Genomic DNA, 72,089 nt, shown 5'->3' with positions numbered 1-72,089 from the left:
TAGTCTCTGTTCACGATGTCCACTGATCTGATACAACCAGCCTTGTTGCTTACTCCTCTCAATGTCCTTCTAGTGTTCGTCCAAGTTTACCTCTTTTTGCCTTGAATACCTAAATCATTCTCCCTCCTTTCTCCTTCTTCATCTGGTCTTGATGGAGCAAGGTGGCAAAAGCAACATTTTGTGTACCCCTCGTGAAATCTATGTTCCATAATGTTAACGTTTACTAATGATGTGTTGTGGTGAAATAACCAACAATAGTATAAGATGCACACACATGCACACGTGGGAATACTAATTTTGCCTGCATGGTGCAATATAATTAACTAATTTGTATTGTTATTGTCATGTGAATTAATGCACAGCTTAAAAATAAATAAACGCAATATGAATGTGTTTATTGTATACGTTTTTGTGCCAGAAAGTCGACGGATATGTAAGTATAAAACGCATTTATGTAGCTAACCTGCTAGGTAATAACAGGCTACGCCCTGGAAGTTAGAATGGTTGCCAAAACGTGGACAATCGAGTGTTCTGAACATGGGAAAATAATGCAAAGTTACAAATTAAGGAAGTGACTAGGCCAAAGACTGTCCTAAACAATACCCCTTTATGAAACTGCTGATTCACCGTGAATATGATGTTGTAATGGTGAGGAGATGCTCACCCATCCCAAATTTGTCCAATCAGAATTCGTATTTGCAATGTTAGATACTTTTTAGATAGATTAAGTTAGGAAATTCGTGTATAAAAACCCCTGATTTTGCTTAGAAGCATCGCTCCTTTCGATTTCATCTCGAAGTGCTGTTGGATTGCAGATCGAATCCTGGATGTAAGAACTCTTTGAATTTTTATTGTTTTCTTTGCAGGACTGAAGGATAAGATGACGGCGTTCGTTAGGGATGTTAGGAGAGAATTAATTTGGAACTATCTGTTCTTTGCTAAACTTTACTTAATTCTGAAATAAATGTCTATTTTCCGAGCTTTTAAAATAAATGATAATTTTTTAAATAAAGTTTTAGATTTTTACTGAATAAAGGATTAATAAATGCCCAAATGTCAGACATACTAAAAGTTTGCTTTACATAAAAATGTGATAAATGGAGAATTAAAGCTGGCCTTTCTAGCATATCCATTGTAATGTAATGTAATGTAATGTAATGTAATGATGTCTTGTAAAGCGCATAAATCACCCCACATGGGGTATCTCCGTGCTGTAGACCGCTGGGAAACGCATCCTGGCTTTCCCTGTGAGATGGACCCTAGAGGGTATCTCCAGGGTGAAACCAGGCATCCCCGGCGTATGTCGGGGGCCGTTGTGGAGATGAGGCAAGCTAATGCCCAGAGTTGCCGAGCGTGATCCCTGGTTAGAGTAGGCACCGAGGCGAGAATTATTGAGTCCGCTGACCCTTGCCACTATGGTGGTGTGTCTGAATAAAATTGGTGTTTGATGAAAACCATGTTAAATTGTTATTAAATTATAGGTGTAAATAATAAACAGTCAAATAGGTTTAGACACTCCGCCAATGTTACAGCATTATTCCTCGCTCTTTCACCAAACCCTGAAGTTGAAGTAAATGAATAGAGTAAGTGCGTAGTGTTATGGGCCCCATTGTGTGAATGGATGCGTGTTAGGATATTTCAGGGTAATGGTGAGGTTGATTTAGAAATTATTTTTGGAGTCCCGCTGTAGCAGTTATATCTTGGTAGCAGAGTAGTGGTTGCTAAGGAAATTAGCTAGGATTATGTATAAAGCACTATATAGAGTCTAAAATGTATAGAATTATGAACTAACATCTGTTGAGTTTGTATTACGTTATATGTAGTTCAGAAAAAGCTTCCAAGTGTTGCGTGAAGCTAGTGCCTCTGTCTGCAGGCAGAGGAAGTGTGGCAAGTAAAGTCGCACAGTGCATTGGTCTGTTTCAAAGAAGTAGTATCGTCGTATACTGCAGTGGTATAGTCGTATATCACTGTTTAGGGACATTAGTTGTGAAAGGATAAATGTATAGTGAGGACAGTCTATGAAATTTTAGCCTTCAATTATAGGGATCATTGCGTATCCTGACTAAAACTTATTGCTGGGAGAGTAGTAGGACTTAATCCGAGCTTGGTAGAAGGGTAAAGGAGTTGCGCCTACTTTACTGACGAAAGAGGAATTCTGTGGTGGGCTAGTGATAAGTGCTGTCTACTGGAAATACAGAGTTCATGCGTATATGAGTAGGGATTTCTGTATGAACGCGTGTAAATGAAATTGCAATATGCGTTCTGGTGAAACTGTGGGATTGTCTCTAAGGAGGTGAAAAAGATCTCTGTATGTGCTTTCCTGGAGAAACGAGTTCGTTATTGCCTGATAGAAGGGTAAGGTATGGGGTAGTGCTACTTTATCGACGAGTCTAAAATTCTGTGGAGGTAAGCGTTGTCTACTCCATATACAGAATACTTGTGTGATTGAGAACATTATATAACTTTATTAGCGAAACAGGCAAATGGTATTGTTTCTTGTAAGGTGCTAACTGATTTTGTACAATATATCTTGTAAATACGGCTTTTCGAAAAACCCTGTAAAGGAGGGGTCAGTTGGTGTTGCAGAAGCCGGAGCGCTGGTGACGTCAAAAGTGTTGCGCTGGGATTGGTCCTCGTGACCAAGATAGAGTAGGAGCTGATAGGTTCATCACGAAGAAGCAGCAAAGTGATTGGTCGAGCACTTAGAAAAACGCATTGTGTTCTAATTGGTGCGTTAGTGTGAACCACGCTGCAATAGGTTGGTGTTACGGAACAGCAAAACAGGGAAGTGCGAGATCTTTTGAAAGACAGAGGATTACTGGAAAAATGTCTCATTATAACGAAGAGAAAAAGAAGAAACCTTCATGTTTTAAGAAATTAAAGAATGTATTTGCAAAAGATAAGGACATTGTGACAAGAGAGGGAAAAATACTTCCTCCACCAAAAACGCCAGCTTCCTACATGTTGTCAAAATATGGTTACCATACATGCGTTTGGTTAGTTTCTGCCTGTGCACGCTTGCACAAACCTCGAGTCCCGCCGCCGGAAGTAGGGAGCCCTGTTGAATCTTTTTGGACAGGGAGTTATTTTAACTATCAACTAATCATCTCAATTGGAAGAGGAACCACCCTATTAGAGGGTCTTGCTCTACCTAAAATCTCCACATCAGGGGGATCCCGCTATCTATCAAGTAATCAAGTATATCCTTCACTTGAATGAATAAGAGGTTCCGGCCGGCGGGACTAGTTTTTAATCATTGTCCCTTACAGCGTGATAATTTCCTGTTTGGAATCCGTCCATCTAGGAAATAAGATACTAATGTCCTATCTTGACTAGACGTCGCCATTGAGCCTTACAAGTTATATCTACACATCATAATCTCGTTACCAGTCAGCTAGGACCGTTCTTTAAAGAAATTAAGAAAGAAAAGTATTTTCGATTCATCATTTGACAACAACTTTTAAAATCCTTGTGGCTACTCCAGAAGAAGGCGCTGGCCGCCGAAACGCGCGTAGAGTACCAATCTGCCACTCCCAGTGTTTTTTAACTTTATATATGTTTTCATTTGCATTGTGATTTATGTCATGTGATTATACATTGCTGTTTTAAGTTTAGTTTGTTCAACTACACTTTTTTAAACGTATATATTAAATTTGTAAATGTGATATTGTTCTTTTTTATCTTCAATAAATTGTTTACTGTATAAACATTTTGTAGCTTAATCCCCTTCCATTTATGAATATTTCTTTGATTGTCTCTTATGGTTGCCTAGATTGTTAAATATCAAACAAAATATGGTTACCATACATGCGTTTGGTTAGAGAAATGGGCAAGGTATACCAAGGACGATGGTGTGTTAGCTTTTCCTGAAGGTGGATCTTTTGATTTGGCAATTTTAAGAAATTTGAGAGACAAAATGATGAAGCTTGAGCCAAGACCTAGACCGACTCAATTTGAAGCGTTGATTGAGTGGGAAGATGAGATGCACGAGTTGGAGAGCGAGAGGTTAAGCAGGCATATCAGACCAAGAGGTAGAGGTCGAGATTCATGGGGAGAAACACATGAGAGTAGAATGCGTAGATGGAGCAATAGTAATATGTGGGATGGCATGTATCCAGTCAGATTAATGGATGAATATGAGGGTCGAAAATGTACAGAAAAGAAAAAGAATGTAGAAACAGCAAACCAAAGTTATGGTGAAGTGAGTCAGAGGATGCTGTATTAGAAGAAATATTAAATAGGAGACCACCCCCATATCAGCCAGGTTTTTTATGGACTACTCCGAATGCTCCAATAGCAGATGAAAGAAATTACGAAACCCCGAGACAATATTCAAGTTTAAAAGATGTGCCAGATAGAGTAGAAACCAGATATATTCCAAGTACTCCAGTTGTGGAAGCTAGAATTACAGGTACTCCTGTACAAATAAATGATTCACACAAAACTGTGTGAAGTAATGAAACCCGAAGTGATGTGCAACCAGATATTTCTGAATATGAACCTTCTGCACATGAACTGATTCAGAACCTTACTAAAAACATGGAAGCAGTAATTGTCCCTGTAACAATAGGGCCTGTAATACCAGTGTTTGAAAATCAGGGAATAAAAGAGCCAAGCTTGACAATTACGTTACAACAAAGTTTACAGAAAGTAAAGGAAAATATTTATCCAGATTTATCTGAGATAATACGAAATATTAATGTAAATCCGCCTGAATTGACTTTTAATCAGAGTCCATCATTTAGATATCCGATTGGTGCAGAATCTGACTCTGCAACGCCAGAGAAAAGTGTAGATAAAATAGATTTAACGCAACTGCCTGTAGGAGCATCAGAAAAAGAAATGAGTGACTGGATTGAAACTTTAAAATTAAAAGACCAGGAATCAAAAGTGCTGGATGTGGTGAAACTAAAAGTAGATATGGAAGAATTAATTATTGGAACGATTGGAACAATTAGACTAAAAACGTATCAGGATGATGAACTTATGTTTATGTGTAAAAAGCATAAAATGGAAGGCCAAAACAGGGTATGATCAGTTGGAAGAATTAGCAAGTGAATTAGGAGTGGAGTTTTCAAAATTTAAATCATTGCAGAAATCATATAGAGTGGATTTTGCAGAAAAAGACATTGAGAACATGAATACTGCTGGGAGGTTAGCACAAATAAAAGAATTGATTGTACTGTTGCGAAAATGGGGAGATGTGAGCAAATGGAGGATTAAGTGGGCAAAGAAGATAGAAGAAAATAACGATAAATCCACATTAGCTTTTCCGATCAGGGAAAAAGAGGCAGTGATAACTGAGTTCCCCATGAGTGAGATACCTGGAGGAGGATATGTACATGTTCCTTGGAGTAGACAAGACATATTGTCATTTACAAATGATTTCCCTAGGTTGAGAGAGAAACCAGTAGAATGGTATTGACAGGTAGACAGATTTGTAAAAGTGTCAAAAGTCTTATGGATTGATTTAGATGGATTGTTTGACATAGTAGTTTATGGACAGAATGTAAAATAGCTGTGGACTGGCCAAGGGAAGAGTTTCCTAGAGACAAAGTAACAGGAGCTCCATCACCAGATGTAATGCTAAAGTACGAACAAGTGATAGTATGGCTGAAAAATAAGGTACCTCCAAAAGAAACCGATTGGGTAAAAATAGACAGGACCACACAAGAACCGAAAGAATCTGTACATTCATTCTATGAAAGATTGCTGTTAGTTTTTAAACAGTATAGTGGTTATGAGGAACTAAATGAGAAAGATATGAGCCACTTCATATACAGATTTGTTTATGGTTTGAGACGAGAAATTTCAGGCATGATTAGACATAGCTTGATAGGATGGCAGTCAAGTTCAGTGGATAAAGTATTAAGACAGGCGAAATATTGTAGTGAAGAAATTGATGCAAAGCAGAAAAAGCTGAAAGAGAAAGCTATGTGGGCACAAGTAAAGGTAGCGGAACAACAAGTGGCGAAAATTGAGAGTAAGAATGTAGGAAATCAAGGACATTTTAAAGCTAAACCAAAATTAGTAGGAAATATTGATGAACTGAAGAAGAAATTCCCTTGTTTTAATTGCGGCAAGTTAGGGCATTCGAAGAAAGAGTGTAAATGCCCACCAAGAGTTAATGCGGAAAATACTTCACTGAATTCACGGGTGCAGTTTGAGGTAAATCAACAACAGCAACAACAGCAGATAGCAAATCAGCAAAGTCAGGTGCCACCACCGCCACTGCCAAACAGTGTAAACCAGCAGAGATACAGTGCAGAGACAGGATTCAGCGGAGGTGAGCAGGTAAAAATACCGCAAAAAGTGAATGTGTGTCCTCAGTATTGGTTACAAGAAGAAGGTGGCAGTGAGTCGGATGAAAGTTTATGACGGTGCCTGAGAGAGGGAGAAGAGTGTGTGCTTGGAGCCACTCTTGAGGTAGATCAGTCTGGTCCATTTGTGAATGGAAAGGTGAATGATGTGGAAATAACTTTCCTAGTGGACACTGGTGCTACCCGTTCTACTGTTAGATCAGTGGAAATTCAAAATCTTCCTCTCTCGGGAGAGAGCATCCAAGTTGTAGGTGTAGCTAATTGACAGATACAAACTCCTCTGACAGAACCAGTTGAAATAGAAATTGGAACTTTCAAAGATATGCATCGATTTGTGGTCTGCGATAGTAGTCCTGTTAATCTGTTAGGAAGGGATATTTTGTGCAAGATGAATTGTGCCATATATTGTTCACCGGATAGCATAGAGTTGCAGACCCCAGACTAGGATAGCTTGTATAAAATGACAATGCTCATGATAGAAGCAGAATAGAGCAAGCTATTTCCTGTTTTTGACCGAGAAAAGATTCCTGTTGAACTGAAAGAGATAGTAAAAGAAGAAGTATGGGATTTCACTGGAAAGGATATAGGATTGATGAAAGGTGTTGATCCTGTAAGAGTCACAATAAAGGAAGGTCTAAGTTACCCAAATATTCCTCAGTATAAGATGACTACAGAAGTAATTGAAGGAATAATTCCAGTGATTGACAAAATGATTGAACAGGGAATATTGAGAGAAATAGAAAGTAGTCCTTGTAACTCATCAATCATGGGATTGAAAAAGCCTAACAGAACATTTAGAATTGTACAGGTCTTTCATAAAGGTTAATAAAATTGTTGTCGCATGTTGTCCGATTGTTACGAATACAGCAGTAATTCTGTACCGAATTCCCCATGATGCAGAATGGTATACTATGATGGACCTGTGCAATGCGTTCTTTACTGTTCCATTGCACCCGGAAAGTCAACCAATTTTTGCATTCAGATTCCAGAACCGTATCCTAGCATGGTGTAGAATTCCACAAGGGTACACTGAGAGTCCATAAACTTTTAATCAGCTGCTAAAGAAATCATTATAAAGTTTGAGCATGCCTAAAGAGTCTGTGTTGGTACAATACATTGATGATCTTTTGATTGCATCCAAAAACAAAGGATGCATGTGTAACTGACACTGTAGCATTGCTGAATCATTTTGCAGAAGAGGGACATAAAGTGTCTCCATCAAAATTGCTGTTTTGTCAGAAAGAAGTACAATATTTAGGACATAAGATTGCTAAAGGAATCAGACAAGTCACCATAGAAAGAATCAAAATGATACAAGGAATGCAGCGACCTAAAACTGAAAGACACGTAAGAATGTTCTTGTGAATGGTGGGTTATTGTAGACAGTGGATTAGTAGATTTATTATTGATTGCAAAACCATTACAGAGACTGACAAAGGCAGACATCAGAGACCCCATAGTTTTGACCAAAACAGAAATGGAAGCTTTTGAACAGCTGAAAACGGAACTGTGTGAAGCACCAGCTTTAGGAATGCCTGAATATGAAAAAGAGTTTGAATTGTATTGCAGTGAGCGAGAAGGATGTGCATTATCAGTGTTGATTCAGAGACATGGAAAAATGAGAAAACCAATTGCGTATTTCTCAGCTGTTTTGGACCCTGTTGCAAAAGCTTTGCCAGGATGTCTGAAAGCAGTAGCAGCTACTAGTATAAGCTTGGGGCATAGTGAAGGAATAGTGATGGGATTTCCTGTGAGGGTGTATGTACCTCATTCTGTGGAGATTCTCCTCACTAGAGCCAAAACACAGTATATGACCAATAGCAGAATGACCCGATATGAGAAAACACTTTTGGGAGCTGAAAATGTAACAATTACCAGGTGTGTAAATGTTAATCCTTCTACATTGCTACCTGACACCATTGAGGCAGAAGTAAAAGGTGAACTTGATCACAAATGTTTGGATGTTCTTGATTACTGCACAAAACCCAGACCAGACATTAAAGATGAACCTTTACCTGAATCAGATTTTGTGATGTTTGTGGATGGATCATGCCTGAGAATGGAGAGTGATAATTTAAGTGCTGCTTATGCCGTGTGTACAGTGGCAGAGGTGCTGGAAGCATCTTGTTTGAAAGGAATTCATTCTGCTCAAGTAGCGGAGTTGATTGCTTTGATACGAGCATGCGAATTGGGAAAAGAGGTGAAAGTAACCATAGTGACTGATAGTCAATATGGCTACGGAGTTGTTCATGATTATGGACAGCTTTGGTCCCAAAGAGGTTATCTGACTTCTGCAGGAACACCTATTCGGAATGCTGAATTTGTAAAAACACTGATAGATGTGATTCAGCTACCTGAGAAAATAGCTGTAGTGAAATGTTCAGCGCACAAAAAGAGCTAGGATTACATTACCAGAGGAAATAATTATGTGGATGCAATTGCAAAACATTTTGCGAAAAATCTAATTTCAATCAATCGAGAAAAGCTAAAAGAATATGTTCTGAGTCCTTTAATGCTAACTACTGTAGTTGAGACATGGCAGGAAGTGAAACAAATGCAGGAAGAAGCAGAAGAAAAATATATTTGGCTAAAATCAGGATGCAGACAGAGAGAGGAAGATGAAATTTGGGTTTACAAAGATGAAAGACCAGTAATGCCCGATAGCATGATCTCAGACATGGCCCGAATGTACCATGGTCAGGCCCATATCGGAAGAGATGCCATGATTCGTCTTTTTAGACAAACTTGGTATAATCCCATGTTTAGGATGATTGCTGAAAGTTCCTGCCAAAGGTGTTTGGTATGTCAGCAATTTAATCCAAACAGGAGAACTGTTGTAAGTTTGGGAACCATAGGACGGGAGGGTGGTCCATTTACAAGGGTTCAGATGGATTTTGTGGAGTTGCCCCCATGCAATAGGCTTAGGTATATTCTTGTGATAATCTGTTTGTTCTCCGGATGGGTGGAAGCTTTCCCCATGAGGAGGAATGATGGGATAACTGTTGCCAAACTGCTTTTACGAGAGATAATACCGCGTTTTGGTTTCCCAGTATCGATTGAATCAGATCGCGGAACACATTTTCAAAACGAGCTAATGCAAATGATCTGTGAAGCTCTAGACATTCGCCAGAAGCTGCATTGTGCTTACAGACCTGAGGCTTCAGGGGTAGTCGAGCAGGTGAATGGAACCATTAAGAACAGAATTGCAAAAATGTGTTTGGCAAAATGGCTTAAGTGGCCAGACGCCTTTCCGCTTGTCCTGATGACACTGAGAAGCATTCCTGACAGGAAAACTGGACAAAGTCCACATGAAATTTGATGGTCAGGGTGATGAGGCAGGCCTATGTACCTATTGATAAGTTATTGACAATTAATGATGACATCATACTGGATTACTGCAAAAACCTGTCTGATGTAGTAACTTCTGTGCTCCACCAGGTGGGAACTGAATCAAATCCCAAAGAGAAAAATCCAGCTCATGATCTAGTCCCTGGAGACTGGGTTCGAGTGAAGGTACATCGCAGGAGAAATTGTCTGGTACCTCGGTGACAGAAACCACGCCAGATGATCTTGGTCAGCACTACTGCAGTCAAATGTGCTGGACTGAAAATGTGGGTGCATGCAAGCCACACCATCTGTGTGCCTGCACTTGAATACCCGTACAACGGTGAAAGTACAACTGACTCTGAATCCGAAGCTGAACAAGAAAGAACTCCAGAGACTGAAGATCGATAGGAACGTCGACATCTGGAAGTATCAGAAGCCAGTTCTGCGTCTGAAGGTGAAAGTGAAAAGGAGATTGTGGAGATACCAGATTCTGAAGATCAATCTGAAGATCGAGAATTGGGAAAGACAGACACTAGCAGAGACGCAAAAGAAAGTGAAGACAAAATTGTAGAAGAGAAGAATGCTAAAAAGAAATCTGAAAACTCTGAAAGCAGGCACGGAAATCCTTAGACTGGGGAAGAGGAAGTAACTCACAATAAGGATGAGATTCCAAGTACCAGTTATGAAGGTGTTCCTAACAGAGTGACAGAAGACAAAACTGAACTTGATGAAGACAAAGACTTTGTGAAAATCATAATCAATGATACAGTTGAGGACACTGAAAGTGACACTGATGACAGTGCAGATGAAACTGCATTAAGAAAAAGCCCAAGGAAAAGAGCTTGGAGAGTGGAGCATAACACAGTAGAGCCAAATACTAAGAAAGTCTGTAAAGGAGATAATTGGCCTAAAGAAACTGATGGGTTGAGATTTAAACTAGTGAACAAAGCCAAAGAGCCAGAAGAGCAAGTGAATGAGATCACTAGCCAGAAAGAAACACTAGGAAAGAAAATAGAAATTGTTCAAAGGCCAAAAAGAGTAAGACGACCAAATCAGAATGACAAATCACCAGAGTGGGCATACATCGTTGTGCCACCCATTGTTGAAGTCAATAGCAGTTCAGAAAACCTGTACAACCCAAATATGATTGGGAAAAGTGAGTAAAGAAGTCAACTTAGAGAAAAGAAAATAGGTGCTCAAAATATATGTTATTAAGTTAAAGCCTGAAGTCCTGTGAGATGGATATTGTAAATATAGGAGAGGTCGAAGTTGACATAAGGTCGAAGAAAACCTGTTAGAAAAACTAACCATAGTGTAATTTAGAATAGAATTGACACAAGGTCGAAGAAACTCTGTTAGTGAATTCTGTGTTGTGTAACTCATAGGTGACACTAGGTCGAAGAAATTGTGTTAGAGAAAATGGCTACCAGTAATCATAAAACAACATGTTCTATTTTTTGAAAATGGTGTAGATGTTGCTCCATATGTATGGGATTATTGATAATATTATGGATAATTTTAGCTATTGTTATTCCTTTTCAAGATAATTTAACGAAACTAAAGCTAAATGTGAGTTCAAATAAGCCAAGTGAGAAAGTAGAAGTTCATGAGACTCATGTGTATAGACCAGAGATGCATCAGGATAGGTCCATCAGTGACTTCACAAAGAATACGTTTTCAAGGTTATTACTTGAGTATATTAAAACTATGAATGTTGATGATTGCTATGTTTGTGTAAAATTGCCAGCGTCAGTGTCAGAAGGGGTGACCTATCACCACCTTCCTCTTACATATGGTGTGACCTGTAGTGTAATTGAAAGTTTGTTTTATAAGACTGGGAAATTGGAGTATCATTATTCTAATGTGGATGACATTTTTGCTAAACTAAAAGTTGATAGTGCATTGAACAAAATTAAACCTGGAAAGGTAATGGGAGAGTATTTCTTAGAATTAGACGAGTTGACACATGAATACGCTTTTAATAATAATTTGACATGTAAATTGAGAGTTGAAGAGAAGACGTTCCTAAATATGGTTGAGGAAAGAAGGATTGCTTATAAACGAAGTGAGAAAATAAAACATTTGAAATCTAAATACTGGACATTTAATGATGAAAATCTTGATGATAAAAATGTGAATGTGGCTATTAATATAGATGCTCCAATGTTAGGGAAATTTTGTATTAGAAGAGACAATACTATGTATGACAATTATTTTGTGGGTGCAAGTCAATGCAAAGACACCTATGGAATTTTAGGGGGTTGGGGATTTAAAGGAGGAAATGATCCTGTTTTTCCGGGTGTTTATTTTATTTGTGGGAATAAAGCTTACTGTAGGTTACCAGACCATTGGTATGGGACCTGTTATGTGGGCTTGGTCTTTCCTAAAATGTTTCATGTAGATAGAGGTACTAATGGAAAACATGAAATAGGCAAAGTTTTAAGTCGAAAAAGAAGAGAGAGTGTGTTGGAAATAATAGGTGATGTATTTGGAGCACTGATACCAGCAGTGGGAATTTCATTTAACGCAAACAGAATCCGAAAATTGTCCACAATAGTTGATCGTTTGTCAACAGACACTGCAGGAGGTTTCCTGATGGTTGATACTGAAATGGTTGCTATGAGAGCTATGGTAATGCAAAATCGACTTACCCCTGATATAGTTTTAGCAAAAGAGGGAGGAGTCCCTGGAATATTGAAAGTGCTACATTGTTGTACTTATATTCCAGATAAAAGTCAAAATATTGAGAAGTATATTACAAATATTACAGATTTACATAAAGAAATTGAACCACTGGAGGTTGAAGGTGTTCTTGAAAAATTAGGTAGAAGTTTTACAGCAGTAAAGCATTGGTTCCAGGAGATAGGTAGTTCAATAATAGGTCAAATACTAATTCCATTAACAATCTTAGTGATAGTGATTTTTCTGATAAGATTATGCTGTATATGTAAAGGTAGAAGAGATTTTAGAAAAGCAATAAACAAGACAATTCAAGAACGAAAAGCAAGGGAAAGAGAAAAGAATGAAATAGAAATGGAAGAAATTAGAGAAAAGGTTTTTAAAGAATCAAAGGAGAAAGTTACTAGAGTATAGATTATACTAATATGAAGAATTCGAAATATGTTCTGCTAAATTTTCCAAAATTTTGAGAGATGTTTGGTGATAGGATCACAAGATGAGGGAATTGATGGAGCGAGGTGGCAAAAGCAAAATTGTGTGTACCCCTCGTGAAATCAATGTTCCATAATGTTAACGTTCACTAATGATGTGTTGTGCTGAAATAACCAACAATAGTATAAGATGCACACACATTCACACGTGGGAATACTAATTTTGCCTGCATGAAGCAATATAATTAACTAATTTGTTTTGTTATTGTCATGTGAATTAATGCACAGCTTAAAAATAAATAAACGCAATATGAATGTGCTTATTGTATACGTTTTTGTGGCAGAAAGTTGACGGATATGTAAGTATAAAACGCATTTATGTGGCTTACCTGCTAGGTAATAACTAATGGGGAAACATTAGTATGGTGGGAGGTAAACAGAAGGGCTTTAGTTCCATAATTAACATGAATTTGTGTTTGTTTCTATGATAGTTCCAAAAGTGGCCTCTGAGGCCTACTGAAAATATGGATGCTCTGGTAAACTGCGAGCAAATGCTGGACTGCGCAGGCGCGCCCAAAGCCTGCAAACTAGAGTGAACTGCCTGTGTTTGGATGGGAAGTTCAAGGCTACAATACCCTGGAAGTTAGAATGGTTGCCAAAGCGTGGACAGCCGAGTGTTCTGAACATGGGAAAATAATGCGAAGTTACAAATTAAGGAAGTGACTAGGCCAAAGACTGTCCTAAACAATACCCCTTTATGAAACTGCTGATTCACCGTGAACATGATGTTGTAATGGTGAGGAGATGCTCACCCATCTCAACTTTGTCCAATCAGAATTCGAATTTGCAATGTTAGATACTTTTTAGATAGATTAAGTTAGGAAATTAGTGTATAAAAACCCCTGATTTTGCTTAGAAGAATCACTCCTTTCGATTTCATCTCGAAGTGCTGTTGGATAGCAGATCGAATCCTGGATGTAAGAACTCTTTGAATTTTTATTGTTTTCTTTGCAGGACTGAAGGATAAGATGAGGGCGTTAGTTAGGGATGTTAGGAGAGAATGAATTTGGAACTATCTGTTCTTTGCTAAACTTTACTTAATTCTGAAATCAATGTCTATTTTCTGAGCTTTTGAAATAAATGATCATTTTTTAAATAAAGTTTTAGATTTTTACTGAATAAAGGATTAATAAATACCTAAATGTCAGACATACTAAAATTTTGCTTTACATAAAAATTAGATAAATGGAGAATTAAAGCTGGTCTTGTATTTTCCTACGCCTATTTTTCTTTCTAGCAGATCCATTGCCACTATGGTGGTGTGTCTGAATAAAATTGGTGTTTGATGAAAACCATGGTAAATTGTTATTAAATTATAGGTGTAAATAATAAACAGTCAAATAGGTTTAGACACTCTGCCAATGTTACAGCATTACTCCTTGCTCTTTCACCAAACCCTGAAGTTGAAGTAAATGAATAGAGTAAGTGCGCAGTGTTATGGGCCCCACTGTGTGAATGGATGCGTGTTAGGATATTTCAGGGTAATGGTGAGGTTGATTTAGAAATTATTTTTGGAGTCCCGCTGTAGCAGTCTCACCTTCCAATCAAAAAACACCTATGCCCGTTCTGTCTAGTCTAATGTCTCTTTCAAAGCCTAACTTCCTGACTTACATACTTTCAGGATTTAGAGTCACCAATAATTATGTACCTTGAAAAATAAACTGACATATGGCGTCAGAAATACCCTTTTACTACCCTTTACTGCGGTCTCCGTGGATTTGTTAAGTGACACCTTCACTACTTCAAGTAGGACCTTCACGATTCATGTATGGTACTCTTTAGCTTGGCACCATTACCCATTTTAGGAGGAGAAAGCACATGCTATGATGTTATCTTAAGTGGTATTATTTTAAAAGCTCTCTGCTACATATGGGAGGGTATCCTGGTACTAAGAAACTGTATTTACACATTCCATAAAAGAGAAACTGAATTATGCATGTTGAGAAAACCGAGTCTTTAATTTTTTTTTGAAGAGTGGGAAGCTGATTTCTTGTCTGAAAGAAATGGGTAGCACATTCCACTTTTGTGTGCCAAGTAGGAGAAAGTGAGGCTACTAGCAAGACAGTGAAAAATCTGAGGGATAATTCACAAGGTAGCGATGCACTCCAATGCCTTCAGTTGGTGCAAAACCAGGCAGCTCGCCTGGTATACGGTCTACCAAAATTCCATCACTCCTCCCCTCTTCTATTGGCCCTTCATTGGCTCCCAATCAAGCAAAGAGCCCTTTTCAAACTTGGTTGCCTTACCTTTCAAGCTCGGGCAGGCACCGCCCCCGCGTTTATAAACTCCGCCATTATTAATTACAGTCCCGCCAGAGATCTGCGCTCCTCTTCCAAATCTTTGTTAGTTGTCCCCCGGTTCAAGAAGAAACGATCTGGTGGTCAGAAATTTTCGGTGCTGGCCCCCACCTTCTGGAACTCTCTTCCCCCCTCCCTAAGATCTTCATCCTCTTACATGGAGTTTCGAAAAGACCTCAAGACTTTTCTGTTTCAGCAAGCTTTCAGCCCATAGCTCTCTCCTTCCCCCACAGTTTGAAATCCTATAGCGCCAAGAAACTGCCAAGTGAATGTGCGCTCTACAAATAGCTCAAATTCAAATTCACTGAACGTAAGATATGCTTTGGACAACAAGGGGGGTTTGCCCTGGCGGGATACCAACCACGTGACTAACCTTTGTTTAAGTATGTAGAATAAATGCTACATGAAGCACACCCTGTTCCAATCACGTATCTCTATAAACATTTTAGACATATACCAGCAGCATCAAATTCACTGTGTCATGAAGGGACCACACAACAAAAAAGACAAGTGATGGAAAGAATGCTTGAATTAATCTTAGTGACTCACAATTGCTCGGAGCGCATTCCAGTCCATCGTTTTACGACCCTCATGTCACTCTAAACAGAGACGATTGATATGCAAATCAGCATAATCCTGTTGTAATGTGAGCATTCCACCCACACTGTCAAGCCTTGTCCACTTCAGAGCATAAACACGATCAACACTAAACCAATTTTGGCTAATTTAGGCCTCATTAATGAGGTACAACATGAAACCTCTGCATCCATGCCAACAAAACCGATTCAGGTAGGGGACTCTCGATGGGGCTTTATTTTAGCTGGCTAACACCTACAAAGTCCTCCACTTCAATGTTAACCAATGTGGAAAATAAATTCCTCTGATTCTTTTTTTCAAAATCTCTCTCATTTCAGTTTCAAAATGTTGACATGTATGTCTCTGGTGCAGTGAAAATCCACGTCTGGGCATACCTGGTGCACTTAAGACATATACTGAAATAAATAACAATGTGATGGAAAGAATGCTTGAATTAATCTCAGTCGCCAACAATCATTGGGATTTTTCTTACCTCAACCAACTCTGCCCACATTTAGTGATGCTACCTCAAATACGGGGTGATTTTCATTCTAGTATTGGTAATCTTGCATTTATGATAGAAACCCGTGCTGGTACAAAGCATGAACAGCATGTGCAGCTGCACAGGGCCCTGCACTCAGGCCACTAACCCGGGGCCCCGCACCAAGACACCACAGCCAGGCCATGCCAGCACACCGGTCCTCTTGTGCCCCCTGCCGTTGCAATTGAAAGAGATATGTCTTGTTGCAATCGGGCCCAGAGGAGGGGGCCGCCTCCACTGGGCCTTGCTGCTATGGTCTACCAAGGCGAGTTCCAGGGAAGGGGGCCCCCTACTATGGTCTCACTTACAAGGAGACACAATCTACAGGTTTATCCTTAAATTAGGCCTCCTGCCTGACTGCCCACACAGAGGCACCACAAGATACCAATCATCCTTCACTTTACCCTCCCGACCCCCCAGTATTAACACATAAGCAACTCACACACCTTCAGCCCTTAATGAGCTGTAAAAGAGGTGCTTGTAGATGGCTGAGAGAGAACTGCTGCAGCCTAGGAGGGGTTTGCACAAAGCTGCTTCACGAGCGTCCATTGAGATGCAGACAGCCGAATGCCTGACATAATATCGACAGACAGAATATCGAAATGCAAAAATATCGGAGCAAAAATATCGACAGCAAAAATATCGGAATCCTATCTTCATTAAGGTAAGTACAAAAATATCGAAAAAATAATATCGTAGTACAAAAATATCAGAATCAAAAATATCAAAGGAATCAAATAATTCCTACTAATTAAAAATTAATTTAACATAATTAAATTACTTCCCACCCTATTCCCCTATAAACCCACAACCCGCTACAGTAGTAAAAGTCAATATTTAATTAAATTACATTAAAAATAAATAATAAAACATAATAAATACAATATAATATACACTAAATTTATTTAAAAATTGATATTAGTAACATCGAAGTTATTAATTTCGATATTATTGACATCGATATTTACAACTTCGATATTACTGATATCATACCAATATCGATATTAAGACTGTCGATATTACTTACCTTCGATATTTTGTCCCATCGATATTTAAAAATCGATATTTTGTCTGTGTACCCAGACAGCCCTGAATGTGTCACGTTGTATGCAAATTAGAGAAGCAATGCCCATTTCTTTTCTGCCCGGGGCTCGAAAAATCGTAGAACCGTCGCTGATAGAAAAATAAAACAAAAAGTACCAAATCGCAATATTAAGGCAGGGCTTAAGGAGCAAGCATGCCACCAATCACTTGGTAGAGAGACTTACATCTGATTATGTGATGCAATGGATGGGGAAACAAAGGCTCACCGCTTGTTATTACTTCACAAGTACTTAAGAGAGGCATGCTTTTGACTTTGTTCAGTCCCTGTATATAAGACATATGCATGCACTGTAAGAATGTCAAATAACAATTTAAATACCACTATTTTGTTTTATTTCTTTTATAGCACTACTCATCCCAAACCAGGGTATCGTAGCGCTTTACATCATACGTACACATTATACATTGACAGTAAATCATAATTATGTAAACCAGAGTACAGGATGTATTACCTAAGACAGAAATTTAAACTTTATTGTTTAGTTAATTAAAACCATAACAATTTGATGAATGTCACACAACATATATAAAATGTATAAATGTATCACTAAAATGATTGATAAAAAGACTTAATGATAAGAAATTCAAATCAGTAATTGTTCATGTTGTTTGTATAGGTTTCTCAAATGCCTGCAAGAACTTCACCAGCTTACAGTGTATTCTTGGAGCGGTAGTGTCCAGACTTCCAATAATGGCTGATCTACATGTTCGTAGTTTCATGGACCGATAACTTTCCTTTAGGTATGACCGTTCCTTGGATAGCATCTTACAGTGACAAATTATGTGTATTAGATCCTCTTTAGGGCTACCACACAGTCGACAAGAAACATCATCAAGCAGTTTCCAGGCAGGTTCATTGGCTCGTGTCGGAAAGACGCCAAGTCTCAAAGCCATCAGCTTTTTCTTAATAAAAATAGAATAAGTTGTTTCCAGGTATAGTGCAGCTGTCAATGTCTTATAGCCATTTATCACAGCCCATGAGTGCGAACGATGGGAGAAAATGTCTTTGTCCAAAATTAACGAGTGGAGTTTGGCCACTTAATTTAGGGTCTGTTTTAGTACAGCAAATGACAGATTATTATCCCATAAGGTTTTTGAGCAGGTTGTCTCCAAAGCTTGCATGAGAAATTGATTTGCTTTGGACTTTTGGGGGGATTTAAGCTCTTTCCATTGGTAGTTATTCAGATTGTTATTACTTACTTTTTGCTTGATCTGATTCCACACCTAAATATATGAATATAGTCTCCCTGGTATTTCGTTTTTTAGTCCGAATTCAAGTCGCAATTGAGCTGGTGATGTCGTGCGTGGGAGTCGTAATACTTTTTTGTATATTTTAGTTGTCAAGGTGTTTAGTAGGTCGGCGTCCTTTCCATGCATTGCAACACTAGCATAGGTCAGGGTTGGGAGGACTTTATTTGCCATCACGGTTAGAAGGGGTTTAAGTGATGGCCCTTCCAGTTTTTTTGCCATGGTACTTAGTCCAAATATCAGAGCGCCCGCTCTTTGGGTCAGATAATTCTTCTGTTCTTTTAGGTTAAGTTTGACATCTATAAAAAAAACAAATATTTGTAAGCCGAGACTTTCTCTAGTGGTTTTCCTTTTAACCATATATCATGATGCAGTCCACAGCGGTTAGTAATCAACATGGTTTTAGTTTTTGAGACGTTTAATGCCAACTTGTTTGCCAACAAGAAAGCTGACAGTTCCGTTACTAATCTGGCTAGCCCCACCTTTGATAGGCTCAGGAGGACAATGTCATCTGCATAGGCCAAATGAGTGAGCTGTAAATCACCAAGTTTTGGTGGGTGGGCATTGCAGTGGTTCAATTTCGCAGAGAGATCTGAGATGAAAAGGTTAAAGACAGTGAGGGTTACAAGATGTAAGAGTCACATACCCTTCATAGCTTACTGTGCTATATTAGAATGAGTATAATGTATTAACTGCAAGTAACAAAAGAATCTCTGTGTTAAAAGCAGTAACCCATTTACCAATCTACATAAACTAAAAATCCGTCACTGCGTACACCCGATATGCTTTGCAGGAGACATATTAACCCTCTGTGCTACTATGATTCAAAACTGAGATTAGACAAAACAAAGATCTCTCCAGCAAGTGCATTAACCTGTAGGGTTATTTTACCAATATTATTATTCTCTGAGATTTAGTGGGCATACAAAGATCTATGCAGCAGGTGCCTTAACCCCATAAGATATTTCCAGAATTTGCAACAAATTAAGCAGAACAGATTTACTGCCACGTTTTTCCTTGTTGCCAATTACTTTGTGGCAGGGTTTTAAAAAATAAATGTATACGTTAAGGCCCAGATTTTGCATATCTTTTTTGGCACAACTCCAACAGCAAAATCTAATTTGCTAAATATTGTAATGGCCTCAAATGTACTCATGATAGACCTGCTACACATGCGTGTTAGGTTTTAAACTCTGATGTTACTTCTTGTGATGTCCCTTCCTGTGATGTCATGGGTTGTGATGCCACTTTCTGAGATGCTAATTGCGATGTCACGGGCCACGATGTCACTTGCATACCGCCTAACTTGGTTATTCCCCCACCAGTTTTATGAGGACTTGAGCCCTGCCTGGTGTGATTCAGTTCAAATCAGGCACTATACAAGAATAAAATGCTTCCTGAAAAAATACTGTAACACAACATTCTCGAAATAGGTAACACTCTTAGGGAATGCCTTATTAAAGCATGTGAAATATAAACAGAAACGACATGTATCACCTTAACTTCATTTACACTAATAGTATTCAGAAATCGATCAGTGGTGCTGAGGACATGAATACAGGGCTCGAAAGCCACCGGATTCTAAATACTACCGGGTCTGAGATTTGCAATGACATGTTTACTGTTGTCTGATTCTAAGCTCCTCCTAGGAACTTCTGTTCCCGGAACTAGATGTGCTCGGCTCGCGTGGAGGGAGGAGCAGCGGACAGAGCGTTCCCGCACTTCCTGTCCCCCATGCCGAGGTCTGTGCAGAGGTGAACGGGCAGGAGAAGACCGCAGATCGAAGGGGTCGGCCTGGCCACCGTGCAGGATGAATGCGGCCAAGGCAGCGGTAAGGATGAGGGCCCAGGCGAGGGGAGTGTGGGGCGAGAGACAATGGGGGAGAGATGCGGTAGGTGGGCGCTGTAATCTCACCCCTCTTCGAAAGCAAGCCGCACAGACATCTGCCAAAATATTGTGTGTTATGTAGGAAGCCAGTCCGAACCTCTGAGTTAAGCTTGCGTTGCATTCTGGGAGTTGCAGTTTCAATTGTTAACACTGTAATGGCTCAGAATCCAAGCATGGACAAGGTGTTGGGTAAAAAGAAAGGGAACTGGCTGAGGAGTCCACTCAAATCATATGTGAAAAGGCGTGGCACGCCTGTGGAACTGGGTAAATAATGTACAAACCGAGACAGCATTCATTCGAAAGAAATGTGAATATACACAAAAGATGCTGATTTTTTTTTAAAGTGAGGCAGCTCAGTGCTCAAGTGTCAACAACTCTTGACTCATTTACCAACCACCACCGTCCAGACTGTGTCTCTGTTATGCCTAGACTTGGAGGTATTTCACACCCTTGGACTTAAAATTGCACCGGCACCTGTGTGCTCTCTGAGTTTGCTTCATGCACTGTTGAAATCTACTGCCATCTTAATGTTTGGTCCCGATGATGACCCCCAGCTAGCCATTCCTTTGGGGACAGTCACTGACTATATTTTGGACATGTGTACGCAGAACTTTATCGTAATCTTACAGAGCCTTTGTTAATGTGTTGTATCTGTCAGCCATCGTCCTACAGGAGTGTTTTTACTCGAGCACTGCCCCGCATCACTTTTAGAGAGATTGAACCGTTTGTGAATATCGATTGGCTGGCATATTTCCAAATCCAAGTGTTGGTCCTACCTTTCTCTTTACATCTGATAACCTATTACATTTCAGTCTCCTTGGTCAGTACAAGTGTCCTACCAAAATGAATTCTATAGATGCAGCAGTAGATTCAAAGAGTAATCTCTGTATTCCATCTCAATTTAATTTCCGTATCATTTGGAATCTACTTCATTGAAATGCTCCACGAAGGAACTCCTGTCTTGGTTTATATGGCTCTACTGCACATATACTGCTGTATGGTACAGCCTCGACAACCCCCCTAACCCCACTCCATACATATACCCACTCTATGCCTATAATCACCAGTGGGTACTGTATCTGAGCAGTTCCAACTCTCAAATGGAATTTATTGAGAACAGTGTGGGACCTGCTCAGATTACTTTTCGAAATACATTGGCTATATTGAAGGACATGCTCATCACTTCATTATGCAGCTGCTTGCCTCTCTATTATGCTTTCGACGGCATACAATGCATGGACCGCCCATAATTTACTTATGAAAGGAAAAAACATGAGTAGGCTGTCCCTTAAAATGGATTGATTCCTCCTCACAGATAAAAGTCTTCAGATGCATATCAAGTTTCTCTCCCAGTGCCTCATAAGGTCACTTGCTATGGATCTCAGGGCTCCTCGTTGTCGTTTGTGATCAACACCAGCTTGCTCGAACTGTTACAAGTGCTAGGGAAACAGAATTCAATTTCAAATGTACACGCATGACAATCGTGTTCTCTGCCGCCTGGACGTAGTCACTCAAACACTGTTAGATTCCTCAACCACATTTACCTTTGAATAGAGGAGAACCTTGTATATACTAAAGCTGAGATGTTTGCGCTGGATGAGATGACACCTAAATCCTGCTGATTAATTGATTGTGAATTCTGAGATCACATCCTGGCCATGTCTCAGAGCATAAAAAAAATATGGGATTAACTGTCCACGGTGAACCTCTTTTGTTTCGTGGCTCAGGGTCATAGGTTTCTAGCTTTTCATGCTTTAGAAAGCCTTTCTCCGAATCCATCTAAAAGTAGATCTAAGCAGAACCTTTGTAGGGGCTTGATTGGTATAGCATTGTATGCAGTCTCCTGTACAAGATTCATATTTGAAGATTACAGAATCTGGAATTTAGATTGTGTGTTAACTCGAGGAAACACAATTTTGCGAAACCTGTTTTTTAAATCATCCCATTGGTTGTTGAAGGAATCCAGTAATGTATGCATGTGTGATACATGTATAGAGCAAATACGGCTGAAAGCTGCAGTCCTGTACATAATGAAAGGCAAAAATGCGGTCTGAATGTGGCTGAAGGGTAGCTGTTTTCTGAGAGTGGAAGTGACCTTTTACTTCATTGTGATAATCAAATTGTATATTCTGTGTACCAAACAGGTATACTGATGTCCAGGATGCGTACAAAACACTGACACCAAACTACACCCCTGCCAGAGTCCCTTGAGCAGCCATGTCTAATATGATTAATCAGTGAGTTTTCATACAGATAAACCATGGTGGCAGGTCCCTGGGCTCACAGAGGGGCAGACTTTTAAATGTTTTGAACTCTACTCTGAGCGCAATATTTAGACATCCGAGATTCAGAAGGTTATTTAACTCTGTGCCTACATAATAGTTTCAGCACTGTGTGGCTTCTGGGCTTCAGTCTACCTTCAACCCAGATACTTGCCCTGCAGTGCATATCACCTGTTGGTGCGCTGCATAGGCACCTTAGCCCCTATGTCTGCCAGCATTTCCATCACACTGTAATGTTTGGCATGTGGCTTTCAATACACATCCCCTTGACCATTTGCTGCTCTTTCCTTCAGGGTTGGGAGCCAAGTTAAAGGCCTACAAATATGTCCACTGCTTTGGTTTTAAGAAAAATCTGTGTTTGTGCCCTTTCTGCTTTTAGTTTGACAACATAGCATAGACATTTGAAGGATGCATCAAATATGTGATTTGGTTCCCTCTCATCCATCACCTCTGTTACTCCTGGTCTTCTATTCATAGTTCTAAAATCAGTTCGATGATTTCAGCTGCACTATTGGCATCCATGGCAATTGGTCTGTGTTATTTGCCTTTTAAATAATGTAAATACCTATTTTTTTAGGCTACAGAAAATCTACTAGGTCCATCTCTTTATGTGCATGAAGTAGTACATTTGTTGCCCAGATGTGTTCCAATGTTAGTGTTAAATGTTTGTCAATCCATGTTTTCAGGGTTAATTTAAGTCGAAATGATTCATAGTGATTCTCTGTGAACAAAGCAGACTCTCACACAGTAGCAGCCTTGTTTCACCTGATAAGTTTTTCCTTCTGCCTCAGCTAACTGAATGCCTAAAATAGCATTTTCTGTACCTTGAGAGGGTCCTGACTACCTTGGTTGTTGGGGCTGTTTTTCAGGAATTATGAATCTGTGCATCTTCCCTTTAGATAGATCAATTTTCCATAGATGCAAGTGACTTACCTCGATTTCTATACCATATTTCAACTTTTCAGGGAGACAATTTTAAAGGTGTCACAATAGGAGAAAAATTGTTGCTTGTTTTTCTTACTTGAGACAAAGTGTCTTATGTTCACCGGGATAGTGCTTTAACACCGAATATGCAAGATAAATTTACATAGACACAATAAGAAGTAATAAATTACACGGTTACAGTGCACTCTTCATGCTATTGAATCATCTAGTTACATTTTGTCACAGTATGATGGGTGACCAAGTCAATTATCCGGGGGCAATATCGTTCAATTCTGCAAAGCTATTTTAATAGACATATGTTCTAAAAAAGTTTCTTTTGTTTTAGGCACTGCGCTTAACAAGTGAAATCATTTTTGGACCAGCAGCAGCACTTTCTAGGTAAGTTAACATACACGATGGAGCTTCATGCAAACAGCCAACATTTTGAAAAATTAGTGTTAAATTTTGTACCCTTTGTACACAACGTTGATCATGGCCTGTTGCCAGGGGAGTAGCTTCAGGGGGTGTTTGGGATGTTACACCTCCCCAAATAAAGGCATTTTTGGCTTGAGAGTTGGGTCTGTGGGCCCTGAGTTGGCTCATCTATGCCTTTGTTGGATATTCTTGTCATCCTCGTTTTGAGTAAAACATTTTAACTTGTATTTTTTTCTGAAGCAACTTAGACAGAGGCCTACCTAATGCAAATAAGTATTGAACCTGTTCCTCGTAGAAACAGTGTATCCCAAACCTTAGTCATCCCGCCACCCCTCGGCATACTGTGTTTTTAGTTGGTAAATTTGCGATTCACCCCCTCTGAATCAGACTGACTAAGCTATGCCCCTGCCTTCTAGGATACTCTTTGCCTAAATCTGTCTCCTTGTATCTGTTCTTGCCTTCTATTCTAAACTGCCGACAGGTTAGAGAGGGCCCTTTCTAAAGTATCTGGGTTAAATTCTGAAATTCAAAAGTACAACCAGTGCTAGAAAGTAGGAGAATTGTGACGGATCCCGGTTCAGCAGATACTTATGAGCCCCCAGGTAAATCTCCTAAGTTTGTCCTGGTGTCATTTTCTGACATGGGACACATTCAGCAGTGTCCGCACACGTTGTCTGCATTTTGTTTGGTTCAGTTAGTGAAGGTCTTTCTTATTTTCACTTCCAGCAGGGCTCCCAAAAAAGGAATGGTTTAAAGGGCCATCAGCCCTTCTTTTGTTCAAGTATTATCCTGGCTGGGAGCCACCTGGAGCCAAACACCTTGGTGCCAATGTAGTAGAAGGAAGCAAAGGCTCATTCATACCTTATCACTGCACAAGTACTTTAGAGAAAATATGACTTGGGGTCACGTTTTTGACTTTGTTCAACCACCATATTTAAACATCTGCACGATGCAAGAATGCAAGAGGCATCAGTGTATGAGTAATTACACTAATCTTAAATGGCACCAACTAATTTTTTTTTTTAAATTAGTTCTATTATAGTGCTACTCCTCCCCGTGTAGGGTGTGGGCACACTTTACATCACACTCAGAGACACAATAAATCATACACGTGTGTAAATCAATGTACAGGAAATGTTACTGAAAACAGGAGTTACAATGTGTAGGCATCACATATTGTCCATACTTGTAGATATTCCATGCTAAGAGTGTCTGGCTGAGAGAAACACAATGTTAGGATTTAAAATGTATTGCAGTGATTGGGGTTGTCCGTACTAACAAGACCATTCATTCCCTTCTTTGAAGTTTTAGAATAACAACATATTGAGAGAAAAACCCAAAAAAGATCTAAACCCTTGATTTACAGTTTGCATTCAACTCTTTGATGCTGATAAATAGTTCACTGTTCTATATTAGGATTGCATTTTATGAACTGGAAGTCACAAAAAGGTCTTAATATCCAACTCTGTGATCTGGGTATTACATGATCTGCTTTGCAGCAGGCACATTAACCCTCTACGCTACTTTGTGGCTGAAAACTGTGATTGGACAAAACACAGAACTCTCCCAGAACTGCATTAACCACCAGAGTTTTTTTACCACCATTACAATCTCCTCAAAACTGCTGGACACGCAGAGATCTCTGTATCAGGTGTCTTAATCCTGTAAGATATTTTAAAAAAACTGCCTGTTTGTGACCAATTCATTAAGAACAGATTTGCTGTCACATTTGTACTTCTTCCCAATTATTTTGCAGCAGATTAAAAAAAAGTATGTATAAGTTGACTGTCAGACTCTGCTTTTCAAGCTCCGCCCCTCGTTTCTCGACTCCTTTTCCTCTGCCACACCTTAACCCCCAATTTATGGGTTCCCGGAGTAAATGTTTTCCATTTCCAGTACTATATGAGTCTTCCTAGAGTTTGCTTGGGACAAAAATGTGCCTTTCATCTCCCCCTTCCAGAGTGAAACAGGTGCATTTTCTAGGGCCCCAAAGGGATGAGACTAGTGACTGATGTCTCACTGCTCACATCTTAGCGCCTGTGTATAACTCTTGCTCCATTCCTGGTGCTGATACGGCATTTCATAAGCACCCATACCACATTGTGCTGTACTTATCGGGTGCACCATTAAAAATTCATTCTGTTTTTAAAACGAGGTATCACGCTGTAATAATTTGGCCTTTCCTTACTCTGTGGTTTACAAACTCAGGATGTTACTTTTTAGCTATGCTCGAATTCCAGCTTGTTGATCTTGGCAAAAATAATGTTGGTAAACGTCGACCGGTGCAGTAAATACAACAAAGTTCAGTATCACTGTTTGGTTGAAATAACCAGGATGTGTCAGAGTAGGGCTTTGGTACACACCCACCTTGTAATGTATTCTGGGACCCTCAGAAAAACTGGCTTTGTGGATTTACATACCTTTTGTTAACTGGTTACCAAGGCTTCTTTTTTTCTGGTTCCAGTATCCCCTGGGCTGCCACTCTGCCAATTCCTTACATTTGAATTTTACTTTTCCTGCGGTAGTGTGAAAATGCATTTTATGAAAACAAATATAAAGTAGGGTTGCCAAATGAAAAATGCCAGCCATGTGTAGTTTGAAGAGCCTGCAAAGACCTTGTCTTGACACTAAATAGGCTTATAAATCAAATAGTATATATTCATTTGTAATGTGACTTTTCTCTTTGTTCCCTTTAAATATTAATCATATATTATTGGGGCTGCCCTAGAACAGAATTAAAAGTGCCTGCTAGTTATATTTGGTGATAAAAGTATACACAGATAAGTGCTTAAAATACGGCTTTAGGTGACTTATTATTTTTGTACCGTCTTGGACATCAAAAGAATGAGGTGGGTACCCTAATCATAAGACTGGAAGTTAGTTGCAGGATCGGAATATTATTTATTCCCTCTACCCTCAAACCCTAATTAATGCCATAATAGCAATAGTTTAACTTGTATCTGAAACTGTAGGCCGCTGTCAATAACATGCTGAGTTACTTAAAGTGTTTGGGAATGCACCCTGCATTCAGATGACTTATTCCTCAATCTTGCCCTTCACTTTCACACTCAAAATGCACTCACACTGATTACCATGCACTCACACTATTCACCCTGCACTCATAGTGATGACTCTGCACTCATAATGCATGTGCGCTGTTCACCCTTTACCTCATCCTGCAGTCACACAAGCACGCTACTCACCCTGCACTCATGTGACACTTCACTCACCTATCTGCCTCACTGCTCAATCTGCAATCTCAATCAAACAAGCCCATCACTAACCATTCATTCATTTGTCCCACTCTGCACTTACATCTGCACCCAAATTCCTATGGTCACCGTACACACCCTACAGTCACTCCTCTTACCCTACTCTCGCACTGTTGCATCGCTCACTGTGCACTCACATGGGCCCTCCTGTCATCCACACAGTGCAGAGGATAATGTGCCTGCTACAAAGAACATGTACCGTGCAGATCACAGAACTTAGTGTGAGTAAACTATGAGTAGTGCTATAAAAAAATGAAATGTTTGTTAGAAAGGTGCTATAATAATAATAATAATAATAATAATAATAATAATCCACATTTGTAAAGTGCGAACTATCACCCGTAAGTTAGGGTCTAGTTGCGCCCCTGGCTGTGCCATATCTCCTCCTCCCAGTCCCAAGTCCCACTCCCAGCCTGACACTCTCAGCACAGAGTGCGCTGCTAGCCCCATATTGGCCAGCCTACCCCTGCCCCACCTCCCCGTGCCAGGAATGGCCTGTCAGTGCCGGCCTCCTCCACCAGCCCTGGCCGGCTGCCAGTGTATCCGGCTGAAAGACATTAGAAGGTGGGCCCGCACCGCCTGAGCTCGCAGAGCTACTCTGACCGGTTTCTGTGGAGACCAGCCCGCGCGCTGCAGAGACAACCCCGGTATTGATTACGCTTCTTCCTGCGCTGCCCGGAAGTGGTCCCTGGAGACCGTAAAAGGGTTCATTCCTTTGTGCTCTCAAGCAGTGGCCGGCAGGGAGGCTGATTTACTAAGCTTTGGCCTGCAGTGTTTGGCATGTGCTGTCTCATAGCTACCAGGTCTAAGATATTTATTGCGTTTTATTGTCTTTCTTACTAGATTATCCGCACAGAAGCAGCTTCCTGTCAGCTCAGCAGGTATAGTAAGCTTGAGTGATTGGTTTAAAAGAACCCTTTGTTAGAAACGTGAACTATAATTTGGAAATTAGTATTTTAAAGCACAAAATATAAATCCACTGTCACAGTCCTAAAGTAGTCCTGGGTTGCTGCGCTACCATGCACACCCTTAGTAGCATTGCATTGTAGCATCTCTATAGCGCTGAAGTACCCCTTGCGGGGCTTCAGAGCACGTAGTGTTGATTTAGTAATTTGTTATTTTATTTATTGTGTGAAGGCTGGATGAAGATGTTGGTGGAGGTGCTGGGTGCGAGTGGTTGCTGGAGGCCTCCACTATGAGTGAGGTGTTTTGATGAGGTACATGAGACCTAGAGACGTGCTCCAGGCCTGATGCAGCAGCATGTTACACGTGCTGCAGTATGCCACAACCGCCTGTACACACCAAGGAACTTGTGGCCCGTGAGGTTGTTGATCAAGATTTAGGGAATAGCCGGTGTTTATTTGTCCTTCTGAATTCTAGCTACTTGCGACTGGTTCTAATTCTCTTCAGGGGGTTGTGCAGCTGCAGAGCTTGCAAGTGGAGTTTATTTTATTGTTTAGTTACCACTTTTAAAGCACAGGGCTATGAATTAGAAAGTGTCTCAGAATGAGGGCAGTTTTTTAGAAAACACATGACCTAAGTTAAATACAAGTCTGTCATAAATAATGTAGCAATACTGATCGTGCAGCAGCCCACACTGTTGGCCTTTGCCCTCGTATGGGCCTGAGCCAGAGAAGATTGTGCACAAGGAGTGTCTTTGCCAATAGGTTGCATTATTGACTGGCTTCGTGGTCAGTAACGCTATTGACAGGTGAACGTGCCAGCTCATTCACCACCCCTTCTGCAGTGGGCCTAAAATGTCAGCTTCTGTTGTGAGAGCTGCACCTGCGGGCCCGACTGGAATTCATAGACTGTATTCTGGGGAGCTGCATTTACTGTGCCCCGCTCCCCGAACATGAGGGTTAATGCACTAAAAATGCATTTCTTTAGGGTTACAGGCATGTCTTTCCAATGCTCAATAAGTATGTTTCTTAGTGAGAACAGTTGCTTTAGACATGATCGTAAATACCGTTTTCCTGGGGTTTTCTACATGTATAATTATCCGTCTCACAAGCATCTTTAATATGTAGGATGCAACTGAAACCCACTTGCAAGATGACCTGACGGTGCAGAACCCTAGTAGTTACATTACCGCCCAGTTCAATACCTAATTTGTTCAAATTAACCAGAAAGGAAGATAGTTTATTGTATTGCAACTGAAGACATCATTTCCACACTGAGCTCAACAGTGAATCGTCTCTGCCATGGATCTGTTGTATCTTGTACCTACTTTTACTGTACTTGCATGAGACGAGACCGCATAGGATTAGCTGTGTGTGCTCCTGTTCTGCTTTTTTGCTACCATGGTATATTTCATGCAAGACATACCTATCTATGGCCTCAGTTTATTGGTTGGCATTGCTTTATCTTTGGCTTTTTGGGGTGATGCCATGTTAGGCTCATCAACAGGCTACCTATGCATTATGTTTTTTGTGGTATTTACAGGTTCGGATCTATGAAATACAGTCTTAGTTCTGCAAGTGGCTGCTGTTCCGTCCATTATTTTAGGTGTTGCTAGATAAGTCCACCTAGAGAAGCTCTAGGTTGATGACGTGGACCTGTCATAGGTTGTATTTTCTTTGGGGTGTTGTTACATTAAGCCCTCCTACATGTAGTCTTGGGTCTAACAACAACCATTTCATGCTGTATGTTTTCTTCGGTTGTTATGTTAAGCTCTCCAACTGGTGGTCTGGGTGCAAGAGTTGAATCATTAGTGCTTTGCGCTTTCTTGCGGTGTTCTTGTGTTAAGCTCCTCGACAACCTACATGGTATCATGCGCTGGCCTCTCTATGCTTTGTGCTTTCCTTGAGTGTTGGGGCCGTGCAAGTGTGTGCCTAGCATCCGTGGAGATCGCTCTGATAGTGCAAATTATTTATGGTGCCCTTTGAGGTGCAGGGAGGATCAAGTCTAACATATGCTTTAGAATACACACGGTGGTGGTTGGCAGAGGCCTGGGAGGAAGGCAACCCATAGGAAATACACAAATGTCACCAAGCTTGGTATATTACTTGTGGCATGTAGCAGCCCATAGAAATGGGCAGTAAGTGACCGGCCATCTTATGTGGTATGAAGAGTCCTTCAAGGAGTCAAACAGAGGAGCAATTATTGTAGGGCTTGGTGAGTCTTCCTAGGATTTTAAATTAAAAAAGGCCTGGGATGTTTTCTCTGGATTACTTCACAATTGAGAAAATAGCAGTTCCAAGAGCTGATTAGGAGGACTCGCACTTGCAGGGTTAGAAGCGGCAAAGTTAAACTTGGTCTCCCCAGCAATACCGCAGATTGTCATTCCTGCTGATGGCATCGGTCTCACAAAAACAAGAGTTGCCTAATTATCTGCCAGTTCAGGACATTTTTTACATGTTATAGTATTTGTTGTAAGCAAATTTCTTTTTACGACAGTGCTGCTGCTTGCGCAAACATACATTTGATTGGGTCTTGAAGGGGCTTTCAAATGTGTCTGAGATAGACCCCTGTTGAAGGCATTGAATGACCGATCTTGTTATGAGTGGTAGTCCACGATTGACAGATGAGCATTTCAAGGATAGTTGGGCGGGATTAGTGCAACTGCAGGAAGGAAAGGGTTGTACTTCCAGGTGGTGGCAATGTTTAAACAGAGCACTGGAAGTCTAAGAGTACATTTTCTTTCAGGTGAGCCTTTAATCCATGAGACTAGACAGGTAGTTGTTTGGTGGTACTAGGGGCAGGAAAGAGAATAAATACTGGAGGTAAAATTGTGAGTTGCGCAGAATTTTTAAGAAAGGTCATTTTTAAGACGTCAAAGCATTCTGAAAGAGAGCTTCCCTTTAAAAGCTGTGCAATGTCAGTATCTGATTGAACTTGGATAACCAAATATTCTTGCATTGAATTCCATTTGGTCGTCGATGTTGACTTACTAAAATGGCACTGGTTGCACTTTTACTGAAGGAGAAACTCTCTTTGCTTTCATCTCTAAGGTGGCGATTGGCTGAGTGGTCGCAGGCATTACAGGTCCAGGCCTACTCATGGCATTGGGAGGTACAAGCACCTGCTGATCGAGGAAGCGGTAAGAACTGTACTCTCGATGTGGAACAGATCTGCTGTTTTAGTTTGCCAGTGATAAACACTGGATAGCCTCTTCTCTCATCATTTCATATTGTTATACAGAAAACCACCAGGAACTGATAACAAATTTAAAGCCACGTTTCTGTATCCCTGTGTTTGGCCAATCATCCTATTAATTGGGTGTGTAGCATGGACCACAAAACAGGTGACCTGATTTTTTTTTTTTTGATTTTTTAAAAATAATTTTTATTGTAAGCATACCTGTACAGGCCTTTACATATAGAAACAGCGTCATAAGAGCGAGCAGTTATACAATGTGGTTTGTCGGACAGTACACAGCCGTTATGCCCACAGCCCGGAGGTTGGGCGGCGATGATGTCTCTGCTCTTCCATGCCTGACGTTCGAGATAGAGGAGTGGCTGTCATTCGGATCTTGTGCATGCCTACTTTTATAGTCCTACCCAACTGTGCGCAAATACCCCCAACTCCCACCCCCTGCGCTAATCCTAGAACTCCCCCCCCTTGCCCCATCCCACCCACCACCACCCATCTAAGGCTTCTCTAGCGGATATTCCTGGAGTACTGGCAATAGCCCCCCTGCATAATTGCTGCTCCTGGGCGCTCAGCTAGCTTCCCCCACCCTATCTTCTTCGGGGGCCTCCTCCTCCTCGTTAGCCTCGCTATCTCTGAGTGCTTGAACCATCACTTCCCACGAGGTCGCAGTGTCTGCCGCAGTTTGGCTAGGGGTCCTGCGCGCAAGCTGGTACCTATGTGTGCTGTCAGCCGCCGCCCATTTTAGAAATTCCTGTCGCCACCTCCGTGGAGTTGGTCCCACCTTCGCCTTCCAGTTCCTAGTGACCTCCCTCTTAGCCACCATCAACCCCATATCGATGAACTTGCTCGTGAGTTTGGTCTTGGGGGTATGGGGAAACCAGTGCAAGAGGCATTCCGCCGGTCCATAGTCTATAGCCCTATCTGTCACCTCATTCAACACCTCCCCTATTTCCTGCCAGTAACCCCGTAGGGCCGGGCACGCCCATAGCATATGCACTAATTCCGCCCCTTCCTCTGGGCACCGGGGACAGGTCGCTGTTGCCGCACCGAAATACCGCCTGATCCTTCCCGGGGTCATGTACGCCCTGTGTAATATGTAATAGTGGATTAGTTGGAATCGAGCGTTTCTCGTGCTGTTGCGAGCCCTACGGATAAGCTGTGCCCACGTTGTATCAGGTATGTCCTTACCCAGGTCCGCCTCCCACTTGGCTTTTAGGGTTGTAAGAGGGGGAGCGGTCTCTCTAACCATTCGGTTGTATAGGCACGTTACCGCCTTGACCGTGCCCGCCGCCATCATAGTGTACTGGCACGCCGCCGCCGTCTCAGGTTCCTCAAGTCCAGCACCCCAGTGGGCCTGCATTGCTCTGGTTACTGCCGCATGAAGCAAAAATCCCCCTCTTGGGATATCAAAGCGGTCCATTAACTCCTGGAACGGGAGTAGCGCGCCATTTTCGTAGAGGTCCCCGACCACCTGTACTCCCGCCTCCTCCCACCCCTGAAGCTGCGACCAGTCGCCGCCATGTGGCAAGGCCGTGAGCATGCCCAGAGGGATCTCCGGTGCATATGGGCGCCGAACCCCCGCCCTCCTCTGCACTCTGTTCCAGCATTGTCGGTACGTGCGCTGTTCTAGCGACAAATCCCGACTGTCCAGCCGCTGCTGGAGGGTAATATACGCTAGGACGTGTCTGGGTGTTCCCCGCAAGCTGTCGTCCTCCGGGCCCCGATATACTCTCGCTACCTCCTGCGTGAAGATCTGCAGTTGGGCTGCTAGATAATAAAGCTCAAAATCTGGCACCGCCAGTCCCCCCTCATCTTTCGGGCGAGAAAGCGTGGCGAGCGCCACTCTGCATCGCCCCGCTCCCCAAATAAACGTCGTTATCAGAGACTTAAGCAGCCGAAAAAAGGAGCTGGGTAGCCAGATCGGGAGCGTCCGGAAGTAGTACAACAGTCTCGGCAGGGCAACCATCTTTAGCAAAGAGATCCGGCCCGCCACCGATAGCGGCAACGTGGCCCAAAAGGCCATACAGCCCCGCAGTCCTCGCACGCATCTCCCCAGGTTGCCCTCAAACAGGGCCTCCGCCGTATGATAAATATGGACCCCCAGGTACTTAATGCAGGCCGGTTCCCAGGCCGCCTCTGACCGGTGTTGTGGCTGGGCTGTGCCCTCCTGCAGCGGGAACAGACTCGTCTTGGGCCAGTTGACCCTCAGGCCCGACAGTTCTCCGAAGCTTCCTAGCAACGCTTCCGCTCCCTGCAGGTCCTCAACGCCGTCGCGGAGGAATAGCAGTAAATCATCGGCATACAGCGAGATAAAATGCTGTCCGTCTCGGGCTCGCACTCCACGGAAATGCCGTCCCGTCCGGGCCTCAGCCGCCAGCCGTTCTATAGCCAACGCAAATAGAAGCGGCGAGAGGGAGCAGCCCTGCCGAGTGCCGCGCTCTACCGGGTAGCGGAGGGACACCGTCGACCCTACCCTCACCCTCGCCAACGCCTCCGCATATAGGACCTTCGTCCAATGAATATAGCCCGTTCCTAGCCCAAACCGCTCCATCACAGCATAGAGGTAGTCCCACTCCAGGCTGTCGAAGGCTTTCTCAATGTCGACCGAGAGGACCAGCTCCGTCCCAGCCCCGCCGTCCAGCCCGTCCATGAGACGGACAAGCCTCCTGACGTTTATGGTGGTGTTGCGCGTCGGTATAAAGCCGTTCTGGTCTTCGTGCACAAGGCTCGTCATGTGAGGTAGGAGCCTCGCCGCTAGTATGGAGCTCAGGATCTTATAATCTGCGGTGAGCATGGAGAGTGGTCGATAGGACGCGGGGTCACTACTCTCTCTGCCGGGCTTCAGCAGTGGAACCACTAACGCCTCCCGCATTGACTGAGGTAGCCGGCCCGCTTCCTTGGCCTCTTTATATACGTTCAGTAGTCGCGGTGCCAGAGCGTCTAGGTACTTACTATAGAACTCTATGGGGAGCCCGTCAATACCCGGCGATTTGTTCAGTGCCATGCGCCGCACCGCCGACTTGATCTCCCCCAGCACAATGTCCGAGCCCAGATCCTTTGCCTGTTCTGCCTCTAGCCGAGGCAGGGGCAATCCAGATAAGAAGGGTTCCGCCAGCCCCGTCCTGTCGCCTGGGGAGCTCTCTTACAGTCCCTCGTAATACGCCTGGAAGCCGTCGACTATGCCCAGCTGAGTGTGTTGCATCGCGCCCGCCGCATTCCTCAGTTGGAGTATGGGAGCGCATCGTCGAGTGGGGTTCGAGAGCCACGCTAGGAGGGTGCCCGCCTTATCGCCTTCCACGTGGGAGCGCAGCACATAACGCTTATAGTCGAAGGCTCGGAGCCTCTCCACTTCAATGGCTACTGCCTCCCTAGCCGAGCAGAGCGTCTCCTGGAGTTCTGGGCGCCCTGGCTGCTCCTTCTCCACCTCCCTCAGCCTGGCATCCGCCTTGGCCAAATCGCCCAGCAACACCTTCCTCACGCCCACATAATCCCTAATACAGATGCCCCTGACCACTACTTTAAAGGCGTCCCACTCCGTCGCCCTAGTGGACGCCGTTCCTTCATTCTCCGCGAAGTATTGAGCCACCCCCTCCGCTAGGGCCGCCCCGAAGAGGGGGTCTTCCAGGGTCTCAGGCCGCAGTTTCCAGGTAGGGACCCTGGGTGGCTCCGCCACCCACGCTAGCTGGATCAGGAGCGGATTATGGTCTGAAATCGTTCTCGTCAGGTACTCAGACCCCGTAACGTATGGCAGCACCCCTCGGGAGCAGAGTATCGTGTCCAGACGGACATGTAAGTCGTGGAGCCCGGAGAAAAATGAGTAGTCCCGGTCAGTCGGGTGCTGCCCGCGCCAGACATCCACAAGTTCCCAGCTCTCTTGCCACTCCCTTCTGCCTCTAGATAGCCTGTGGACCGGGGAATCGTGTAAGGGAGGGTGAGACCTATCCAAAGAGGGGTCCGCAATGGAGTTAAAGTCGCCCCCCAGAAGGATCGGGCCCGCCAGGGAGTGAGCTAGCTGTCCCGAAAGCGTTGCGAGGAAAGCCAGCTGGTCCACATTTGGGGCATATATACTAGCTAAGATAACCTCTCTACCTTCCAGCTTCCCCTCCACCACCACATACCTCCCTTCCTGGTCTACCCATTGGCGCGTAAGCTGGAAAGGTGTGCCTGCTCTAATCCATATTAGTACCCCCCTAGCATAAGCTGAATAGCTGGTGTGGAAAACCTGTCCCCGCCATCTCCTCTGTAGCGCCGCCCCCTCCTGCCGTGTAAGATGTGTCTCCTGCAGCATTGCGATGTGCACTCCCCTTCGTACTAAATAGGCATGTACCTTGTGTCTGCGCTGCATAGTATGTAGGCCCCGCACATTCCAGGTAATACAGTTCAACTTTTGCGCATTAGCCATTGTCCCAGTGATCCGGTCGAAACCCTCACTCCAGTTCTCGCCCTTCGGTGGTGGTGGTGCCCCCCCTGAACAAAACAAAACATCCCAACAGTCCTACCCACGGTGTACCCAGGGTCAACACCTGCAAGAAGAACAAACAATCCCCAACTGTGGAACCCCACCCCTCCCCCAGAACAGGCCCCAATATCATGATATCAGTCCCCATCCAAACTCCCATACCTGATTGACCCAGGTCTCAACTACACAGCCGCAGCTGTGGGTGCCTTAAGGGCCTACGGAGCGCGGACTCGGCCAGAGGGGGGCTGCGCCGCCTAGCTCCCTGCCCCCTCCCCAATTACCCATGCCCTCCCCGCTCTGAGCTCCCTGGTGTGCCCCGGTCCCCGCTATACTCGCAGGCATGGGTTCTCCTCCCAGCTCCCAAACATTACCCATTGTCTTCTGCCAGTATTTCAGACATTCAGGATCTCGTCCGCCGTTTGCGGTGTCACCAGCGGCCCTCCAGTCCGATGAATCCCAGAGAGGTCCGACTCTGAGCCCGAGGCCGATACATGAGTGTCCGAGTCCGTGGCCCCTCTGGAGTCGGGGCCCTCTGCCCGTCCAAGCTTCTCCACTTCCAGTAATGCGGCCTGCCGTTCTGCTTCAGTCTGGGAGGCCGTCGGGCCCAGCCTCCCCCTTCCACGCTTCTTCAGCCTCTTTGATTTCCGCAGCCGTGCTGGTGAGCGCTCTCGCTCCTTCTCCCGTTCCTCTTGCGCCTTGGCTCCGTCGGTTCCAGCTTTGTATGTCTCCCACCAGTCCCAGGCCTCCGCCGACGTGCTAAAGAAGATCGCCTTGTCGTCTACCACCACTCGCAGCCTGGCAGGGAAAAGTAAGGAGTAGGCAATCCCTTCAGTCCGCAGCTCTTTTTTGATTGTAAGGAAGGAGGCCCGCTGCTTCTGTGTCTCGAAGGTGAAATCCGGAAAAAGTGTGACCCTGCTGTTCGCAATCTGAAAGGGGCCATCCTCCCGAGCCTTCCGTAGGAGGAGATCTCTGTCCCTGTGGTGAAGCAACTTGGCTATTATCGGTCTGGGCGGGAGCCCGGGCTTGGGAGGTCCCGAGGGGACTCTGTGAGCCCGCTCCAGAGTGAAGAATGGCGAAAGTCCTTCCGGTGCCACCACTGTTTTTAGCCATTCCTCCATGTAGGCAACCATGTCCTTCGCTCCCTCCGTCTCCGGCACGCCTACGATCCGCACATTACCGCGCCGGCTCCTATTTTCAGCGTCTTCCGCCCGCCGTTCCAGGGTGCGTATGCGGTCTAGGGCCTCCGTTAGCTGTCTCTCGATCACCTTATGGGCCGGCGCTAGCTCCTTGATCACTGTTTCGGCATCCTTGACCCTGTCCTTTAGTTTGTCGTGGTCCGCCCGGAGCAAGCCCAGCCCCGACGCCACCTGCGCTATATCGTTGTGGAGCGCATCTCGAGTGGCCGTTATGGCATCCAATATTCGATCTTGCAACCGCTGCAGGTCTGTCTGCTCGGTGGGGCCCCCCTCCGCCGCACCAGATGTTGCCGCCTCCTCCGCCTTGGTTCTTGGCTTCCCCATCGCAGTAGGCCTCGCCGCCCACTACCTCCCCTGCAGTCTGCGTTGCCCCGGGCCTCTGCCACGTGGCCCTCTCCTGTGCGCTATGGGGTCGCTCTGCGCTGAAGCCGTGCTCCAGAGGTATTGTCCGCCTCGCAGCACGTCCCCCGGGGCCTGTGGCAGCCTGTCCTCTCCCCCCTGGGCTAGTGTTCCTGGTGTACTTCGCCACAGGGGACCCGGCGCCGCCGAGGATCCTTCGCTGGTTTTTGGGCCCCTCCGCTATGCCCCTGCACACCTCTATAGCGTCCGCGGCGAAGGGGGGGGGGGGAGGGGCCCCGAGTTATGACGCACCGTGCTCCGTTCCTCGAGGTGCACTGCTCTAAGTGGCCCCCTCTCACCTGCTGGTGTGACTTGGGCTCAGAGCTGGGACGCTGGTCTGTTGCTCGTCCTCACGGCGGTGGGGGCCGCCTGCCTGCACCATCCGCTTTGGCTTCCCCGGGCGGATCCTCTCCTCCCGCAGTCGCGGTCTCAGCGCTCCGCTGCCGAGGGTGAAGGAGCGGCTTCCACAGCGGGAGTATCGCCGCCGGGGCCACCCGAGCCGGTGATCGCGCCCTGTGCTCAAGCTCCGGCAGCGCGGACCTCTGTCTGTTCCCCGGACCCTCAGGGCTCTGCCGTGGCCGCCATCTTACGTGCCGCTCTCGATCTCTCCGCCCTGGTGGCCGCCGCGATCGGCGGTCGTTCTCGCCTCTGCTTAGCCGCTGGCCGTTCAGATTCCGCCCAGCCAGTCACCCGTTAAGGTTCAGATCGGCGCCGGGGCACACACTGGCTCTTCGGCCCCTTCTGCAGGATTATTGTGGGGAATAGGCACGGAGCTCTGGGCTCACGCCGCCATTTCCCTCGGCGCTCAAGCCACGCCCCAAAACAGGTGACCTGATGTGCTGCGCAATGATATTGATCTACTGTTTATTCAGTGGTATTCAAAGAGGAGACGGAGATATCCAAATGGGATGGGTATTCAGAGAAGAGATAAAGGTAAGTGCAGGAGATGGGTATTCAAAGAAGCAATGGAGATGTCTGAAGTAGCTGGGCATTCAGAGAAGAGATAAATGTATATGCAGGTGATAGGTTTTCAAAGAAGAGCGATATCTGAAGTGGCTGGGCATTTGTACGGATGATCAGGCTCCCCGTGCATAAAGCATCCAGTACCGTTTGGCGATTATTCACCCTTGAACAAAAGAATATGGCAGGTATCAGAACCAACATAATAGGGTGGAAGTTATTTGTTTACTTGTTCTAATCTTGTCTAAGGTAGAGGAAGACCCTCAACTGGTGAAATTAAATTAAATGAAATTTTAATTTATAACTCGCACTAATAGCCATAGGTGTCTAGGCACAGATACTTTGATAAAGAGAAAGAAGAGACTAAAACTAAGTATGGTGAGAAATACGAAATTTAAGGAACCTTACTTTTTAAACAACTAGGTTTTCAGAAGCTTGCAGAAGGAGAGAAGGTTAGATCCTTAAGCGCTGGGGGCAAGATGTTCCACAGCCTAGCTGTGCCCGCCACAAAACATCTGCCCCCCAGGAGGCTGTTTTAGCCCTTGGGATTACAAGATTAAAAGCTGATTAAGAGTGGAGCTGCCTATCGGGAATATACCACACAAATCTTTGTTTAAAATAGTCAGTCCCGAGCCCATATAGTGCTTTAAAGGCAATGCAGAGGGACTTAAATTCGATTAGTCTTCTAACTGGCAGCCAATGCAATAGTGGCAGGGCATGAGATACCAATTGATATTTTGGAAGGGCAAGCAAAAGGCGTGCTGATGCATTTTAGAGAACCTGCAATTTGTTTAAAAATCTTGATTGCATATTGAAAAAGAGTGCACTACAATAGGCAATCTTTGCTAAAATAGGCACAGAAATTAGAGATTTCTGCTAGTCAGAAGGAATAAAAGGTAACACGTTCCTAATGGTTTTCATCATGAGAAAGCAGGAGGAGGTAGTGGTGTTTACTTGGTCTTTGAAAGAAGGTTTATCATCCAAAATAGAATTTTTACCTTGGTAACTGGATTACGAAGATCTTCTATTTCCTGCGGCCACCAATTAGGTGTCCAAAAAGTGGTGCCACGCCCAAATAGTAGAACCTCATTCTTTCCTGAGTTCCACTTGAGACAATTTCTGGACATCCGCATTCCAACTTCATGCATACAATCAAGGAATCCAGAAGCAGTGTCCTCAGGACCATCGGCCAGTGATGCTACAATGTGCGTGTCCTCAGTGCATGACAATAATGAAAAGCCAAATGAATAAGTGTCAGACTTAACAATGAGCCCTGAGATACCCCACAGGGGAGAGAGATAGGAGTGGACCTAAACCCATGAAACTCCACCAATTAATCCCTGTCTGAGAGAAAGATTTAAGAAGGTTGAGTGTCTTGCCCCCGATGCCCAAGGCGAAGTCTATCATTGAGAAGACCATGATTGACCATGTCAAACCCCACGGAGAGGTCCAACAAGATCAAAACCGTCTTCCCACCTTTGTCCAAAATATCCCTAATCCTCTCCGAAACAGTGATCAGCACCAGCTCAGTGCTATGTTGGCTTCTAAAACCGTATTGTGTGTCATCAAGGAGATTATTATTCCTAATGAACTGTGAAAGTTTGATATTCATTGCTTTCTCTGCAATCTTTGCGGGAAAAGGCAGATGAGAGGCCTATAGTTGTTGGGGTCCCTGCCAACCAAATTGGGTTTTTTTCAACAAAGGGAGAATAGAAGCTCTCTTCCACTCTCTAGGGAAATCTTCAAATTGCTCTTATCCTACCAGCTGGGTGGGGTGAAGATCCCCCTCCCACCCCCCAAGCAGAGTGGCTTGGAGCTCACCCAACTAGACTCTTTAGAACTGTGGCTACTGATCCTTCTGCCTCTGGCTCAAACAGACTCCCTTCTTCCCACAGTCTAGCACTGGGAGGCCCTAACACCCTGTGGGGCAAAGGGTAAGATGAGTTTAATAAGCATGCCACATGTCCTCCTGGCCTAAACTTTACATACAATTCAAGCATTGGCAAAACCTGTAGGTCTCACCTTTGTGGCCTATTGGTTTACCAATGATTTCTACCATGCTGCACAGTATCTACAATTCTATGCAGCATAGCTAAAGGGGAAAAAAACAAAGACTTTTGACGCAGCTTCACACATCACTTTGTAAATAACGCTAGCGCTTTTATTTATTTTTATTTACTAACCGAGTTGGAGAAAAAACGTGCAACAGAGAGCATCATGGGTGCGGGGGAAAATATGTAAATAAAAACACACACACTATAGTGGAGTGCTTTACACAAAAGAGAAAAGTAGTGCTTGAAAAGCAAGCATTGGGAGCAGTGATGCCAGTCACTCAAAGAGATTATAAAGAGGCAATGCCCCATGGGACGGACACATACAAGATTGACTAACTGGGACACCAATAACAAGCAGGCAAATGACAGTGACTAGGGAAGCTAACCAAGAGACCTAACCTAAAATTGTGTTGGCCAAGGACAAGCGAGAGGGAACTTTACGTTTGCTTCCCCATCACAAAAGTAAAATCAGTGGGGCTAAAGTGATCGGTCCTTCATGATTTTGTGTCTATATGTATTGATAAGGGTATTTGGTCCCTATTGATCTTGGCGTGTAACAGTCTTTAACTTCTCCCACACATAATACAAAAAGATCTTGCATAAGGAAAATGAGGAATACCCATTCTCTTGTAGGTCCCTTCAGTTGACGCTTTGCGCGTGTCCATAAAAATTCAGTGTGGCCACAGAGGTTGGCCTCATTGGTGTATCTTTCCTTAAGACTTATCAGGATTATTAGTATACCACGGCCTCTGTCTAGTCCCATTATCTCTGGCTGGCATGTGATTGGCAGTCTAATGCTACAAGCTATTGTAGCTGCTTCAGAGTCGCAGAAAGTAAGGGGATGGTTCTTTATTTAGGCAAGAGGGCATAGTCTGGACTTGTGACTACATTTATGCAAGTGAAACGTCTATTGTTACTGTACACATTAATTTTATTTAGTAGAGATTGATCAGTTGCCAGACTGCGGATTTTAATTTGAACTATTAATAAGGGATTGGCTGTGATGCAGGTGAGTGAGATGAGGGCAGTGTCCCTTAATGTTTTTATTTTGGAGAATGTACATAAAATGAGGTTAACACACCAGGCATAGCGTTCTATTATATTTCTGGTGGACACAATCTAACTTACTTACTTTTCATGTTAATTCTACTTAATGTTTGGCAAAAGGTGGCAATCAGGTGTCAAGCTACACCGGGTTGTGAGGGTGATGAAAGGGAAAGGACACCTAGCTGACAAGTGGGTGGGCTTTGCTACACTAATGAAAGTTAAAATTGCTTTGCAGTAGGTGAAGCTTTACAAGGGATGATGTTTGTGCCCGTGAGATACAATGCTTGACAATACAACAAATTGTGAGACAGAGTTAGGTGCCGGTGGGCCCCCTTGGGGTGTTAAGGGAAGAAAAATGATCAAAGATTGGGTGAAAAACATTCTTTTTTTATGATGTTGGAGGGGAGTGAGAAAGTAGAGCAAGAAGGAATGCTGGTTGGTTGATGGTGTTTTGTTTTACTCTTTTGAACCTATTTAGTGAAGCGTCACATTGAAAATCGGACACTCTACTACTTGAATGGTGGCCTGGAGAAGAGTCTCAAAAAGACAAATCTCTGTAGGATTCTAGTGGGGGATGTGACTGCAATGAATGGATGACCTCTGTGGTAAGAAGCCAGCAGGCAGACACTGCAGAGGGATGTGAATTGGATATATTTAGATGCTTGCAGACATTGCAAAGATCAAAAGGCTGATATTATTTCAACAGACCTCTTTATTCCGGTTAAGAGGTGGAATTCTGCATTTGGGAATCTTGGGAGTCTGAGCATGAGACATAATAGTAGGCCTAGGTATATAAAGCATGTCAGCTGCGAGCTCCTAGGAGCATGCAGCACCCAGCAACAAGGAGGTTACAATTCTGGAAACTGGTATGCAAGGCCTTTTCCCCCAGTGTCAAGTGAGGTATTTGGAATGGGATGATCAAACGTTCTGTGTGAAATGTTTGGTGAACTTCAGATTAAGAAACTGTTGAGGGAGTTGGGTTAAATAAATATGTTTTTGGTTCTAGCTGATGTTTGATTACTGGTACAAAAAGAGGGAGAAGTCAAACATACAAAGAGGTGCTAGAGGAAGAAGAGGTAGATGGTGACTGTGGGCAACAAGTAATGTGAGATAGCAGCTTTGTATGATCAGCATTATTTTAAAATTAAAAAGCTAGATTGGTGCCGTACCCCAACTTGTCAAAAAAGTCCATAAAGAAATAGACGCCACCTAACCGTGAAAATGCCACTAAAAAGACATGAAGGAAAAATCAATCCACGAACGGGACAGTGGTTACAAAACCAAATGCACCCTATTCCATGTACATCAGTTAAGCTTAAACCTCAATGTATGATACCCCATGTGTAAGCACAATTGGGGACCTACCAATATCAATCTGGGGCAACAAATCATCCAGTATGTTGTAACCTCTGAAGAAGTCCTATGTAAAAAGGACGAAACACGTTGGCTGATGGTTTTGTACGAATGGAATATTAAAGAAGAAAAACATCATATATCTTGCATTAGCAGCGACTCATTTAATTGAATTAGGATTCTTCAATATATATGGATATTTCTTTATGGACTATTTTGATAAGATGCGGTGCAGCTCCAATCTAGCTTTTTTGTTCTGTATCCCCTGAGAGGGGAGGTGCTTCTGGACAGGGGGGCACATTTGGTAATCTGCACACAAAAATAGTCTTTCATCTAAATTTTATTGGTAACTTACGGTGCGGGTGCAGCACTTGTTTTTTATGGTCCACTGTCCACTTCTCAAGTTTCAAATTATTTAAAAATTATTTTTGAACATTTCTATTTCATTTGTCAGTGGTTTGTAAGTTCTGTGGCAGTGCCCAGACTTGGTTAAATGATTCACATCACTTTTTTGATTGGCGTTCTAAGACTTTTCTGCTGTTCTTGGCTTGCACTGCTTGTATCTGTAGTTATTTTGCAACATTTTTTTTTGAGCTGTCTTTGTTAACGCATCAGTAATAGGTTTTTAAAAAGCAAGTGTGCTTCGTTATCTCGACTGTGCAGACTTTGCCTCAGGGGTAAAAAGCTGTTCAACGTGGCAGCTATAAAGTTGCATCAAGAGAATGAATCAGATCTTGCAATACTTTTGTTTTTCAATGATATAAGTACTATTGGCATCAAAGGTCTTTAAAAAGAACCTTCACTGAAGTGATATATTAGTGAATGTTAGGGAAGTCTATAAAATCTAAGGACACTGGCAATATTGACAGGTGTACGTTTTAGTACACACTTCATCCAACAAGTGAAATACATACACCTGTTCCTGATCGTTGTCATCTTTGTTTAACCCACAAGTGTTTTTCAGCCCCTCATTTTATAATGTTTATGTGTTACTGATTATGAGCTCTCACCATATAAATGATGGAAAAAGCAGAAAAATAAATAAGTATTAATGTAGGTGGAGAAGTCCTATCAACGTATTAACACTTTGTCAATAAAGAAAGTATTCAAAATGAAGTACAACTAATGGTAGGTGATAGATTTTTGCTTTTACCAGGTTAAATAATTTGACTGCCGATAGGCAGTATTTACAATGCTTTCTCAGACTTAGTTGTTAAAAGACTTGTTTGGCTGCAGTATACCCTCTTAGGAACTGTAAAGGGTTGTTTATGGTGTTAAGGTCCTCCACTGACTTGGGGCCTTTTTAGGTCGGTCAGATTTCGGGAAAATCAGCTTGTTAGAAGTGAACCGTTTTGACAAATATGGGGTAACAATACACCCCTGCCAGGAAAACTTTGATTTTGTCTCTTAAAATTCATGTTTGCAAAAAGTAATCCACTCTAGTCTGATGTAGGATATGAGCATTTTAGGTGCCAGGAGAGAATAGGTTCACACTGAGTAGCACTGCCTGCCTGACACAGCATGTGTGTGCACCCTAATCCCTTTGGCCTTTGAGCCTTAAGGGGGCCGTGTATGCTGTAGTCTGCATCGCTGGACATATAATGGCCACAAAGAGAGCTGTTTATCAGTCACTTTCATTTTGGACCTCTCTATTGTTTTCAAAGTAACGGGCATTGCTACGTGAAATTTAGGGAGCGGCATTGCGTCTGCTTGTACCTGCACAAAAGCGTGAACCAGTTGTTGCTGGATAATTGAGTCCATCAGTCCATCATAACAGTCACCCTTGACTTGGCCAAATCCCACATACTGCTTTGGACTTCATTTGTTCCTCATCCTTAACAAGCAAAATCCAACTCTGTCCTCTTCGCCTAATTAAACTATCATAACCCTATTTGGCCTTATGTCTAGTGAATTTGTGTCTTACTCATCCTCGAAAATCTCTATCATAAGAAATGCTGTGTACCATTATTTCTGTCCCCTCCACTCTCTTCTACCCCACATCTTAAAATTTCCACTCATTCTGTCCAATATGACTTTTTTACCTGACCTCACCTACTGAACTGATCCCAATACAACCATCAGCATAACCCATCAAGCGCTCCATATGACATCTTTATCTCCATTTAGTAAAGTGATAAGCCCTAGCACGTAGAGGCCGCAGCTATTTTTTTCTTCATTAACCACTTTATTTTCTCTGACTCTTAAACTTATTTATTTAAATTGACAATTGTACTTGCTTTGGTAAAAGAAAAGTGATGGCTCTTTCTTCGTACAAATCCTATTTCTGTCCAGTCTTGCATCTTCCATCTTCCATTCTTCAATAAGACTATAGCACTACACATGTTCTGCTGTCATACTTACTAGCTTTCATATTACTTAACCCACTGCAATTTGGCTTACTTCAACAGCATTTATGGAAGCAGCTCTTGTGGATATTTCCACTTCCTCGCCTCTCCTGACCACAATTATCTTTCCTCTAATCTTCCTAACTTTTCTGCATCATTAGACTTAGTCGACCACCCAAGGTTGTATGTCATAATATCGAGCACTAAGATAACTTGTTTCCAGGAAATTGTAGATTAAAAAGACATTGTGATGATGTTTGTATTGCAACAGTTATTTACTAGACATAAAGCCAACACATAACAGGTGACATTTTACAGATGAAGAATATTATCTGGTGCAACTTGCATACTTTGTCTTTTCAGACTTGCCAAACAATTTGTTGCCATTTTGACCTTCATTCTTGAAGTATCTGACAGGCAGAAAATGATTACAGCTGACACTAATATTGTCTTCGTAGCTAATTTTGGCTGCAGATCATCCACCGGTAAAAACAAAAGGCGGTAGGATGCCATTGACATATATGCAATAGATGCATTAATGACTTATTGCATTGACTTTTTATCAGCTGTAAAAAGTGCACAATCTCAAACACTGCATTTCAGTATCCGGATAGTGTGTGTGTCTGTGGAAAATTCTATAATGGAAAATTTCCCAAGTTGTATTATTTCCTGCAAGCGAGGAAAAATTTAAATGAATCGGCTGCCCTAAAGGAATTCACACCTGAGTTATATAAAATTTACACTAAGAAAGCCGGAAAATATCTGGAGAAAATCTATATCGGAGAAAAACAAATTATTGGAAGAGTTAAGGTGCAGATCGAGCAAAGAAATAATAAAGGCTAAGAAATCTTTTTCATCACAAATAGATGAGACTGAATATGGAGCAGAACTTCTCTTGCAAATGCTATTGAAAGTTAAGAATATTGAAAGCCATACACCGAGGCAGAGGCTTCTGTAGAAAACTGTGTAGGTAATGTTTTTGTAACCTAAACCACTATTGTTGTAGACATGAATTGTTTTAGCTCCCAGTGAGTCTAAGTATTTAGAAAGGGGCACCCTCATAAATATGTACCACACCCCCTGTCCGTATAACAGGAAGACATATTCCACCTGAAATCTTAGATGTAGAAATTAAGGCAATTATTTTGAACTACAAACTGTTGGTTAAACAGTTTAATTGGCAGACCCTTTATTGATAAAAGAAGCCAATTGTCTTCAGTGGCATTCTAGTAGTGTCAGAAATGTAAGTTATTAAAATGGAAGGAGATGACCCCTACCAATAAACACAATCTGGTTAGGCCAATATACAGTTCTTTGAGAACTCTGCTCAACCCCTGGTAGCTATTGCACAAATCCCCAGAGGAATGCATGTGTAGTTCAAGCAGTACCAACAATTCTAAAGAACAGAACACAATAGCCTCAAACCAAAGTAGGGAAAAATATAATCAGCAAAAAGACATGAAGATAAGGGGAAATATAGATATATATTTTTATTTAAGGTTCAATTAGGAAGCACCTAGAAATTGCAAAGCACCATGGAAAAGCAACAGTTCACAACTGACCAGGATCTAGAGCGATTTCTGGCGAGCGCAGTGGAGCACAGGCCTGGTACACCACGCAGGTCCTCTTAGTCAAAGTTTTACCTTTAGACTTGGTCTCTAAAATGGAAGTCAAAATCTTCCAGATGGGCAAGGTCCAAGGCTGGCGCTGTCAAGAGTCCCTCAAATTTGGATACTTCATTGTAGAGCTCCTGCTGAAACCATTGGTTTGGGACCCAGAAGCTGCAAGTGAGACACCCGGATTTCATGTTCACCGAGGGTGCTTTGCCACTTGGATAGACTTGCTGCCTCACACTTATCCAAAGCTTTACCTATGGACTTGATCCCTTTCTTACAAGTCCGAATCCAGCGTGGCAAGGCTCAGCGCTATAGCAGGCCAGTGCTCCTGTTACCGTGAGGTCGAGTTGAACCTTTTTTTCATTGTGGAAAAAAGTTCCTGGTGGGACAAACATGGTTTTCTTATCTATCTACAGTAAAAAAAAATCTGGACAAGCTTCAGCATCATATCTCAGCCCTCCAGAGGTGGAACAAATGACCTGTCCCAATTTTCGCCAACTGCTGCAAAAATTCCTGCTGATGAGTCCTGCATTCCCTAGCTTGTCAGTGTTGGCTTTCAGGTTGCAGGTCTCTCTTCAGCCTGGTCTCTTGCCTTCGTGAGCAGGAGTCATTCTCCTTTTTGTGTCCCTAATCCAGACCAACGGGAGATCCTCCACTTGACCCTTGGAGAGCAGTTTCTGTGATTGGTAACCAGAAGGAGTCGGGTGTCGTGGATCTTTGTCATTGGGTAAGTCCTCTTCTTCCTGCAGACGTTAGAAGCTTTCTTTTAGCATGGCCTACTTGGGTGTAGTCTACCCAGGTCCAGGAATGTTCTGAGGAGGTAGTGGATGAGGTGTACCAAGTATATCCTGTGTTCTAGCTAGTGGTTGGAGAAATTGTGCCCTCAAATCCTAGTAGTCTCCCCATTGTCTTTTGCAGCACTTCCTCGTTGCCTTACTGTAAAATTACCCAGGAGTCTCTTTCCAATATGGCAGAATCTTCTGCCCTGTGCAGGCTTGTCTTGCTCTCTTTAGCCAGTCCTCTAGTTGGATGAGCTCTCCTCCCACCTGGTAGGTTCCAAACTGGTTCACTTTCCCGCTGGGAATGGAACTCGCAGTCTTGGACAGTCCTGGGAATGAATAAAGAATGATTAGTAGAAGGTCTCTGTCATCAACTAGTTATAAAAAGAAGTACTAAAGCTGTCCTTTGTTTTGCTAGCTGATCTTAACTGTCCCAGTTGCTAATCCCTGCAAAGTGGTCAGCAGTTAACATTGCCCTGTCCTTTCTGTGCTCAGAGTTGGCCGTTATTTTCTGAGCCAGGTTCATTAACTCTCTGAGACAAGGAGGACAATTCCAGCTCTGGGATTGTGGTCTGTGGCAGAACTGGTTTTTAGCCAGTTGTACATTTGGCAGCCTAAAGTACCTTTTTATACAATTACTTTTCAACACAAGTTAACTATAGTCTGATTTCACTATTGAATTAGATTTTGAAAATTAAGTATGAAGTAACTTTGAATGATTGTGCAAGCATTTCCCCCAGATGCAGATATAACATTAAATATTTTGATCACCCCATGGAAAATGTAGCTGAACATGCGCAGTATAATAGCTTTTAAACCTCCAGTGACTGTGAGGGCATACTTCTTAAATATATAGTTGGCCACATTTTTATATATTGGGTACCCTGCCTTGTGGATGTACATGCACAATTCAGGGGTGATTTATTAGTATATGAATTAGGTTTTCATATATGGTAAAGGCACTTTTCCTTGTTATGTATTATTGTAGTGCCTTTAAACTGCAGTTTAGCCAAAACTCAGCTTTGTTCCTGGCAGCCATGCATTTTTATTTGGGTGTTATAAGTACATATTGTAACCTACATATGCCATTTAACTCCCATGCCTTTGGTACATTTTCTGCTCCACCTAATTTGGCCTTGCGTGAGAAATTAAATAGACCAATTGGGTGAAATAAATTTTACCCATACCATTTTAGTTTATGGAACAATACAATTTATTGAACCTACATGGCAAGATACACAGCTTTTCACCTAGTGGCCAGCAGCAAGAATTATGAACTTCTTTACACAGTTGGAGCCTTCAACCCGGAGGCTGGCCACTTTGAGCAGGTACGTTTTATTCAACATATTTAAGAACATATGACAATATCCAACAGGCTCCACCCCTCTCCTTCGCACCCACTTAAAGAAAACCAATACAAAAAGCTGGGCTCATTGGATAAAAAGATAAGTGAAGAAATCATAAGGGATATATGCCTAGTCGTAGCTGGTATTTCGCTGGGAACTAATCTAAGCAGCCTTAAATGAATTGAACTGGTTAATTCTCAAAATTCTGAGGAGAGGATTCTGATAAAAGAGGCCCATATTCCTGAATACGATGTGCTTTGGGTGTCAATAGCCATGGTCAATCATTCCATTCCTAAGATAAACCGTAGTCAATGTAGCCAGGTGACATGATCGGGAGTCTTATCAGTTCCCTACAGTGATAGAATCGCCTGTCGTGCAGCTCTAATGCCAGAGCCATCTGGCGGCCCCAGAGGGAACACAAGGGAAAGGCCAGAGGGTTTGAATGGCCAAGTATAGTGCATGCTGGAAATCTAGGGCTAGAGGTATTGAAGGCAGAATCAATATCGGTGAGGACCAGGTCCTAAAAACGAGATGGCTTGGGACAGTGCCATAGGAGGTGCAGCAGGGATCCTGTCTGTCTACAGCCCGCCAACATTCTTTGGAGCGTCCGGGATTTCCGGTATGTAGGCGACAGGACTTAAATACAGATAGGAAACAATCTGGTAGGTCGCCTCCATGTTAGCCATGTTGTGTGCTATGTGGTGAGTTCTAAAATGTCTGCCCATTCTTTGGTAGTGAGATCTCTCCTCCCATCTACACTACCCTGGGACTTTTCCCCAGGCGTCCCTCCAGCCAGGAGAGAGTAAATTTCAGATATGAGATAGGAGTCGTCTGATTTAAGTAGCAGCCATTTCTCAAAGGGAGTCAATGTGCGGGAAGCCCCCGGTATATAGCCCAACAAGGTCACCCAGTAGCTGCAACTGTAAGTATGGGTGGTAATCTGTGGAGATAAGTGCGTAGTCTAATTTCAACTGTTCGAATGGTATTAGTTCCTTGTGATCAAAGAGGGAACTCACATGCTTACAGCCACTCTCTTGCCACCGTTTGAAGATTACCGTGCCCTGCCCAGGCCGAAAATCAGATTTTTTTTGTGAACTGGTCATTGGGGAGGGAATGTCAGGCCAAGTCGTAGGGCCACAGAGTTCCACACCTTTAGCATCGAGCTTGTACTCCGGCGAGGAATAAAGACCTTTGGCTCTGTTCTTGCTTGGAAGCCAGGCCTCCCTACAGATGTTGGATCCGGCCACCACTTGATCCATGAAGGACCAATGATTTTCAGAAAAAGTCCACATTCACTCTACGAGAAAGCAGAGTTGAGAAGCCTGGTATTAACGATAGGACCCCTAGACCGCCATCGGCCTTCTGACGGTATAAAATTGTATGGTGCAGAAGAGGTTTCTTGCCCTCCCAAATGAAATATTGATGGCCGCTTGTAACAAAGGGATTGCTTTGAACGGAAGGCACAATGGAAGAGTTTGAAAAATATAAAGTATGCGTAGAAGAATGGTAATTTTAACCGCCGCTATACAGCCAGACCAGGAGAGATGTAACGGCTCCAGGAGGACAAGGACTCTTTGGTCTGAGATGAACAAGCAGAGTAATTTAGTTGTGCCGTCTTGGAAGGGGTCTTCGCCAACTGAATGCTAAGGTAGGGAATCACGTCTGGTGCCCAAGCAAAAGAAAATTTGGATCGCAAAGGGGCTTCAGGAGGATGGGCGACCGAGATTACCATTTTAGTGTAAAATATTTTTATTAATTTTGTCCAGTTACAGATACCATTGTCTACATCCAATGACTTGTCAGGTGTCATTTCAACCTCTTTATTAACAAACTATAACTGTGCCCTAGCACCCCCCATGCCCCATCCCCTCACTACAGCCAACACTTGAGGGCATTGTACATGACCTTTAGATCCAAGGCAAAAGGCACGAGTGCTGGGAAAAGCATCTTTTTAATTTGTGTGTTTGCTCAGTCACTCTTGGGGTAGTATCTGGGACCTACTTTCAGGTATGAGATGAAGTGATCTGTGATATCTTGCTGTAATTCTCTGTATTCAGGAGATAGTAAAGAGGTAAACGGGGACCATCCAGCTAATAAGATGACTTTCATTGTAATATGTTATCCTTTCCATTCCAAGGGAATCGCCCTTCCTGCTAAAACAGGCGATTCGGGGGGGGGGTTGGGGGCGGGGGTGGTGGTGTTTGTTTGCCCTATGCAGTTACGATGGCCTGGACAGTGGACAGCTGCTATTAGTGCCACTGATAGCTATTTATGTGATTCACCTCCCGGGACTGGTTGGCCAAGCAGTGCAGCGCCTGGGTCACTTGCAATAAAAACATGAAAACATCACCCCAAGACTTCAAGTACTCCTTCCCAACACCACCACCGATTCGGACAGTGCCACAAGTGGGAGAGGGATCCAGTGGCCCCACATCTCCTCCAACAAATATTCTGCTTTTTTTGTCCCACGTGGCTCTTCTCTGTGGTGTTCTATACCAGGATCTTGGCACTTGATACTGTGTTTCGCTCATTTTGCCAGTACTTGCTGGGACTTGAGACCTATCATAAATGTTTCCCATTCCTTGTTGGTTAGAGTAATCACTAGTTCTAGCTCCAATCACTTTTATGCTGCTATTTTGTGTTTGGGCTCCACCTATAACAGGTGTTTGTGTAAGGCTGATGTGGTCTAGCACCCATCAGTCATTTCTCTAAATTGGTTAGCTTTCATGAGGACCCCTCCTTGATCCTTGGTGGCAGTAAATAATGTCTTGGCGGTGAGAAAATCTTTCTGCCTCTGAACGGTTGTATTGGCACTTAAGCTCCTAACATTTTTGGTCTGGCCATCTTTAAATAAGGAACTACCTGTTCTTTTGCCACTTTAGAAAGTAGTGATTGTACAGGGCTGTGAAGAATTCTGAATTGAAAGATAAAAGGGGGAAAATGTGACAAAGTAATTCGTAAACTCCATCGTAGCAGCCACCCTGTCCATACAGCCAGGGAAGTTTGGGTTGCAAGTGAATAATACAGTCCCCAGCTCCTATGAGGATGTGGAGGCCACAGGTCTACCAGGGGATGATGACCACTAAGAGATGGTCTGTCCTACACCATAGCTTATGTGTCTCTGTTTCCTCTATTCCACCAGGTAACATAACAGCTCCCCGGATGAAGACTGATTTGCATAAGGCTGGATTCAAACTGATGTGGCATGGTGGGCAAAAGAACGATGGATTGGAATGCTACCCTGAGCAATTGCCGGTGGTTAGACTTACTACAGGCATTCCTCTTTGCATCTTCTGTGTGCTTAATATAATGCCCTAAGTGGACAACTGTATGCCCAGACATGGTTCTCATGCTCGCTGTGTCACTAGAACAAAACTACACCCAATTGAAGAGCGCCATTCATGGCGAAACTAGTGTTGGGTTGCTAGAGTTCTGGTTCAGGAAGGACCTGGCAGTTTGGGGTAGACTGTTCCTTTTGGCGCAGTGTTAAGACTGATTTGATGGCTATGTTCAAACCAAGGTGGTGTTTATGGGCAAAAGCACAATGCATTGGAATGCTACCTGAGCTATTGCCAGTGTTTAGACTCTTTGCAAGTATTCCTCCCATCACCTTTTGTGTTCTCAATGAAACATCCTAAGTGGCCACAGATGTGCCCCAACGTGGGTCCCACGTTTCCTTTGCCACTGGGACCAAGCTACACCCAAAGGAAGAGCCCCAATCTGCGAGAAACCAGACTTGGGTTGCTTTTGTTCCAGTCGGGGAGAACCTGGCCCAAAAGTTTGGGCTGGACTGCTTCTATTGGACATGATCAAACCTGATATGCATATTTTTAGGTCTAAACAGGGGGCACGGTGGGCAAAGGTACAATGAGTGGAAATGCTACCTTGAGCATTTGACAGTGGTTAGATTTATTGCAAGCTTCCCTTCCATCACCTTTTGAGTGGTTGATCACAATAGAACTGTCTGTTAATGTTTCGATGTGTGGTATCGCTAAACCTCCCTGTGAAACCAGCCTACATGTATATCTTGCCTCAATTCCTTGGGTTTTGTTCATCCAGATGTAGTTGTTAATCGGGGCTTGATTTTGATTTGAGGTCGCCTGAGCCAAGGAAATCGTAAGCCTTTGAAAAACAAGAGGCTCTTTGGCAGGATCCTGATTTTATTGATGGCAACTCTACCAGGCCAGTAGAAGTGCTGCAGATGCAACTTCTCCAAGCCTTGTTTCTAATTCTTTTAGTCAATGGGAGTAATTTAGGCTAGCAACTTGCACAATTGTATGTCGCAGCTTGATCCTCAAGAATGTTACCACTGTAGCCCTCATTCTTCACTAGGGCCTCAGATTTTCCACATTTATTTTGAATCCCACAACTGTTTTATAGACTTAAAATTCTTCAAGTGAGGAACCCACAGATTCCCTTGGTTCTTTTAATGACACCATGATGTCATCCGCAAACCTAGTTCGTTTACAATTATCGTGACCTACTTTGACACCTTTTTATTTTCCCTCCCATTTTCCAATAACATTGGCCAGGGGTTCCATAGTCAGTTCAAATATTAGAGGCAAGGGTGGGTACCCCTATCAATGCCCCTGGTCTATACAAAAGGTAGTTGAGGGGACTCGGTTCATCTGAATAGGGGCCTTTGGAAATTGGAGACTGCTTCCTGAACTGGGCTAGGGCTAGTTACCAGTGTCTGAAACCCATACCATACTCCTCTGTACCACAATCGATATGAATGTAACGCATATACATCTTTGTACACAGTTTCAATGTGAAGGTATAATCCTAGAATCTGGAGTTAAATGGTTCAGCATTGATCTAGGATGTTGTTTTTTTATCAGGTATGCAATAGTGCACATGTAGCACCATGGAGCAGCGGAATAGTGTATAAAGATCATGTTTTTCTTTTTTACAGGAGCACCCTGAGCATGAGGTGCTGTAAGTACAGCAGTATAAGTTTGTTTCACAGTTTTTTTTGTAAAGTTCTCAAGCCCCCTTGTGGTGGCTCCAGAATGCTTAATTATGCTGCTTGGGCTCCAAATGAGAGCTATCAAAGGGAATCCGGTTGTGTTCATGATAGGCGTGCGCTTGACACACTGCACTTTACAGTCAACATATATTTAATATTTGCAATTTAAGGCACAGTGGGAGCATGTGACTTACCCAGACTCACGTAATTGTTTGGTCAATTGTGTCCACGCCGTGGCAAGAGTCCAGGTCTGGAGCTCAAGCTCGACAATGTAGCCACTAGACTTGCCCGTCTCTATTAACATTTGCTGATGCTAATACCGTAGCTTAACCCCTTCGATGCGTGTGACAAGGTCAGCTCGTCATGGGCGTTACCTGCGCTGTGTGTGTGACGAGTTGACCTTGTCAAGTAACGCGGGATTTTTAAAATAGCAGCGCTCAGCGGGAAAACCGCTAGCGCGCATGCGGTTAACTACTCTGTAAACTGCATGATAGATCCACGGACAAGCTATTTCTGTGTTTTGCAGAGAACAACATTGTTTACATGAATTAGCAACTTTCCTTTCCAGTCTTCTTTCTTTTACCCCTAATTTTACACTTCTCGTTTTTGTACCAAATTTATTTTTACATTATTCATATGTGAGTAAGGAGTTTCAGAGAGACCATCAAAATTCAGGTAATTTATTTCATTCATCTTACTTGAGTAATACTCCACAGTGGCTACTCCACGTAACGAGTCCATTCTCCAAAAAGGTGTTCGGAAGAAGGGTCTTGCCCTTTTTTGATGGTATTCAGCGCTTCCCACATTATTTTATGCATGCTAAGCCACCAAAGATTCCATACTGGCGAATAAAATACCTTTCCTGTAACAAAAATCCCCCAGTGTGGCCATCATGCAAGTTTGTCTTCCAACCCCTTGTCTAATCTGTTGGTCCTCTAAACAAACCTATGAGTGGGTATTGTTACACAAGCTTCTGTTCCCTCATGATAGCCTCTTGGTTCTTAGTTACTTTAATATGTCGTAAGACCCCATCTATGTGTTGCAGATTCCCAGAATAAAGCAAAGTTGCATAACCTTGGAACCAACATATTTGGGTTGTAATTTTGGGTGTTTCACTTTGGAACAAATGTTTTTGTAAACCGTGTCATCTTCCTGTACTTGAGTACTACCACTACCACTACCTCAGTCTTTCAGGAGAACTGGAAAATCGTCTGAATAGCAGCATAAAGCACTATATAAAACCGAAAGTAATATAATGGAAGGGAAGAGGAAAATGTTTGCACATATCTTGTCCCCTCATTGAGCACTCCCAGATTTTGCAAAGCAACCCTGATCTCACTGACGCCATCCCCGAGCTGCTGCTTGCACCGTGACTTGTGGGCGCTGCACCACCTGTCTTCACGTCACCGCTCTGGTCTTAGCGATGACACTCCAAGCTGACCTCGACGCCTCTGCCTGCACTGTGGCCTGGGGGCACCGCTCATAAGTTACGCAATGCACAGCCCCGTCCCGTACTTCAGCCTTGGTCTACTGCCATCGACTCCAGATCGTCTACCAACAATAGCTCTTCAGCAACAACCACGCCGCTGCTTGCACTGTGACCTGTCAGCACTGCAACAAGCTCCGACACACTAAGCAACGCAGCCCTGGTCTCACTGAGGCCGCTGGCCGCTGTCATCAAGCCACTGCCTGCACTGCGACCTGAGGGTACTGCACGCCGCACAGCTCCACTTCGCACCGCAGCTCCGACGCCTGTCTAAACGAGCGTTCCCGACTTCAACCTCACAGAGTTTGATCGGAAAACAAGGAACTGCCCAAGACTGGATCTGCTCGCTCCTCACCGGAAGAAGCCAAAGGATCAGACTACCGCTCTTCCTCTCCGCCCCCACTGACATTACCTGCGGAGTACCACAGGGGTCGTCTCTGAGCCTGACCCTCTTCAACATCTACATGGCCACCCTCGCAGACATCGTCCGACAACACGGCCTCAACGTCGTAACCCATCTCATCCACTCCCTCACAAAAGACCCACCACCCCAAAACTCAACTTCCAGAGAGGAATGCAAAAAGGGGCAGTCTGGATGACCAAAAGCTGCCTAAAACTCAACACCGAGAAAACAGAAGTCCTTGTCCTCGGAACCACCCCTTCAGCACGGGACAACACCTGGTGGCCCACCTCCCTCGGAAGCCCACCTACCCCCTCAGACCACGTCAAGAACCTCGGCATCATACTAGATGCATCACTCACCATGAACCAACAGGTCAACGCCGTCACCTCCAGCTGTTTCAACAACCTCTGCATCCTCCGAAAGACCCACGTACTCACACCTCCAGCTGTTTCAACAACCTCTGCATCCTCCAAAAGACCCAAGAACTGATCACCAGCAAACTAGACTACGGCAGCGCATTCTACGCCGGCATCAACAAGTCCCTACTCTGCAAACGATACAGAACACCACGGCCAGACTCGTCCTCAGCATCCCTGCCACAAACACATCAGCCAGTACCTGTGGCCACTCCACAGGCTCCCAGTGGAGAAGAAAGTCACCTTCAAAATCCTCACTCACGCCTACAAGTGCCTTCACAACAACAGACCCAAATAACTCCACGGTAGAATAAACTTCCACATACCTAAAAGAAACCTGGTATCAGCCAACCTCGGACTGGCTGAAACCCTGCGGATCCACAGAGCCAGATCAGGCGGAAGATCGTTCTCCCACATCGCAGCCAAGACCTGGAATGAGCTACTGGCAGACATCAGACGGGCCCCCTTCCTGAACACCTTCAGGAAGACCCTCAAGACCTGGCTCTTCGGCTGAACGGAGCGGCGAAAAGCATACAGCTGTCTCTTAGACATTTGCAAAAAGCGTTTTTTATGTATGGCACAACAACTATATACCACTCTAACAATACTTGGATGCATAGATGTGGTGGTATTTATCTTCCCGACGTCTTGATTGTCAATGGGCAAACTGACAGTAAGTAGCTAAAGAAAATCTGATCTATGCGTCAAGGTACTGTACCTCCTTTAAACTTGCCCACATAGAGCTGTTTCCTCTAGACTTTATAGAGGGGTTGGTGAGAGACTAGCCAAAATACAGAAGAGTGACCCTGTAAACCTACTGTCCAATAGGCCAGGGGAGCCACCCACCAGGGAGGAAAGACTAAATAAACATGAAAGGGAGCTTCCCCAAAGTAAAAGGAATTAATCAGTAAGTATCAACCAAGAACACCCACAGAAAAGCTGAAATATTTTGACAAATCAATTTTGAATCAATCATTTATAATACAATTATTTAGACCCTATTTAATAAAAGGTCAGCTTCTAGAGTACAAAAAATCTTTGAATAATGGAAGCTTAAATAAGCATCAGCTCAAGATACAAATAGAACAATAAAAACATGACACTTCATTCTTTCATTCTAACAGGCATCCACACACTCTCATTCAAACAAACCAGTTATTCATTATCAATCACAACATCAAAGAGCGTCATGCGATGTGAAAAAAGCACCGACGCGCGTTTCGGAAACACAAAGTTATTTCAGAAGATCCTTCATCAGGGCGCATACGTTTAATCCACAGATGGGAGTCGGTTCATAGTCTCAGTTGTGGGCTGAAAAAGCAAATCTCTAAGTATGCTGTGGCTGACCAATCCTGGAAATTAATCTGATAATTAAAACACTCCCAATTGTGAATGATGAAGGCTGACAGGCAGCGGTGTTCCTACCATCTGATAAAAATGATGAAATTGTCGACTTGAAGGATTCAATGGGCATTTTCTGTTCAGACCAGATGGTTTGTAGGCTCGTCAGAATGATGGGCAGACTGGAAAGTTCAGCTGTTCACCTCCTGTTTCTTAGGTAGCTGTAGATATATTAGATAAGGTTACAGGGAATCCGCGCGTGTCCGGAATCGAGATAGAAACCCCTTTTCTATCTCGATTCCGGACACGCGCGGAGACAGACTGTTTTTGGATCCATGTCGACTCTGGGCTTTCTGCGAGACCAGGACACAGCGTCTTAAAAGTAGGAAAGCAGCCCATCAAGTTCCACCCCTCTGCTCCTCCCGTTTACTGCCACGCATCATCAGGAACAGACCTCCTCGCTTTTATCACAAGGATTCCCTGGAACCTTATCTATCGTATCTACAGCTACCTAAGAAACAGGAGGTGAACAGCTGAACTTTCCAGTCTGCCCATCATTCCGACGAGCCTACAAACCATCTGGGCTGAACAGAAAACGCCCATTGAATCCTTCGAGTCGACAATTTCATCATTTTATCAGATGGTAGGAACACCGCTGCCTGTCAGCCTTCATCATTCACAATTGGGAGTGTTTTAAATATCAGATTAATTTCCAGGATTGGTCAGCCACAGCATACTTGGAGATTTGCTTTTTCAGCCCACAACTGAGACTATGAACCGACTCCCATCTATGGATTAAACATATGCGCCCTGATGAAGGATCTTCTGAAATAACTGTTTCCGAAACACGCGTCGGCGCTTTTTTCACATCTCATGACGCTCTTTGATGTTGTGATTGATAATGAATAACTGGTTTGTTTGAATGAGAGTGTGTGGATGACTGTTAGAATGAAAGAATGAAGTGTCATGTTTTTATTGTTCTATTTGTATCTTGGGCTGATGCTTATTTAAGCTTCCATTATTCAAAGAATTTTTGTACTCTAGAAGCTGACCTTTTATTAAATAAGGTCTTAATAATTTTATTATAAATGATTGATTCAAAATATTTCAGCTTTTCTGTGGGTGTTCTTGGTTACTTACTTACTGATTAATTCCTTTTACTTTGGGGAAGCTCCCTTTCATGTTTATTTAGTTGGTGAGAGACTAAACTCTGAGAAAAAAACACCAAATGCCAAAAATAAAGTACTAATGATAGAGGTAAGTAACTTTTGTTATCTGGCTCTGTGCATGTGATCATAGAGCTGAAAAGATTTCTGGGTAATCTGTTCTTCCCTCATGTGTAATCAATACTGATACCTTGGCTTAGTCCTAACTTTTCCATCTTGTTTCAGCCAAAGAAAAAGAAAGAAAAGGTACAGATGAAGGAGATCAGTGCTGGCACTGACTTCGAGTTTGGGGCCCTCAACATTCAAGTGTCTGGCTATGAAATGACTCTGGTGGAACACTATGCACAGTATGTGCACTGTCTTTGCAACCGGCTGAATGTGAAAGTGGAAGAGAGGTATGTAGATTAAAGTTTGACTAAATGTACAAACGTGTGCGTGTTTCAGAGTATTAGTGATGTTGTAGGGAGCTGCTCTCCATCTATACCTGGGACTTCTGAGAGTTCCCTCTTCCTTTTTTGCATATGTTATGCAGCACTAAGCCTGAAAGGGTATTGTCTCAACTTGTACTGGGTGCTCTTGTGTGTCTGGACAAAGCTATACCTCTCTGAAGAGCTCTAATAAGAGCAAACAAAATGGGTCAGGGGCTGCTGTTATTCATCCCAGGTTGGCTTGGATGATATTTTAATAATTCAGAGCTGTAATACTGTGACTGGAGTGGTAAATGTAAATGTGTAAATGTGCTGGACTTGTAAAGCGCACAGCTGCCCGTAAGCGTCCCGGCGCTTGCTTAGGGAACCCGTCCTGGTATTCCCCTGTGAGAAACCACGGCAGGGTGTCCACAAGGTGAAAGCCAGGCATCCAGCCGCGAGGGGCCGTAGTGGAGATTAAGCAAGCTATTGCCCAGAGTCGCAGAGTGTGACCCCGTGAGTTGAGTAGGCACCAGAGCGAGAATTGTCGAGTCCGTGGAATTTTGAGCCAGAGACCCGCCGAAGCGGGGAATCGAACCCTGGTCCACGGTCGATCTCAGCTTCTGGGTCTGCCGCCTCTAACCACTGAGGCACGCTTCTCCACTTTGGTAAAAGGCTTTTGTCATTTTTCAGGTCAGTGTGGATGGCACTAGCTAATCCTATGCTTACAAACTTTGCTAAAAAACAGTCAGTTGAGGTGAGCAGATTCAGAGTGTTTGTGTTGGTATAGGGTGTTCCATAGGAAGGAGCTGCTCTCCACCTAAACTTGGGAACTTCCCAGAATGTCCTGCTTCTTTTTTGCATAATTTATGCTGCACTCCAAGACTAAAGAGTATTGTCTTGATATATAGTGTTTGTATTTGTTTGACCGAGATCATTACTGCATGTCGTGTGATGTAAACATTTAAACATTCCAGTTTTAGCTTCACTTTTGGAAGCTACTGTACTTGTTGTTAATTGGTTCATTTTTGCAGTGAGTTTTCTGGGGAAGGACTTTGTGATACTTTGCTGGGCTTGAATCTTCACAACTTGCTTATGATTTCTGCAGTTATGGTTTACCCACAAAGACCACAGAGGTTATGATGATGCAGGAGCAGGGCTCCAAGATGTACCTCGATGCTGTACTGACAAACCACGAGCGAATTGTTCAGGTACTGATTTTGGTTTTCTTCTCTATGGTGGAGTTATGTTCGGTTAATAAGCTTTGAAAGCACACTTCTACCCAAGGGTGTCCTGGCGTTGAGCATTGCCTAACTTGTTTCCAGGAAAGGAGATGACTTCTTCAGAAAACAACCATGTTTTCAGTCCCTTCCTGAAGGAGAGGAGCTTGGTAGCATTCCTGAGATGAGCTGGTAAGTTGTAAGCTTTAGCAGCACAAGCGATTAAACTACTGCCACCCCAGTGAGCTTTTTTCACTCGGTGAATGGCCACTTGCTTTGCTTCTGAGGAACGCAATGCTCTTCCGGGGACATACCATTGAAGGCGCTTTCTCAGATAGTCAGGGCCACTACCAGTCAAGGGCTTAAAAACCGTGCAAAGCGCTTTAAATTGTGCACGTTGTTTTACTGAAAGCCAGTCGAGATTCCAAAGTCCCTTTCTGACTGAAACAAACTTTGGTGTGCCAGTTAGCAACCTGGCTGCCGCATTTTGCAAACCGGAGTCTGTTCAGATGTTTCTTGTGAATATTCAAATACGGACTGTTGCAATAATCCAACTGAGACAAAATGAGCGCTGTGACTGCCGTCCTAAAGCTATCCTCTGGTAGAATTTTTGTTTATTTTCTGCAGTACTCGGAGGAGATAAACGCTCGTCAAGACAACACCACTGACCGTATCGCCAAAAGTAAGCTTGTTATCTAAAATCACCCCCAGGTTCTTGGCTTTTCTAGTAGGGTTTGGGGTGTTCCCATTTCTTCAGGCCACCAGTCGGGGTCCAGAGATTAGGATTATTGCCGAAAATGATGACCTCCGTTTTGCCTGCATTTAGTTTCGGCAGTTTGAGGACATCCAGCTGGCAATGGCTTTCATGCAGTCAGTGCTTCTTAAGCCAGCTGCCACTTCTTTGCCTCACTGTATCAATTTATGTGTCGTCCGCATAGGATGTTAATTGGAGCCCAAATGATCTAATCAGGGCTGCTAGTGGGCCAACTTAGATATTAAAGAGCGTGGGGCTAAGGGATGACCCCTGTGGGACCCCACAAGGAAGGACATTTTGTCAAACCTACCAAATATTGGCAGATGCCAGACAAGGATTGTTTCTATATGGTTTAATTAGATTCCACTGCTCTCCTATACTGTGCTCCAAGATGCAGGTGGCTTGGTAATCCACTAAACAGATAATCCAGTAAACTATCCATTTCTAGCCCCCGCTCAGAGGGGAGATAATTTCGTGGTTGAGTTGGATCAAAGGATGCTTCCTCCATTGGAGGCTTCACATGAAAGACCACAAGTAGAACCTCGTATGAAAAAGGTGCAAGGAGGAAACCATTCCTAAATTCAACACCCCATCTATCTATACTTAATGAGCAAAATGTGGATTGAAAAACCCCCCCAGAAGTTTAGCATCTAAGTACTCCATAAAGCCGATTGGAGAATTTCAATCTAGTTCTAAATAATTCAGGAGTAAAGGAATATAATTAATTCAAAGCACCTCTAAGATATAAGCAAGATACAAATGCCCTAATATGATGCATGCTAGTGCTCTTAAAGAATTCAGTTTGAACATAGGAGAGCAGGAAGACGATAAGCATATAAGAAATATTATGAGTAGGTTGAAGGTACCATGTTATGCAAAAGCATCAGGCCTGAGTGGACAAAAGTAAGATTTTACACGTATATTATATGAGTTTTTTTGTAATACTTACTTATGCCTACTACCATGCCATCAACCAGGACTCTCCAGCCACCTCTGTCCTGTTCTTTCAATCAGACTCCAGGCGTAACCCATCTCCTTGCAGTCAGCCTTGAGGTGTCGGTGCCAGGTGCGTCTTGCCCCTCCTCTTTTCCTTTGAAGGTTCGAAGTCAGCGCTTGCCTTGCGGTGTTTGACGCAGGCTTGCAAAGGCTTTGACCTGTCCAGCCGCAGCGTCTTTTCACGATTTCTTCATGAGCAGGGAGTTGGAAAGTCTGCTGCCATAGTTTTTTGTTGCTGATGGCGTTTTCCAGTGGATTTGGAGGATTTTCCTCAGGCAGGTGTTGGTGAAGGTCTGGACTTTGTTTGTGGTGGTCACTGTTGTTCTCCAAGTTTCTGCTCCACATAGAAGGACTAATTTTATGTTGTTGTTCAAAAGCTGGATCTTGGGTTGCAGTATTAGGTCCTTGGAGCTCCAGATCTATTTTAGCTGAATGAAGGCAGCCCTTGCTTTGCCAATTCTTACCTTGACTTCGGTGTCTGTGTTACCCTGCTTGTCTGTGAAACTGCCCAGTTAAGTGAAGGCCTCGGCCTCTTCCAGCGCATCACCTGCAGGAATGACTGCAGTTGTGCTGGCACTGTTAGCCTTCAGGATCTTGTTTTTTCCCCTGTGAATGGTGAGGCTAAGTTGTGCTGATGTGGCTGCCATCTTGTCGGTCTTCACTTGAACCAGCAGATAGGTATGGGAAAGTAGGGCCGGGTTGTCTGCAAAGTCCAGGTGGTCAAGCTGGATCCCATTTCTTCTTGTGGATGTCTTCACTATCCACTCAATGCCAGCAGGAAGAGAAAAGGCAAAAGCAAACAACCCTGGCAGACTCCTGTCCTCACTTGGAAGGCTTCCGTGAGTTGTCTTCCACGGACTATCTTGCAGGTCATTACCTTTTAAGAGTTCCTGATGATTCCTGAGAGTTAATTTGGCACCCCATAGTGGCAGAGGAGTTTCCAAAGGGTCTCTTTGTCCATGCTGTCGGAGGCCTATTCATAGTTGATGAAGTTGACATGGAGGGGGAGAGCTACATTCCTTTGACTGCTCAAGGATGATGTGCAGTGTTGCAATCTGGTCTGTAAAGGATTTATCTTTGCTAACGTCAGCCTGCTGGGCACATAACTGAGCATCAAATTGTTTCTTCATTCTGTTCAGGATGACTCAATTGAACACTTTGCCTGGGCCCCAGGCAGCGTTGTTGTACTAGATGTATTCTCCTGTGTTTAGTCTTAGCTTTCATAGAAGTCTTGTAGTGTTTTGTGAATGGTTGACTTTTGCAACTATTGCTGAGCTTTAGCATGCCAAGGAACATAAGTAGTAATTTTCCATTTGTGATTTGAATACACACAAGTATTTGATATCAGCGGTCAATATGCACTTCTTAGGTCAAAGATTGATTCTTGGCTGAGAGGCTGCCAGATCATATGAGCAACACCCAGCACTGGAGTTTACTTTAGTACGGTTTTGTGTCTCTTTTCAATAACCAGATATTAATATGCATCAGGACAAAAATCCATAGATGCATGGGGACTCCTACACAGTGACAGAGCAGGAGAGCACAGATCATGTATGCTACATGTTATTAACTCCCATGCATGAAACAATCGGGCCACATAACAATTTGACTAGGGATAATATATTGAACCTCTTAAATTTTTTTACATTTATATCCTGTCTGGTACTTTGGAATTACATTATCACCTGTCACCAAGCCTCTAATGTATGCAAAAGAATCTGGGCATATCATGTTGCTCCCACATCCATCTATTTTTACCACAGTACTAATATACGACTAAAATGTTTGGAACTCTCCTTCCGTACAGATATTCAGCCATCCAATAGCCTGCTCTTGGATTTCTCTTTTTGGCTCCCCCACTAATTTCTGATATATCCTTATTCTTTTAGTGCCGCAAATATTCCTGCCTGCAGCAGGTTTTAGTGGTTGCCTTATCTGTTTATTTAGGTGCCTCTTTATAGGTTGAATTTTTTTCCGTACCATTTAGACATGCTGTTTCTCAGCTAGAAAATAATGGAGGAACTCCATATGCTTCTCCCAGACCTTAATGTATACTGTCAATAAAGCTACATTTTGCAATTTGCTCATGGTCTTCCAACTAGCTTTCCCAATGAAAACTTTACTCAAACTTTCAGTCCCCGCATTGTATAGGCTCTCGAAGGATCAACAAGCGTGCGGTAAATAAAAGAATAGGTTTATGTTCAACTTGCCTTTTGGTTTGCATTGCCCTGCCTTGTATCATTGCAGGTCAGTTCTTTGGAGTTTAAATGATAAATTGTCCTCATTTTATAGTTCAAATGTGTGTATTATTATTATTTTTTTTATGGATACAACAACGTTTACCTACAACTGCAGGATGGCACCATGCTTTTAAGTCTCTTGTAAGTTCCCATTTCGATTGGTTTTAGAAACAAGGGCCCATGTAGAGTAGTTTTCATAGTTCTCTCAATATAAGTTTACCGTTGACTCTCCCTGACTCCCGCCCACACCTGCGTGGTGCTATGTGCCCCGCTATTCCCTTCCCAAATATTGATATTCTATGTAGTCCCATTTTCAGCTGGGTTCTTGCTGCTGCTTTGTGAAAGTTTCTGCATTCCCAGTCCCGTCCGTCCCCATAATCATGATCATGCTGATTTTATTTGGTTTCAGGGAGTTTCGTATTCGGTGGTTCGGTCATGCTTTGGAACAACATTGCCCATTCTATGAAATCCTCTGCTTGTTTTTCATCCCTCTTCCATCATTGTCCATTCCTGCATATCCTTCATTCACGCCTTCACTGTTGGTCCCTGTGGGCTTTTCCAACGTATAGCTTTGCCACATTTACAGTTATTGCCACAAGCATCAAACATTTGTATTTCATTTTTTTCTTTATGGTATGGAAGTCGCCGGATTTATGTTGTCTATTACCTCTTTCCATTATTTTGCTATTGTTCTACGCTCCGACATCACATACAAAAAAACCTGTCCATTTCCCTTCATCTAGGGCACGTTGTTACTCGACCTGGGTTTTTTTCTTCCCAACTTTGCAGGGGTTAGATATATTCTTTGCAATGCATTACATTGTGCCAATTTAAACCTTGCATTACTTGCTTTCTCTGTCATGTTTGGGCATGCTTGCCCCCTTTCCCCTTCACTGTCATTAGTGGGCTCTAGTCTCTCCCATTCTGCTCTAACTCTGAGTCAAGGTTTTTAATGCCCTATATAGATTGGAAACCAGCCTTTTTCCTGTGTGAAACCAAGCACCGCTGTCGTTACTTCTGCAGGTTTTGGAACAGTAGGGAAGCTGTGCCATATTTCTCTAGCTGTCTTAGCTAGCTTTGTGTACAGTAGGAACTGACCTACTCCAAAAGCTTCTTGTTCTTCCTGAAATGTGTTGAATGTTCCCTAAGTGCACAGATCACCAATTAGTTTGCGTCTGCACCAATTTCAATTAGGTTATGGACTTATATTGCTGAATAGATTTGAAAGGTTGTAGGCTCCAGATAGCCATATCTGCGGCAAATGGTGGCATTTTAAGGAGTTTTGTTGCTACCCTCTCCAATACTTTCCCCTATTTGTTGTATCAAATAAGGCATAAAAAGCCAGATACCACCCCACTTGACTGATGAGGCATAATAAAAGCGTAACCTCTCCCGGGTTATGCCATTTACATGTATGATTTTTATCTGTTTCTATTAAAGTTATGATCATTTTTAATCTATTTCTTTATGTATGAAGTTTTTGCTGTCATTTTATATTACTTGTTTGCCATTTTGTTGACTGCCTTGTTCAGGGAAGACCTGGCCTAGCAGTTTGGGCTGGAATGTTCCCATTGGAGCAGGGACAAGCTTAATTAGCATATGGTTGGATCCAAACTGAGGTCTCATGGTGTGCAAAATAACAATGGACTGGGATGCGGCCCAAGCAGTTTCTAGTGGCTGAGATCAGGGCCGGACTGGGAACCCGAAGCAGCCCTTGCAATTTTCTTGGGCAGGCCCCTGGAGGCTGGAAATGCTTGCTTGCTGCTTTTGTTACTTGGGATCGATTTTGCAGCAAAAGCGGCTCCCGCCCTTCCAGCCTCCTGGGAAACGCTTTATGCCCGGTCTGGCCAATCCTGCCCTTGATGAGATTATTCAAGCATTTCATCCATAACCTATATACCCAGATATTTGAACCTGTTTAGCTCACACTGGAGTCCCAGATTTGGATAATCTTGAGCTGGGAGTCTCCTTACCCTTCCCAGAGGAAACTATTTCCTTTTATTTATACTAATTTGCTGGCCAGATGCTTTCATTAATCTCTCTAATTCTTTAAGCAGCTGGGAACCGATATTCTTGGTTGGCTCAGATAGACCAGTGCATTGTCTGCATACATAGATTTCACATGCCTATTATCCACCACTTTTATTCCTCATTTACCCACCCCAGTTTGTTATCCTAACCCCATGGGTTCTGTCGCCATGCAAATATTTTTGGCGAAAGGGGACTGGCCTGCTGGATATCCCTCTTTATTTCTCACAAAACAGTGAGGTTGAATCAATCTGCAAACACGTTTATTGTGAGAGAACTATGAGCTTTTCATGATATTGAAGCAGAATTGATCATCGGTGAAATAAATAGATGTAGCAATTCTGAATCCTTCAAATAGCGACGTAGGGCAATACTGAATCTTTATATTCTTTCCAGTAATGGCTTAGAGCTCAGCTCCATACAAAGTGGTGGACTGACAAAGTAAAGGTGGACGTTATTGCAAGGAAGCATACAAAGAACATGCAGACTGAGACAGCAGAGTCCTCTACAGGAGAAAGAGTAAGCATTCTCTGCTGGAAACAAGCCACATAAACAAACCCCAAGATAAGTGTAATAAACATAGCCTAGCTTGGCACCTCTAATTTGTGCTGGAAATATGATGCGTGTAACCAGGCAGGAGACTATACTGATCTTTGAGACAGACATGCTACCAATGGCTGATGTAACGAAAGAAGATGGGAGAAAAGGTAAAAGAAATGTAATAATCCCAGATGTCTACAAAATAATGACAAGAGAGTCTTGACATATCCTAAAGATTAACCCTTTCGATTCTGATGACGAGCTCAGCTCGTCATCACCCACGGGTGTCGTCTGCTGATGACGAGCTGAGCTCGTCATGACAACAGCAAAATGGTAATTTGCAGCACAGCGCAAAAATCACCGCAGCAGCGATGGGGTTAAAATCTTGATTTGGCATGACCAAAAAAAAGATTGGCTTTGAAATTGTAGAATGGCAAGACCGCAATACTGTTAATAGGGATCAGGGGTTGGTCGATCAGCAAAGACTGTATGAGTGTTTTGCGGAGAACTAAATCTCCTGCAGCTTGGGAGTTTCAACAGAATACATTTTATGAACTGAACATTGTGCTGAGCCGCCCAAGTCCCAGACACTGTGGTATCCCAACTGGCTTTAGAACCCATCCGGTGCGTCTTTTTTTGTTCAAGGGCATCAAAAAACATGCCCTTTTGTACCGCTTTGTTTCGCCATAAGTTGGCAGGGTATGCTCAGACGTGAGTCCATTGCTCACTTTGCCACTGGATTCAAGCAAGCCTGGCTGAAGACGACTGGAATGCCAGAAACCGGTCCTAGGAAGCTTGTTTCCAGTCAAGGGAAGGCATGGCTTGGCAGTTCGGACTGGACTGTTCCCATGAGGCACAGGGTCAGACTGATTTGCATATGGCCATGTCTGAACTGGGGTGGCAGAGTGGGCTAAAGAACGGTGATGGATTAAACCCAGATCTGTTGACTGGGTGTGAGTGTTTGAAAGGTTCAGATGCTCCGTCCATCACCACCCCCTTTTGTACCGCTTTGTTTGCCATAAGTTGGCAGGGTATGCTCAGACGTGAGTCCCTTGCTCACTTTGCCACTGGATTCAAGCAAGCCGGGCTGAAGACGGCTGGAATGCCAGAAACCGGTCCTAGGAAGCTTGTTTCCGGTCCAGGGAAGGCATGGCTTGGCAGTTCGGGCTGGACTGTTACCATGAGGCACAGGGTCAGACTGATTTGCATATGGCCATGTCTGAACTGGGGTGGCAGAGTGGGCTAAAGAACGGTGATGGATAAAACCCAGATCTGTTGACTGGGTGTGAGTGTTTGATTGGTTCAGATGCTCCGTCCATCACCACCCCATTTGTACCGCTTTGAATTAATCTCAGCAACTGGTGATCGCTTGGACCGCATCCCAATCCATTGTTTTTTGCCCACCATGACACCTCCGTTTGGAACCAGACATATGCAGAGCAGCCTTGACCCTTGTTTTTTATGTCTTTTTGTTCATAACATAGGGCTGAAACAAGCCAGTATCTAAGAAAAGCGCCTACCATGCCCATCAAGGGACTCTGTCCTACATAGTTCAGGAGAGCCTATCCCAATATCTCATTTAAAATGTATACTATCTAAAAGTGCTAAAGTAAAGGCGCTTTTATTTGACATTTTCATATATTCACTGTTTAGAAATTTGAGTCTGTATTGCCTTTTCTGTTCTAAATTCAGATATTTTGTCATATATTATTTTTGGTAAACTGTGTATAATAATGTATTTAATTTTCTGGCACGTAAAAGGCGTTGGAATCAAAACCTAAACGTGCTATCTTTTGCATGATAATGTTGCGTATCAGACTTTAAAGTTCTCACATTATTTTTGTTGTACTACGCCTTTATTTTGTATTCCATTTTCAGATCAGTCATTTGAGTTCAACGTTGGCTCCTATTCTCCTCGAGATTCTGCAGAGAAATCAGCCTGAAGGAGTCAAGCTGCAGGTTAAAGAGGTAATTGCTGATCATCTTTTATACATTATATAAATGCTGCTTCGCACTCCCCTTGAAGAAAGTTGCCCCCAGGGCGCTGCTGAGCTAATCAAACTCATGGACAATAGGCAGTGGAACTGTAGCAAGCTGCATAGAGGAGTTTAGGATGTATGGCTGAGACATGGTTGTATATTAATATTCCTTGACAAGTATGTAGTTCTTTGATTGCCTTTTGAAGTTTTCGATAATCTTGAGACCTTTTTAGGTCCCACTGTGAACACCATTAAGTCTAGAAATAGATTAAATGTGACCATATTATTGTGGAAAGGTAAACCTGTTTTTGCAGCATATTTGCTATATATATATATATATATATATATATATATATATATATATATATATATATATATATATATATATATATATTTATTTACGAACTCCGTTCCCCACACGCTGCAGTTTCCCCAGACGTGGGGCAAGAACAGACACGGACCACAAGGTAGTAGATGCCGGTTTATTGCAGTGCTGTCGCCATAACGTTTCTGCTCTCAACGAGCCTTGATCACATGACAACGTGATAATGGTGTTGATTTCTTTTAAAGTGCTAGTGCCACATTGTAAATACGTCACATGGGCTGGACATAGATAACAGACTAGTAAAATACATATAACGTCATTGATAAAAAGCAAATAAATACTTTAAAACATGACAGTTAAATAAGGCTTTCATGGGGATATTAATATATGTTAAAATAAATTCATACATATATAAATATCAACACTGTTTTTCCCAATAAATTGCTAAAAATATATGTGCAATATACAGCCAACCTGTAAACATAGACTCCTTATGTAAACATTTAAATCACAAGGTATATAAATAAGTACCATTGAATTACTAGTCCTGAGACCAAATTAATCATCAATCACGGGATAAATCCCTATGAATGGATGCCAACCTAAGGGACATGTACCCAAACTTGTGCTTGAAAATAAAGTGCAAAAGTGCTTTGTGCTATGAAGTGAAAATCTAAGAATAAGAATGAATCTGGACTTGTTCCACTGGATCAAACTGAGCCCAGAATTGATCACATAGGAACCGACCACACTGCTGGTTTTTATGTCAAAATAGCAACTAAATACCCGGATAATGATGGCATAGACTAATACTTGAGATTCAGAGACATATGTTAGCTTTAACTAGATACCAGAATGTACATCACTTTAGCAGCATAGATAATTTATACAGTACAGTGAGAATATGTGCAAATTGATATTCAAAGTTTTTAAAACCATCCTGAAAGATAAAACAATAAATAACTAGTAAAAGTTAAAAACCGTTTAAGATTCATATATTACAACAATATATTTTGGCATTGTGACTGGGAAGCTTTAAATTTTATACCTGGAGGCCTTAGTGTAAACACGTATACATATCTTCCGTAAGATTTAAACCGTTAGGTTGTTTACTGTCTAATTGGAGAATGTATTTGGTCTCAAGTTTTCTTAATTGGGCCTCTCTGTTGCCTCCTCTTCTGCTTGCACATATCGAATCAATCACATAGTACTGTAGCTGATTGCTATTACTTTGGTGGAATTCTTTAAAATGCCTTGCTACAGGATACGTGTTATCCTGATTTGTGATGGCCCTAAGATGCTGTAGTATTCGTTTGTGTACCGGGAGTTTGGTACTCCCGATGTATCGCAGAGCACATGGACACTCGAGAATGTATATGGCAAATTCTGTTTTACATGTAAGGACCTTGTTGATAGTATGATCCTTATTTCCGAAACCATCTCTAAAGGTCTTTTTGTTAATGCCATGTGCAAAATTAAAATAAAATCTAATTTAGAAAATATGAAATCCAAGCCATATTTTGAATGATCTAGGTTGTAAATGTACTGTGTTAAAATGTGCCGTTTCCATTTCATATTCACTGGCAGACCCCGCTGCCTTAACTTTGGAAAAATACAGGCATATTTTTCACGATCTGTGTCAATATTGCCAACATTTTTTTCTTTTAGCATTTCTTCGCACTTTTGCAGTCTTTGGTAAAACGAGAGAAAACTCTCCCACACGACCTGACCATTTTCTTTGTTATTAGGAGAAGGAGCTGTAAATCAGTAGTGCTAGCATTAATGTTGGGACGTGTCTAGCTACCAGTAATACATTGTTACATGTTTATTTCATTTTACTTATTACAGGCGAGCTCTGACATCAGAACCTGACTGTGATATTAAAATTAGTGTCAGACCTTTATATGAAGATATTACACCTATGTATTGGAAGTTCCCCGAAGAACATAATGCTATAATATGTTGTACTGTATGATAAAACATACTTCAATTGTGTATTTATTGATCCTTTGCACTGAATAATCTTACATTTCTCTCTCACGTCTACAGCACACAGAAGCAGACTACCAGATGAGGTTCAAGGCCAGACCAGAATTAGAGGGACTGATGGCCCAAGTCACATGACCTGTTATCGGATGATGTTTAGCCCATTCTGTGTTCAATGGTTATGTGATGACAAGACATCAAAAATAGTAGACAGAACTTTTATAACACAAATGTGTTCTTGTCTGTTTTCTCTCTGTGTCTCGTTGTCTGCAATGCTGATCTACCATGTAGAACTCTGCATAAATAATAAATTGCATAAAGTTTGCAGGTTGATACCTGGTCTCTGGAAAACGTATTCCTTTGTTTAACTAGTAAACTTGAGAAAACATTCTGCTGGAATACCCATTTCCACACAGGCAAAAAGCAAAGTATTGAGCCAGAATAGAGCAGGAGATTGTATGTGGCAGCTCCATTGTTCTAGAGGGTTTGTAACCGCCTTTTACCACATTGTTTGTGGTCTGTGTGTAACATTGGCTGCTTGTCATCATTACGAGTCAGATATTGAGGACAAGCTGTATTATGTGAAATTAAATTGGAGCAGAGAGCAGCTCTGGTGGCAACACTATGCTGGTTACATGCAACACACTCCAGCATGAGTTCCTCCTGTGCAGAAACCTCCAAAGTTTGTCTGGATTCACACGTGACCTGTTTTAGTGACTGCTGATACTGTGTTTTATTCTGCCATTCCTAACATGTTTTGGCATTTCTGTTTGTGCATGTGTTTGCACTGAAGTAGTAATG

At 43.0% G+C, this 72,089-nt stretch overlaps 1 protein-coding gene across 1 annotated transcript; it reads left to right on the top strand.

Annotated features, from left to right (window-relative positions):
- The first annotated feature begins 20,258 nt into the window (after positions 1-20,258).
- Positions 20,259-71,623, top strand: MRPL48 (mitochondrial ribosomal protein L48). Its single transcript, XM_086933837.1, has 8 exons — positions 20,259-20,414; positions 24,023-24,075; positions 28,227-28,264; positions 31,337-31,425; positions 59,039-59,208; positions 60,329-60,431; positions 68,877-68,966; positions 71,352-71,623. Exons 1-8 carry the CDS (start codon positions 20,394-20,396, stop codon positions 71,424-71,426), a joined length of 639 nt encoding a protein of 212 aa, XP_086789963.1. The 5' UTR covers positions 20,259-20,393; the 3' UTR covers positions 71,427-71,623.
- Positions 71,624-72,089: the final 466 nt, after the last annotated feature.

This window comes from Lissotriton vulgaris, chromosome 8, assembly GCF_964263255.1.
Source record: "Lissotriton vulgaris chromosome 8, aLisVul1.2, whole genome shotgun sequence".
Lineage (NCBI taxonomy): Eukaryota > Metazoa > Chordata > Amphibia > Caudata > Salamandridae > Lissotriton > Lissotriton vulgaris.
This window is presented reverse-complemented; position numbering and strand designations above follow the sequence as displayed.

Excerpts from the sequence above, each read along its gene's own strand:
- MRPL48 (XM_086933837.1), top strand. The coding sequence starts at position 20,394 with ATGAATGCGGCCAAGGCAGCG. Across the intron at positions 20,415-24,022 it reads TGAATGCGGCCAAGGCAGCG|GCACTGCGCTTAACAAGTGA; the intron begins GTAAGGATGAGG and ends CTTTTGTTTTAG. Across the intron at positions 59,209-60,328 it reads AATGTGAAAGTGGAAGAGAG|TTATGGTTTACCCACAAAGA; the intron begins GTATGTAGATTA and ends TGATTTCTGCAG.